This window comes from Danio aesculapii, chromosome 8, assembly GCF_903798145.1.
Source record: "Danio aesculapii chromosome 8, fDanAes4.1, whole genome shotgun sequence".
Taxonomy (NCBI): domain Eukaryota; kingdom Metazoa; phylum Chordata; class Actinopteri; order Cypriniformes; family Danionidae; genus Danio; species Danio aesculapii.
In genome coordinates, this window is record NC_079442.1 from 12,561,137 (window position 1) to 12,633,225 (window position 72,089).

General features: G+C 40.1%; 1 protein-coding gene across 1 annotated transcript; it reads right to left on the minus strand.

The window, feature by feature from the left end:
• Positions 1-24,438: 24,438 nt before the first annotated feature.
• LOC130233283 (chromaffin granule amine transporter) lies at positions 24,439-54,017 on the minus strand. The gene is given in 16 exon segments (XM_056463234.1): positions 24,439-24,832; positions 24,931-25,064; positions 25,167-25,286; positions 25,474-25,537; positions 25,618-25,669; positions 25,776-25,854; positions 29,185-29,280; positions 29,506-29,566; positions 29,647-29,690; positions 29,776-29,865; positions 29,955-30,047; positions 32,945-33,028; positions 48,409-48,467; positions 48,574-48,901; positions 49,043-49,134; positions 53,977-54,017. Coding segments are annotated over 16 exon segments (1,563 nt in total). The 3' UTR covers positions 24,439-24,706.
• Between the last annotated feature and the right edge of the window lie 18,072 nt (positions 54,018-72,089).

The following is a 72,089-nucleotide window of genomic DNA, read 5'->3' on the forward strand; positions in this document are numbered from 1 at the left end:
GGAGGCGGATAGCTTGACCAGTTCTCATATGGCGGCTCACTTGACTGCGGTGTCAGTTATAGCTAAGAACATTATATATATGACCACAATTTGATAATTAAGCCCATTTGCACTTATTATTAGTCCACTTTAATGCAAGAAGTAACCACTTTAGCTAAAAGATGAGCTAAGACTCGGATCATTTACTGACTCGGATCTTTGAATCCAGGAACAGAAAGAATCCTTTCGCCAAAAGGTTACGTGTTTAAAGCGACTTACATTGAACAACCGACTTACACAAGCATTGACTACAATTTATCAGGTTATATAAAAAACATAAACAATTTATATAACCGAATCAGCGAAGAATAAATGGAAACTTTGTGCCCGAGTCATATTAAAGACTCGTTCAAAATGCATACGCACTATTATAATTTAATCTATATATCTGCAGCATCCTCGATGTTTAAAAACTTCTAATCATGTCACAACATGTTAAAACTGATTAATTTATGTATCACGAATGGCAACAGGCTAATGTGAATGCTAGGCTACCAGCTGTACTAACCGATCGACCACTTGAATAACAACTTTCATGTAACGTGATGCAGAAACAAGAAATTGATTAAAATAATACATTTAACGCCGTAATTTAATCCCAAAAAGGGGAAAAGGACTGTTGTCCTTACTTACTTGCTTCTATAAGAATGCTCATCAGGTGAACTGTGCGTTGGAACCGAGTCTCGTTCATGACGTCATCGCCGTAAAGTTGGTGCGTGGTATTTGGACGCATCTGTTCTCAACAGACGTGAATGGGAAGGATTGACCTATCACGCAAAGTAAAAGTGTAAAGTCGTGTTATTTGTACGCAGATTGATGAGTTTTATTGAAATATTACTTATTACATTTTTTAACAAGTTAAAGATAAATAATGTTAATATGAGATTATTTTGTATTTGTTTTAATTAGGTTCGTTAAAAGAGTGATTTATTGATGTTAGCTCATTTCTACAACAGTATTTGCTATTAAAATAAAAGTATTTCATTGTAAATTTAAAATAAATCAATATAAAAGTAACTGCTCAGCACTGTATTATCCAGAATTCTTTTCATTCTTTGTGCCCAAAGCCATTTACTGTAGAAACATGTCATAATAATAATTATAGAAATCACAAAGCAGAATATTATACATTTGTCTAAAGATCACATATAAACATTTTAAATTTTTATAAATAATCATCTTAAATGAATAAAGTCAATAAAAAATAACCACTCCACACTGCTGCAGTACATTATATCCTGAATTCCCGAAATTATCTGTGCCCAAAAGTCTTTAGAAATGTGTCATATTAATAATTCTAATAATATTTATAATGCAGAAGATTAGTTTGGGGAAAAAATACTTAAAAGGGGAATTTCCTGTCAGGTTTTAATTTCTTTTATTTTTATTTTGAGCACTTGAATGCTATAAGGAGCGAATATCTCGGATAATATTAAAGTTCATTCATACTTAACTTCCTGAAATTTTGACTGGATAACTCAATATAGGATTTTGGCTTCAGTCTGGAGTTTTTATTTTATTATTGTAAAAATGCCAACTCAGAACAGTATTTTTCCTGTTTTATGAAGTGTATATTGGTTTAATTAGGACTCCTCTGCTGTAATGATACTGTAAGCGCGCTTCTGATTTTAAAGCAAAAAACTGCAATTCATTAAAATTCCGCTAGTCCTGGCTCCATAATAGAGCAAATTGCAATTGAGCCCACTGTTAGAATGGCCAACTTTACAGCAAAAAAAAGGTGTTTACAGCCTGGTACAAAGAACGATTTTGGTTCATATAGCTATTATTACCCTCCATGACAACTGTGAGGGGGGTGAATTTTTTTATAACTCATCAATTTCCTTTATATTAGGTTATATTAAGTTTGCATAATTAAGGGCGTGGCCACTTGAGTGACAGCTAGGTCTTGCTGGTCGCCGTCACTTCACCTCAGCTGAATCCGGCAGATTAGCCACTGATCTCGGCATATTCATAGTATTTTTGTGTTGTTTTATGTGGCTTTACACAGTCAGTTGCCTTTTGGACTTATTTTTTACAAGTATCAGATGATATGGGATGCTGTGTGTGTATACTTATATAACATCTCTATAAATGTATTTGTTTTATTTAAGATCATTTATCATTAATATTTTTCTTTAGACCCGTAAAGCACTCCAGAATGTGACAGATTGATTAGCTGTAGGCTCTAGAACAGTCATCTGAAGCGTTGTCATACAGTGTTATGCTGGATTTCATCAATAGTCTTGCATTTACTAACACACACTATATTTGAAGTGTTTGGAAGTAATTGGCGTTTTCCTCCTGTAGAAAAACGTCATAAGAACAATGCTTAGTGGCTCAATGTATTACTACAGTGTTTTCAAAAGTCTAAACACTTTAATGATATAGTGTACAACCAAGCACATGTGGTCAGAACACAAACGAGTTGCAGATAATAAAGTATTAAGCGTTTCTCACAAAGTAAAGTCTGTCTTAAACTGCGGTCACACTGGGCTTTTCCTCCCATAGACTTCCATTCATATGCACGCGAATGCGTCAGACCGGAAACGCAGGGTCATGCGTTAAGTTTCGCAGCTCGCTGTGGTGAAAAGTTCAAGCTTGGTGAACTCGGATCTGCGAAATCGCATCACTTGGCTGCGTGAGACCAATCGAGGATCAAAACATGACCTCTCTGGACAGAAATTTAAAATATTGAGCAATCGCTCGCTTTTTTAATGTCTAATCATCTTGTTTGATCCCGCCCCTTTTCGCAGCGCCATACGACAGAATTTCGCACACACAAACTCTGGTGTGACCGTAGCTTTAGCCAGGTCTAAGCAAAGTGCCAGCAGGTGTCTGTAGCTCCGTTCACTCTCCGCCTCTTTGCCCTTGTTTGGTATCCCGCCGTGGGTGCAATGACGCACGAACAAATGGCGATGGTTGGCCGCGCCTACTTGTAGCTTCTTTTGCGCTCTTCAGAAACCTATGGGTGACGTCACAGATACTACGTCCATATATTTTACAGTCTATGTATGCGACCTTAGAACGCATTCTAAAAAATTTGTTCTGTTCTCATTTTTCATTTCTGCATTTCTGTGTTCGATAACTTTCAGTACAAACGGAAGCAATTCACAGCTGATTATATCAGACTATCTGACATTTAATTTTCAGCGGATTATTCCGTTTTTCACCGTCGAACTATGGCTCGAAACAGTCTAGATCACGCGATGTGTTTCAGGAGCTAAAGATCAGAGTCTGTTATTTACTGCGTGCAAAGACGCAAACTCTGTTTTGAGCGAGGAGACCAAAGAAGCTCTGTTTGGTAAAGAGCTCTCAAGATGGCGACAGGCGGAACCAACTCCCCCAGTGGTGAGTATCCTATCTTTAATTATTGTTCATGTATTGTTCTTGTACCTATATTGTAACATGCGTAAAAGGAATAGTTCACCCAAAAAATGAACATTATCTCGCTATTTACTCTTCCTCGTGTGTTTTATATATTGGCTTCTTTTTTTGTCATATTTTGAAAATGATGGTTGATGGGATAACAACAAAACAGATTTTTTTTTTTTATCAACTGATGAAATAAACTTGAAATAAAACCCACTGGTGTATATTTTGTTAGGATAGGATAATATTTAGCAAGGATATGGCTATTTAAAAAAATATTGAGAAAATTGCCTAATTGTTTAATCTGTTTAGCTGAACATAGAAAATATTTTACAATTTGTTCTTGATTTTCTCATTACATTAAGCCACTTTATATTTTTAAGGCACATGTTGTTTATATTTAGTTTTAATTGAATGTGTACTGTATATTAAGCAATATCAAGCATTTTTTTCATTTACATTTACATTTAGTCATTTAGCAGACGCTTTTATCCAAAGCGACTTACAAATGAGGACAAGGAAGCAATTTACACAACTATAAGAGCAGCAGTGAACAAGCGCTATAGACAAGTTTCAGGCGTGTAAAAGTCTAAGAAGCAAAACATTAGTAGAAATTTTTTTTTTTTTTTTTTTTTTTTTTTAATAGTGAGAGAGAGAGAGAGAGAGAAAGAGGGCTCAGTTAGTGGTATAGCCAGAGAGGCAATTGCAGATTAGGAGGAAAAGTGGAGACTAAACAGTTGTGTTTTTAGTCGTTTCTTGAAGACAGCAAGTGACTCGGCTGTTCTGATGTAGTTAGGGAGTTCATTCCACCAACTGGGCAGATTGAATGTGAGAGTTCGGGAAAGTGATTTCTTCCCTCTTTGGGATGGAACAACGAGGCGACGTTCATTCACAGAACGCAAGTTTCTGGAGGGCACATATATCTGCAGAAGTGAGAGCAGATACGAAGGAGCACAGCTAGAGGTCACTTTGTAAGCAAACATCAGAGCTTTGAATTTGATGCGGGCAGCAACTGGAAGCCAGTGCAAACGGGTGAGTAGCGGAGTGACATGTGCTCTTTTGGATTCATCAAAGACCACTCGTGCTGCTGCGTTCTGAAGCAGCTGAAGAGGTTTGATAGAACTAGCTGGTAGCCCGGCTAGCAGAGAGTTGCAATAGTCCAGTTTGGAGAGGACAAGAGCTTGAACAATGAGTTGAGCTGTATGTTCAGATAGGAAGGGTCGGACCTTTCTGATGTTGTAGAGTGCGAATCTGCAAGATCGGGCAGTTCTAGAAATGTGGTCAGAGAAGTTCAGTTGGTCATCAATCGTAACTCCAAGGCTTTTTACCATTTTGGATGCAGTGATGGTTGCTCCATCCATCTGGATTGAAAAGTTATGGTGAAGGGTCGGGTTGGCAGAGACTTAAAGCATTTCCGTTTTCATGAGGTTAAGCTGGAGATGATGATCTTGCATCCAGAGTGAAATGTCTGACAGGCAGGCTGAAATGCGAGCTGGAACCGAGGGATCATCAGGGTGGAAAGAGAGGTATAGCTGGGTGTCATCAGCATAGCAGTGGTAGGAAAAACCATGTTTCTGGATGACTGTTCCTAAAGATGCCGTGTAGATAGAGAAGAGAAGTGGTCCAAGCACAGAGCCCTGAGGTACCCCAGTGTATAGATGCTGTAGGTTGGACACCTCTCCCCTCCACGACACCCTGAATGACCTGTCCGAGAGGTAGGAACTGAACCATTGAATAACAGTGCCTGTGACGCCCAGTGACTCAAGCGTAGATAGCAGGATCTGGTGGTTTACAGTGTCAAAAGCAGCTGATAAATCCAGCAAGATGAGGACAGATGATTTAGAGTCTGCTTTAGCCAGTCTGAGGTCCTCCACGACCGAGAGCAGGGCAGTCTCAGTTGAGTGGCCTTTCTTAAAGCCAGATTGCTTGTTGTCCATGAGGTTGTTTTGAGTAAGAAAGTCTAGGACTTGATTGAACACTACTTTCTCCAAAATCTTGGCCATGAATGGAAGCAGGGATACCGGTCGGTAGTTTTCAAGTAGCGTTTGATCCAGGTTGGGTTTCTTTAGCAGAGGGGTTACCCTAGCCTGCTTAAATGAAGTAGGGAATAGACCAGAGTCAAGAGATGTGTTAATTATGTGAGTCAGTGTTGGTATGACTGCAGGAGAAATGGCTTGTAGGAGATGAGAGGGAATGGGATCTAGCGGACAGGTGGTTGCATGGCTTGATAGCACGAGATTGGACACCTCAGACTCAGAGAGCTGGGAGAAAGAGGTGAGCGTGTGTGGTGTTGGTGGTGTATCTTGCGTGTTTGTTGTAGGTGCAGCAAATTGAGCACTGATTTTTGCAGTTTTGGTATAAAAGAATGTAGCAAAGTCATCAGTAGTGAGTGTGGAGGATGCGGGTGGAGGAGGAGGGTGAAGGAGGGATGAAAATGTTTTAAAAAGCAAGCGAGGATTGGTGGCACTGTTGACTTTCTGACGGAAGTATGTCTGCTTTGCAGAAGTAACCTCAGTCGAGAAAGAAGACAGAAGAGTTTGGTATGTTATGAGCTGTTCAGGATTTTTTGTTTTTCGCCAGCTTCTCTCAGCAGCCCGAAGTTTTGAGCGATGCTCACGGAGAACATCAGAGAGCCAGGGTGCAGGAGGACTGGCTCGTGTTGGTCTGGATGTCAGAGGGCATAGTCTGTCTAGACATGATGTTAGCGTGGAGCAGAGTGTATCAGTTGCACTGTTCGTATCAAGTGCAGAGAGTTTGCAAGATGGAGGAAGAGAGTTAGAAACAATGGTGGATAGTCTGTTGGGTGAGAGAGAGCGTAGGTTTCTGCGAAAGGCAACTAGAGTAGGAGTGTGTGGCGGCTCAGGAGTAATGTGGATGTTGAGAGAGAGAAGGAAATGATCCGATGTTTGTAGTGGAGTTACTAGTGTTTGGTCAGCGAGGCAATGTCGAGTGTAAATAAGGTCTAGTTGATTACCTGATTTGTGAGTAGCAGAAGTAGGTGCTCTTTTGAGGTCGAAAGATGCAAGCACAGTCTGGAAGTCAGCAGCTTGAGGTCTTTCTATGTGGATGTTGAAGTCACCTAGCACCAACAAGGGAGTGTCATAATCAGAAAAAGATGAGAGAAGAACATCCAGTTCATCCAAGAAGTGACCTAATGTACCCGGTGGGCGGTAGATGACAACCACATTTATGCGAAAGGGGTGGATAATGGTGACTGCATGGAATTCTGTTTTGATGTTATCTGTTTCATGTTAACATTGTAGAATGTCTCTTATTGTTCAAACATCATGTCATTTTTATTCTTAAACCTGTATTTATATGCCAACTATAATATTAAATAGTTTTTTTTTAAACCAACAGGAGCAAGGGATATCTGAAGTCCTCACAAAATCAAAGAAGACAACGCAAATGCAAGGTGAGCTGGTAAAACGATCTCAACTGAATTCAAAACACACTGCTTGTGTAGTTTATGTTCATTTGTAAGAACCACATTAATGTTTAAAACCATTATATGATCCTTTGCAGCAACGAGTTGGATTCCAGAACTTGGGGTGAATAAGGAAGAATGGGTCTTCGACCCCCTGTTTTATAGGTTCAATGACTACAGAGTGAGGATTGTCTCCGCCATTACCGGCAGGCCTGAGCAGCCTCTAGTTGGCAACTATGTAAGTAAATGTTGAGTGTTTAGATTTTTTTTTATTAATACAAATTTCTGTATTATGAAATATCATTGGGCTTTTACTGTTATGTTTATGACTAATATTTTTTCTTTGTACATTTTCAGGGTTATTTTCATAGGAATGTCCCTGCCGCCCTGCCAACAGAAAGAGTAAGAACTTTTATGTCATTGTTAACGTGTCTCTATTATGCGAATTAAAAGGTTCTCATTCTGGAGTTTTGGTACTATATTTATAGTAATCTGCTTTAATTCCTCAAATTTATTTAAAATCACTTTATTTTCTCTTTAAAAACATGCTTTCTGATAGCCCCGTCATCCGTAATCATCTCTGTTATTGTATTCTCTTTCAGAAAAGACAAGGCTAGAAGGACAGTCTTTGGCAGTCGAGACCCTGTACTCTCCGACCGAGAAGTCAGGTGACTCCTGTAGAATTGCCCAAACTCCAGCCAGTACCACCACCTAAAAGGCAGGATTAGAGCTCAGTGGGAGCAAGTGGTAAATTATCCAGCCAACCACAGCTCCAGCAAACGTAAGTACTTTTACAACACTACATTCATGTATGTCATATTGCACTATAGTATGTTTGAATGTTCTATTTTACTTTTATCATTGCTACTTTATTCTTTATTTATATTATTGAACAATTTTGAGGTTAAAAATTTAATAGAAATTTACATGTACAGGAAACCTGTATAACAATAATGGCTTTAGACCTTGTTAAATGTTTAAACCAAACTTTTTCAAGACAACTCATGCTTTTCTGTTTCCTAAAAGCGCAGATGCTGCTTGTCACGGTGTGATTAATAATCATCTCTTTTACTGTAATCTCTTTCAGAAAAGACAAGGCGAGTAGGACATTTCGACAGCTGAGACCCTGTTCTCTTACCCCGAGAGTTCAGGCGACTTCTGGCCAAGTGTCCAAACTCCAGCCAACACGGCAGCAGAAAACAATGGGAGCAAGTGAAGAAACATCTGCAGCCTCCTGCCTACTGCAGCTCAAGCAAATGTAAGTACCTTTACATCACTACATTCCGGTATATTGTGTGGCAATATTGTATATTTGAATGTTGTTAGGTTTATGCCTTGCTAAATGTTTAAGCAATCCGCTTCTTAAGTTATGACGTATTGAATACTGGTTCCCGGTTCAAGTCGTTACTCATTTGAATTGAGAAAATATTTGTTTATGACCACTTTTTAGTCATATCACACATTAAAATGAATTTTGTATCAGATCATGGTTTACACAACAGTCTCTGGACTTGCTGCATCACAGACACCAATATTTTAACAATATATATAATGTGTATCACTTTCTGGCCATCAGATATTAGGCATAGATGTATATATTGTGATCGTGATTTTCGTGAAGTATTTCATCACTTTGTAAACGTTTATTATTACCATTTGTTGAGTCTCCCCATACAGTTTGATACAGTGTTTGGACCTGAATGCCACTTCGCGGGTTATCACACTTAACAAGCGGATACTTTTCTGCCCATTAAATAGTCCAGTTTGATTTAATATTGCTCTGATTGCCACACACAGATTTCAATCGATGTTTTTCTGTTTCTGCACATCCCAAAAGTGAAGATGCTGCTTGTCATAGTGTGATTTAAATTAATCATGTTACTGTAATCTCTTTCAGAAAAGACGAGTATAGGACGTTTCAAAAGTTGAAGCCCTGTTCTCTCAGTCTGAGAGGTCAGATGGTTCCTGGAGAATTGTCCAAGCTCCAGCCAATACCACCAATAAAAAGGCAGGCAGAAGGCACTGTGAGTGAGGTACTGGGAGCAAGTGCAAACATCTCTACAGCCTTTGACCAACTGCTGCTTTAGCAAACATAAGTACTTTTACATCACTACATTCATGTATTACATATCTCGCTCTTGCTTTTTTAAATGTTTTATGTTTCTTATTAATTCGCATTGTATTATTTATTTATACTATATAATGGGATCGAGAGAGTTGAATGTTTCATTCTTGTATAGCTTTGGCAGATGTTGATTTAAAGATAATTTAGGACTGTCATTCATGAATATGTGCACAATTGGTCTGTTTCTGTGTCTGCACATACTAAAAGTGCAGATGCTGCTTGTCATAGTGTGATTTATAATCATCTTGGTTACTCTAATCTCTTTCAGAAAAGAAAAGGATTGGATATTTCGACAGTTGAGACCCTTGACCTTCCCTCCGAGAGGTCAGGTGACTCCTGGAGATTTGAATAAACTCCAGCCAGTACCACCACCACCTAGAAGGCAACAACAGGATTAGAAAACAATGGGAGCGAGTAAAAACAGCGCTACAGTGTCCAGCCAACCATCGCTCCAGCAAACGTAAGTACTTTTACATCACTGTACATTACATTACTACATTCCTGCAGTACATATCATACTTTTGTATAGTTGAGTGTTTAACAGTATTGACAGTGAAATCAAATGAGAACTTGAGTTGTACAGGAAATATGCATATAATAATAATGCCTTTGTACTTATGACTTTAAATGCTTAAACCACATTTTTATAGCCATTAAATAGTCCAGTTTTAATTATTATTGCTCTAATTGCCAGACACTGATTTCAATATAATGTAATACTGTCAAGCCTGTGCATAATTGCTGTTTATCTGTTTCTGTACTAAAACTGTAGATGCTGCTTCTTATAATGTGCTTTATTACCATCTTTGTTTCTGTAATATTTTTCAGAAGAATCTCTCTTAAAGAAAGAATAGAAGGCGAATCAAAGGCCCAGAGAGAGGAAAACAAGAGAAGAGCAGAGAAAATAATTGAAGACATAGAAGAAAACGACAAGGCCAACGCAGAAAAAGAATTGAAATGGAGGTCAATGATGAAGGAACATATTGAACGATATGACATCCTCGCAAACTACTTGAGCCAAGATGGAAATTTGTGAGTTTCTTGTCTGATTTCTTCTCTGTCTTCGGGAACAGAAGACACAGTAACATTGTTTGACCCTCTGTGTTTTGTCTTGTGTGTTTCTGTGTAGTGATAAGAAGATAGACCTCCTGCAAAAGATCGTGGACACCAGTTATATCTGCCTCAAAGACGAAAAGAAGAAGAATAAGGAGCTGTTGGAATTAAAATATGGCACTCCATTGAAAATCTTAGTAAGTGAAGAATGTGTCTTAAGTAAAGCTGTTAAACCCTCCCACTCATCCAAATATAATACTAGACGGTACTACTGAGCTCAAACACAACTTCTTTTCTCTCCAGAATGAACGGATGACACAGATGATCTCCGAGATCAGCAGAAGCAGGGAGGGTGCTGAAGGGATCGTCTACCATCCAGCTCTTCATTTAAAGGAGGAAGCAGTGGTGGACTCCTGTTTGGACGCCTGCGAGTTTATTAAAAGCCACAAGCTCCAAACAATAGTGAAGCAGAGCTTGCTAGATCTCCAGTTCCAGTAAGATAGAAAAATGCTTTTCTTTATGAAACTAATGATGATCAGAAGTGGTTATAACTCTCTTCAAATGTGGCTGACTGGAGGATTGAGTGGCCCTATGAAACCTTTTGACAGACAAAGACAACAGGAGACAACCATGAAGGAATGTAAGATTGACGAATGGAGAAAACATCGAGGACAGACTGGCAAATGTCTGCAAATGGCACTCGCGCCTTCTGTGATTATAGTAAGTGTCCTTATCATCAAATACTGGATCATTGATCAAAAATTTGTGACTAAGGTTTATCATGTCTTTATTGCAGACTGGAAGAAAACTTAAGCCACTCAGCCCACCACCAAGAGCTGTCAAGAAAGCGGAGCTGGCTAAACTGCCTTCTAAAGGCCTTAAGAAAAAAACATCCACAAAAAAACAACAATAAAATATCAGTGAAAACTTGCTTTTGCATCCTTTTGAGCAAGTTTATTTTTAACTGAATGTCAGACATGTTGTCTTGTATGTTGTGTTGGAAATCGCAACATCCAAATTGGAAATATCTTGAAAGACATCAGAACTCTGGAAAGAGAAAAAGCAAAAAATCTGTGATCGGGTATAAATCTAACAGCTGACATCAGTTAGACTTTGATGTGCTTTTAATGTGTTATAAGAATTTTTATGTATAAAAGATATTTAACTAATGTGATGTTAATGCTGAAAACTTAATACACAAAATCATTTAGAAATCCGTAACTCAATTATATATTTATAGTGTGTTATGCATATTTATTTTGTGTATGTGAGTGTGTGTGTATATATACACACACATATGTATGTATATATATATATATATATATATATATATATATTTATTTACAGTGAGAGTGATAACAACGTGCTGTCGAGAACGTAGGAAGAAGTGTTGATGTCTTCTAAATGTGCGATGCAATCCAAGTGTAGAAGTGCCCCAGTGATATGCCGATCATCTTTCAGCTTACTTGATTAAATTTGTCGAGAGAGAGAGAGAGAGAGAGAGAGAGAGGTTGACCCAAAAAGACATGGCAGCCTGTAGAGAAGTGAGTCTAAAGAGTTTAAATCGGTAGCAATGGAGACTGAACAACACTTCCTGCTCCACTGTGATAAATATACAGCATTACGAGACTCACTGTACAGACAAATAATGCTGTCATTATATGACAATGAAAAATTAAGAATTTAACTAGGTGAAGGACCCACTGTGTTTCTAGCAGCCCATTATATGTATTTTATATGTGGATTGTATATATTCCTTTCTATTTTAACATATATTATTGTTGTTAATTGTTATTTTTTTTCAACAGCTACTACCATTATTTAAATTGACTCCACTGAATTCCTTATAATCCTGATTTAAAAATCACACTTCAGGCACATTCAAAAGATTATCATGTACACCACATAGAACCTCGTTAATACACCAAACTTTTATAAAACCCAGTTACATTATTCTTGCTGTGAAGCAACATTTCTAACCACTGGGCCACCATACCACCCTTTCTAGAAAAGTAACAGGAGTAGGGGTGGAAGGGGGGATTCTTCAAAACAAAGATACTGAGGTAAGAAATTCTGGTTATTTATGGTGAGTTAAGAATTGACTGATTGGTGGATCGAGTATTAGCTAATGATGAACCAGCCATGTTCAATCATAAGCACACGCTCCTCCGAAATTAGTTTATAAGTAAACCACACAAAGGTCCAACACCCTGAATTCCTAAAGGAACCTAATGCCTGGTTGCCCATCTGACATGTACTTGCTTAGTTTATCTTCTGCATTTGTGTATGCCAGGCCGACTGTCAAGAATCTGTTTAGGCAGCAAAGGTTAGTTCAGGCTTCTCAAAGTACTGGGCTCATGCTTCCTACACTAGCTCCTTACTGGCTGCAATATTCATGTGCAAATCTTCCAGGTAATTGAACATCTTTGTGGTCACTGGATATCTGCTCTGGAAGATGTTTAGAAGCTGGAGGATCACCTTACATTTATAATGATGATGATGATCTGGGCAGGTAGCACGGTAACAGTGGGAAGCATAATCGCCTCACAGCAAGAAGGTTGCTGGTGCGAGCCCCGGCTGGGTCAGTTGTCATTTCTGTGTGGAGTTTGCAAGTTCTCCCCGTGTTCGCGTGGGTTTCCTTTGGATGCTCCGGTTTCCCCCACAGTTCAAAGACGTAGTATTAGTGAATTGGGTAAGCTAATTTGTCTGTAGTGTATGTGTGCGAATGAGTGTGTATGGATGTTTCCCAGTGATGGGTTGCAGCTGGAAGGGCATCCGCTGTGTAAAACATATGCTGGATAAGTTGGCGGTTCATTCCACTGTGGCGACCCCAGATTAATAAAGGGACTAAGCTGAAAAGAAAATGAATGAATGATCTGGGCATTCTGAGATTTAGCCAGATTTGTGTCTTGAAGTACCTCATGAGCTCTCTCCAATGATGGTAAGCTTCTGCCACACACTGGAAATGAAAAACACAATTAGGCTGCATTTACACTGCAGATCTTGATGGTCAATTCCGATTTTGTGACTGTATCCGATTTTTTTGATGACCAGCTTACATCATCTTTCAAAAGTATGACTCGTATCCGATTGTCTGTATTTACACAGCACACGGCAAAGGCAAAATGACCAGGAAAAAAAGAGTGGGCGCTGACTCAAACAGCGCCCTTTTCGCCGTTCCTGTATTGAATCTGTTTGCAAAAATTCTTTTTTTAATTCTTTTTGACAAGCTGTTTTACTATAGCTCATTTCTCATTTGGCCATCTTCTTTTAATCTAGGCCTTTTAAACTAGTAGGCATCTTAATGTAATGCCAATGTCGTGATTCATGCACATGATATATAATTTTATATTGGTATATATTGGTTACGTGGCGAATATTGCACTCTCTCTCTTTCTTGTTAACATGCTTAAATACTAGTGCTACATGACAATAGATAAGCTTTCTTAGTCCTCGTGTTTGAGATTTAAGGTTTGCGACTATGCTGAAGTCTTTTCTGAAATAAAAGCATCAGACTTGACGTCATTCTCTGCGGTTTTTAATGATGCAAGACTCACATTGACAGGTGAAAATACGATCTACCTGCTTACACTGCAGACACGAGGGCACGGATCCGACTCATATCGTATAAATTTCCACATATTAGCAAGGCCTGAATTTGATTTGAGTAAATCAGAATCCATGTGATTTTTTTTTTCCTGCTTACACTTAAACAGGTCTTATCCGATCTGTGCCACATGACAGAAATAAATCAGAATTGACTTGAACCATGCAGTGTAAATGTAGCCTTATGCCCAATCCCAGTTTTATTTTTGTACCTCTACCCCTTTCCCTTGGCCCTTGAAACAGAGTGTGAAGGGGAAGGGCTTCAAAATTTACCCCTAAGAAATTGGACAGCACTACAACACCTGTACACGTCATCAAATGTCATCGCAATCTCTTGATTCATATGAGAACGATTTGCCTTCAGGAAATCACTGAAGGCATATACAGTATCATGTTATTATATTAATATAACGTGTCAAAAAGATCGTAACTGTAGTGTGTATTTACCAGTGTTGGGGAGTAACTAGTTACGTCAGGGTTCTGCCACTCTGGTCTTGTAAATTCTTGTTTTGGTGGTCCGGACACTAGCTTTGTCTTGTCTTGTCCTGTAGTGCTTGGATCGAGTTTTCTTGGGTCGAGTACTTGTTTTGTCATTGTCTGGGTGCGCGTAGTCTTGGGACGCACACTCTTGTACTCGTGGTTGTGGTGTTTCGTCAGCATCGCACTGTTTCATTCTCAGCGTCTCAGTCTAGTTGGTTTCGGTTTTGGTTGGCGCTGAGATGAAACATGCGCATTGCATTTATGTGAGCGCACGGTAAAGTGTTTTCAGTTATCGTGTGCTCGTGTCTTGCCTCTGTCAAAGCACTAGGCTCTGTGTTTACATTGGTCGCGTGCTTTTGTTGTGTGCTTCAGTGTTTTGTCTTGTCATAAGAACACGCGGTTAATGAGTTCTCTCATTGGCTGTGTGTTCTTGTCCTGTTTTATGTGAGCACCTGGCTTGTGTTGTCTCTTTGTGTCAGGTGCTCTCCCGTCTAGTCCCACCCTCCTTGTTAACCCATTATTAGTTTATTAGATTCACATGTCTAACACCTGTTTTGTTCACCTGTGTGTTAATTTACTCCTGCTTATATTCTCCTCATATCTGCTGTCCTGTGCCAGTACATCGTCTATACATCCCCCGTGTTCCTGCTCTAGCCTTGTCTTGCCAGCCCAACCAAGTTTGTGTTATAGTTATGTGTTTTCCCCCTCTGGGTGGTTTTTGTTGTTGTTTAGTTTTATTTTAATTAATAAATCATCTTGTTTTTGCATTTGAGTCCTCGCTACCTTTTCCCCCTTACCGACCGTGACATTACCATTATGCCAGACACTGTAAAACGGTCATTCCCAGCCACTAGACTTTTCTGACAGGGTATTTCAGTGTCAGATGTGAAAGTATGTTGTGGGACTACTGTACAGAAGTTATTATTATAGATAGCAAAATTTAGTCTTTTTTATTTTAGCATTTTGGAAGAAAAAAAACATGACAGTAAAACAAATGAATGTATTAAATCATTTGCTTGTCTGTTGTAAAAATTCATAATTATGACAAAAAAATACTAATTTGTGCATCTCCTTACTTCCAGGTGCAGCCATGCTGCCATTGTAGATGGTGTATTCTAGGAAAGTTTCTAAAACCATGGTTTCGAGTGTGGTCCTGAGAATTTTCAGTTTCTAGCGCTATCTAGACCTTCTCCTTAGCCCTACGCCTTTAAGCTAAAGAGAATTGGTAAGGCGATGGCTTAAGTAGTAGAATTGGGATTGGGCCTTAGACAGAGCAATGACGCAAAGCAAAATATGTTGTCACTAATATTAAAACTAGATAAATGGCAGGTTAGTAATTACAAGCTTATACATACATTGTCTAAATATATATAGAGACATAGGGAGAAGAAAACCAGGCACCACTCATCACCAGGCTAATACCATACTTGCAGTAAAGCATGGTGGTAGATGTTTTTCAGCAGCAGGATCTGGAAGACTAGTCCGGATAGAGGGAAAGATGAATGCAGCAATATACAGAGACATCCTGAATGAAAACCTGCATCAGAGTGCTCTTGACCTCGGTTCATCTTCCAGCAGGACAATGACTCAAAGCACACCACCAAAATATCAACGGATCGGCTTCACATAAACTTGGTGAATTTCCTTGAGTGGCCCAGCCAGAGCACAGACCTAAATCCTATTGAACATCTCAGTAGAGATCTGAAAATGGCTGTACACCGTTGCTTAACATCCAACCTGATAGAGCTTGAGAGGTACTGCAAAGAGGAATGGGCAAAAATTCCCAAAGACAGCTTGTGGCATCAGATTCAAAAAGACTTGAGGCTGTAATTGCTGCCAAAGATGCATCAACAACGTACTAAGCAAAGGCTGTGAATACTTATGTACATGTGATTTTTCAGGTTTTTTATTTTTAAAAAATCTGCAACAATTTCAAAAAATATTTTTCCACATTGTCATTATGGGGTATTGTGTGTAGAAATTGAGGAAATAGATGAATTTAATCCACTTTGGAATAAGACATAAAAAAAATAAAAAACATGTAACATAAAATTTTTTTGAAAAAGTGAAGCGCTATGAATACTTTCCGGATGCACTGTATATATGCTAAATTTTAAAGCAGTTTAACAATTTAAATGCTACTTTTAGATATTACATCATTCAATGTGAGTACACATTACTTTACAGAGAGCTTACAACCTGCTAACAACATTTTGCCTTAAGAAAAAGTGGTGCAACTGAAGTAAGAACAAATTTAGTTACAAACTAGGTAGAAGTTACTAAGCCTCTATTGGGGACTTATAGTTGTTAAGACTATAAGTTGCACTTTTGTGTTGTCAATAAGCTCGTTTATAACCACCTGCAAGTGTAGTGGGGGTTGCGAGTCACTGGAATTGTTATTTTGGGGGTCACAAGCTTAAATGATTTGAAACTCCTGATTTCTGAAAGGATTTGTTATACTTCTGCTCCCTCTTGTGGACAACATTAGTATTATAGCCTTCATCTCTGAATCTAAATAAAATAAATGGTAGGTGTTTTAATAACTGATGTCAAAAGTTCATGAAGCTTGAAATGTTTACTAAGGGTGGCTTAGCACTGTCACCTCACAGCAAGAAGGTTGCTGGTTCGAGTCCTGCCTGGGTCAGTTGGCATTTCTGTGTGGTGTTTGCATGTTTTCCCCCGTGTTGGCGTGGGCTTCCTCCGGGTGCTCTGGTTTCCCCCGCAGTTCAAAGACATGCGCTATAGGTGAATTGGGTAAGCTAAATTGTCTGTAGTGTATTAATATGTGTGAATAAGTATGGGTGTTTCCCAATACTGGTTTGCAGCTGGAAGAGCATCTGCTGTGTAAAACATGCTGGAATATGCTGGCGACCTCTGAAGTAGAGACTAAGCCAAAGGAATGAATGAATGTTTGCTAAGGATATGTTTATAAAATACTGAGAAATTATGGACTCAAACTTAAAATTGGTCTTCCTTTAGAATTCATTTTAAATGTAGCAGTTGAAATTGAGACTTTATCAAAACTACATGTTCTTTGTTTTTATCTTTAAGTTCTGTGATACGACACACATTGAAAAGGTTCTCATTCACAGACCACCTCATTAGTGCCACCTTGCTGCATGCAGCAGCACTGAAGATGCACTAAGCAGGAGTCTGAAGGCCTATCCCAGGGATGTCTAAACTCGGTCTTGGAGGGCGTTTGTCCTGTAGAGTTTAGCTCCACCTTAATCAAACACACCTGAAGCAGCTTATCAAGCTCTTCGACATAGGTTGGTTTCAATCACGTGTGTCTGGTGATGCACGGAATTCAGATAGTTCAGTAATTCAGAACCTTTGCAATTTATACCATATTTTAAAGGAGATATAAATAGAAAATAAGTGCATATTTTGAGCATGATTCTTACATAATGGAGAGGACTGAGTTTTCTGCTGAACTAAAATATATTTGACTGTCATCGATGTGGTACATACTGTATAATTACGTTATATGAAAAATACTATAGTAAATACTTGTGTTTGGAAGCATACTTTCCTGCTAAAAAAAATCCAGCTTAAACCAGCCTTGGCTGGTTGGCTGGTTTTAGCTGGTTGACCAGCCTGGTTTTAGAGGGGTTTTGGCCATTTCCAGGCTGGTTTCCAGCCATTTCCAGCCTTGTCAGGCTGGAAAATGAGCTTGATCAGCCTGGTTTAAGCTGGACATAGTTGGTTTTGGCTGGGTTCCCAGCCTGGCTAGGCTGGTCAAGCTGGTTTTAGCTGGTCATCTCCCATCTCCTGGTCATTCCCTTGCTGTAAATGTTAGCGCTCCCGTTTTTTTTCTGCAACCTCGCTGCGCGCGCATCCTGAATGTTTACAAACATGGTAATTCATCTATAGGCTTTAGTTGTGGCCTTTATTTTTAATGTATGTGCGTGCTAATGCTATTGCTGTGATGTTAATCTAGCATAATAACCCCAGGAGTCACAATCCAACAAAAAATAAATACAAATTGAAAGGCTTATGTTTTCTTGTAACTAATAATATATTTAATATATACTTAACATTTAAAAGTTAAAAACCATTTTTATATTCTGCAGGTTATAAATAAAATATGTTAATTCTAATAGTTTAATAAAATATATGAGATTTTTGGAAATCACCAAGCGACACCACCTTCACCTCCATTCCCCCACCCCCCAGGGGGTCTGGACCCCCGCTTTGAGTACCACTGTTCTATGCTAGAATCACAATGCACCACAGTTTACACTAATGTTACAGTATTTATTATATTTTATAAGTTTACTATACTACAGTGTTCAATAGAATTCATTAACAATGAGTTGTACACATTATACACTTTACTATGTCATTCAAAAACATGTTTATTATAAATTACTATAGTTTTTCCCCATGCAGATATCGTCAACATCACAAATTAACAAAAGCGTGGACATAGTCTACATCAGGGGTTTTCAAACTTTTTTAGCCGAGGGCCCCTTTGTGTGGGGCGAATTCTTTTGGGGCCCCCCAAAAAATAAAAATGACGCAAAAAGAAAACTAACTCAAATTAACAACTTAACTGTAGTGGTTCAATGTGTTGAACCACTTCACTTATGGATTCACTTTGTGACTTAACTGATAAAAAATAATTTCCTAAATGCATTCTAGAATGGGGTATTCAAGTTCAGAGGCAATGGGGGCCACATTTAAACCACTGAAAATGCAAAGAGCCACAAGTTTTACTTTGCATAATTTTAGCAGTTTTGCTGACTTTAAAATGTTAATTACCAACGTGTTCCATTAATATAGAGTGGAGGAACTATGACGTCAATTTGTATGCAAAACCCCGGAAGCGAGTTAGCATTTTAGCAGTTCCGGTTCCCTCGTCCTAAAGTCAATGGGTTTTTGCAATGAGATTTCAGTAAAATCACTTAAATAAGGTTTGTGGCTAACACAAACTCAAGATAATTTCAGGTTTTGTTCTACGACATAAACCACATCAGTTACATCACACTCTTGATTTTTTTCAAATCCGTTATGCTTTTTTAAAAAGACTGTTGCTATCAAGTTGCTAAACTGGACTACAGGCGGTGTCAGAGACATTATACGTCATCAAGCTGAACTCGTCTGGAGCGCAGCTCGCTTGTGTTGGGCGTTTGGATTTGTCTGTTTTTTAAGTATTTTCATGAATAGTATTTTATAGTTTGTAGTGTTTTTCTAATTGGGATTTCATATTGTGTGCTGATAATGCCTTCACTTGTAAAGGCTGTCGAGATTAATTTGTTTATCATTTATTTTAATTAAACAATATTATAAAGATATTGCTTACCAGTGCAGCCTGGTAAGCAATACTGCTCTCAGTAATGCAAATGTTTCAATAAATGTGTAAAAATACCTACATATTAACTGTCATTTTAACGTGATCAAGTGATTTTTCGTCGTTTTTTTTCTTAATCTGAACACATTTAACTCCATCATAACTGCAATATTTACACTCCTCCATAAAATGTATAGCAGATGTGACTGTATGGGCTGCTTTTCGCTGTACTTCGTGACATAAAAAGAATACTGAATGTTGCTCTGTGTCCATGATGGAACTTGCAGGCATTTGATAGACTTGTCCCTCACGCCTCATTTCTGTCGTTTGTTAAGGTAAGCAGGCTGTGTGCACGCTAGCGATACACTTATTTAAATATGTCTTCTGATAATATTATGTAGGCACATTTATACATAGTTTTAAAACTTTTACAACAATCGTAAAGCAAAACACTTATTTCCCACGTAAAAACGATCCAATAGGCACGTAGGTCTATGTGTATTTACGTATTTATTTGTTTATAATATGTAGCGTGCATTATAATATAATAAACAGATTAACTCTTTGTCATGGACCATATTTCTAAAAATAAGCTAGAAAAGTTGTCTGTAGCAGGGTGGTGCTGACGTCACAGACGAGCACCCCGAGGGCAGTTTAGTCTGTTTATAGCCTAATGTTAGCTTTTCAATTCTTGGGTTTTCATTTAGGATCCAAAAGTGCTCAAAGTTGAATTTTCATGTGAGGATTATCCGGCTGAACAAAACGTGTAAGTGTAATGAACTGTGTTTGAACACAGAGCTTATTATTTGAAATCTTCGAAAAGCCTTTGTGAAAATCCTATAGGGATTTTATCGAGGGAACCAGTTTTTATGCTAGCAGCCGATTTGCCTACAAAGTGACATCATAGTTCCTCCACTCTATTAATACTAAACATTACATTTAAATTTGTTACATAAAAAAATGTGGGGAAAAGTGGATTAACATCTTTAAAAAATGCCTTTATATTCAGAGTATTAAAGTTTGAGCAGATATGTTGAGCTCCATTAAATATAGAGCACTAATAAATTTTGTATTTAATAATTCATTAACCCTATAATATAACACAAACATACGTTATAATTTTATAGGCTATAGTGATTTTACTCAGGGTGTATACAATTTAGTTTTTTTTAATCATCCAGTTATTACCTAATGTGAGTAAAAGGTCCACGGCAGAGCTCATCCAGCTGTCATTAGTTAAACTAATTTCGAGAGAATCACGTGCTTATGATTTATCACAGCCGGTCTCATATTAAGCTAATCAGTATCATCCAATCATATGCCATAAGCTACCATAAATAACCACAGTTTTCAGTCCACTTTATCTTCGTTTGGAAGAAACCCCCCTTCCTCCTCCTTCACTATAGATCGGGTGGCATGGAGGCCCAGTGGTTAGCACTGTTAGTCCCACAGCAAGAACACTGCCAGCCCTGGTCCTGCCAGGTCGGTGTTTCTGCGAGGAGTTTGTATATTCTCCCTGTGTCCGCGTGGGTTTTCCCAGGGTTCTCCAGTTTCCTCCCACCCTCCAAATATATACATCATGCATAACAATCAAGCATTTGTCTAGCCCCCTTATTTTCCCTCACATGTTCCCTTAGCTACTACAGATAGGGAGTTCTGAGATCCACCGAGCTCAGGCTCCCCTCTCGCTCTGCAAACGGGAGGAAGCCCCGGGCTCGAGGATCCCTTGAGCTCGGGGCTCTCTCCCGGGACAGCATGCCAAACAAGCTTTTGATGAATCATCAGCTTAGTGTGAACTCTTGAATTGTAACTGAGTGAAGCAGAGCCCAGCTGATCAGTCACTTAGCAGCGCAAGCCATATACAGGGAAGTGCTTTCAGCCACCATTGTTCTTATTGATCATGTATTTTAACTGAAATATAGTCTGTTAAACAGACCAGAGCATTTATTTAGTTGTTTAAGCGTGAACAAGATAAGCGTAAGTGAAAGGTAAACACCGTCAGGTGCAGCAGACGGGCGGCAAAAATCACCGGAAGCGCTTATTCAATAAAAGTCCCCATGCACAGCGGTGCAGCTCCTCTGTTCTTGCGTGCGAAAGTGTCAACTGCATTTAAATGACACAAGCATAAAGCTTAATATTTGCAGTACTTTTGAGCTTAAATTATAATAAAGAAATACATTAACCTACAGAATGACGGGGGATACAAAATTAATCCAGGTGCGCTTATTGATTTCCCCTCATCTAGAATTTCTTTACGCTGCCTTTTTTCCCGTTATTCAGTTTCTTGAACTTTGCCCTTTTCTTCTTTTTTTATGGGCAAAAACTTTTAGTTCTATAAAAGCTGTTCGGCATTTCTTATTTTGGCCAATTACAACAATTATATAAAACATAAACAATATTTTAATTCCTGCCCTCCATGTACATTTCGCGCGTCATCAATGACGTCATGTGAAAACAACCTATACTAAAAAAATTCCTGGCAGGTGTGTTGAAGCAAGTTGGAGCTAAACTCGGCAGGTGATAATTGATCAAACTTGATTAATTTTCCACAAAATAAAGAGTTGTTTTTAAAGAATTGAAATATAACTGATGCATGTCCAAAAAAATGTGTCTCACTGGAGAAATACAAAAGCAGGCATCTCATTCACAATGGATTCTCTTCTTAGCATGCAAGTACTAAAAAAGGTATGGCATCACAATGAAAACAATCAAATCAAGTTTATTTTATCCAAACCAACTGGTATGACAAGATACATGTTACACATATAAGAGTAAGACAACAGTTGACTATCACATTAACCATTTGGTTGTGAAAAGTGATCATAAGGAAAGTTGCATTATTAATCATTTCAAGAGTTTACACTTAGCTGATGATTGATAATAGGCATGTCGATCCAGGGGGAGGAGCTCAGAGATCCTCAAGCCCGGGGCTCCCTCCGGTTTCACAGGGCGAGAGGGGAGTTTGAGCTCAGGTAGGTCTCGAGAGCTCCCCTGAGTTAGTTGTTTGGGCCTATTATAGATTATTAGAAGTTGCACCGGTAAGATAGACCGCAAACTGAATGGCATGTTTGTGCGTTGGAAGCCTAGAACTAAATGCTCATACAGATATGTTTCAAAAAATTTGAATATTGACGGAAAGTCCATTTATTTCCATAGTTCCACAAGTGAAAATTGTGTGTTATGTCAGTTCACTACACACAAAGTTAAATATTTAAAGCCTTCACTTGTTTTTTTTACTTTAATGATTATGGATTAAAGATGGAAAAACCCAAATCCATTCATTCATTTTCTTTTTGGCTTAGTCCCTTTATTAATACAGGGTCGCCACAGTGGAATGAAACGCCAACTTATCCAGAATATGTTTTTATACAGCAGATGCCCTTCCAGCTGCAACCAATCACTGGAAAACACCCATACACCCTCATTCACACATATACTCTTTGGACAATTTAACTTACCCAATTCACCTATAGCACATATCTTTGGATCTTTGGAAACCGGAGCACCCAGAGAAAACTCACGCAAAAACACAGAGAACATGCAAACTCCACACAGAAATGCCAATTGACCCAGCCAAGGCTCAAACTAGCAACCTTCTTGCTGTGAGGCGATCGTGCAACCCACGGCGCCACCGTGACGCCAACTCAAATCCAGTATTTCACAAAATTTGAATATTTCATGTGACCAATAAAAAAAGGATCTTAAACACGTTGGCCTTCTGAAAAATGTGTTAATGTACTGTTTTATGTCCTCAGTATTTTATTAAGCCTCCTTTTGCACTCATTACAGCATCAAGTCAGCGTGGCATGGAGGCGATCAACCTTTGATACAGTTGAGCTGTTGTGGTAGCCGAAGTTGTTTTGATATCGGCCTTCAGCTCATCTCCACTCTGGGGTCTCATTTGTTTCAATTTGAATTAAAGATGACAAACTCAAATCCAGTATTTCACAAAATTAGAATATCATGACAGAGTTCAACATTGAAAGCTCCTTGTGTCTCAATCTAATCTGCTAAATAATGCAAAGCCTTAAAATTGTCTCAGTCTGATTTAGTAGGTTTCAGAATCATGGGGAAAGACTGCTGACTTGACGGTTATGCAGAAGGAACCTTTTTGGAACCTCATTGGAACCCTTTTTAAGGGGGGAAGTCTTAAAAGGGAATTCCAAAAGAAACTGGATGCTCACAGATAGCAATATCTAAGCATATTAATAGAGTGTTAAGAGGAAGGGAACATGTGGCTGGAAAAGGTGCACAAGTATGACATAGTGGGCTATTGTCAAGAGGAAGATGAGGGAGGAGAGGTGCCAAAATGCAGATGAGCTGAATGCCGATATCAAAGCAACTTGAGCTACCATAACACCTCAACTGTATCAAAGGCTGATCGCCTCCATGTCATGCCGCCTTGATGCTGTAATTAGTGCAAAAGGAGGCCTAATAAAATACTGAGGACATAATACAGTACATTAACACACTTTTCATGTGTGCCAACATGTGATTAAGATCTTTTTTGTATTGGTCACATGAAATATTCTAATTTTGTGAAATACTGGATTTTTTTTTTTTTCATCTTTAATTCATAATCATTAAAACTGAAACAAATGAAGGCTTGGAATATTTCCCTTTGTGTGTAGTGAACACATATAACACACAAGTTTCACTTTTTGAAACAAACTATGGAAATAAATGGACTTTCCCTCAATTTCTGGTACATACCTGTATACTTGCCAATTTGGTTTAATCAAGTCACTTATGCCACATGTCCTTGGACTGTGGGAGGAAACCGTTGAACCCCACGCGAGCATGAGGAGAACACGTAAACTCCGCACAGAAAAGCCAACTAGCTCGGCCGGGACTCGAACCAGTGATCTTGCTTGGACTCTTAGTAGTGATAATTAAACCACACTGAACTGAGCTAAACTGAACTGAACTTAAACACAACAAACTAAATACACTGTTCCAATTTACTTTGACCTTTTATGTGAAGCTGCTTTGACACAATCTACATTGTAAAAGCGCTATACAAATAAAGGTGAATTGAATCTTCTTTCTGTCAGGCAACAGTGCTAACCATTGAGCCACTGTGCCATCCTGGATTAATTTAGAAAAGAGGGCAAGGAGTAAGGGTGGATGGGGGATTTTTCAAGACAATTATAACTAAGGTAAGAAATGTGGTTATTTGGATTCATATGACTAGTAGATGCAAACAGGACCTGCCACTGTCAATCATAAGCACGTGATCCTCTTGATGTTAGTTGATAAATAAAATTCACTTAAAACCTTTGAGGGCTGTTGGGGTTTGATGATCAATAGATTCCTAATGACTATGTTCACATGACTTCTCAATGTCCTCCTCACTGTCATCATCACTCAAAGGGAAATCTCTGTACCCACTTGTATTGTAGCTCTTCATGTGCAATGGATACTCCTGATTTATAATTGCCTTGAAGAAAGAAATGTGTCAGAACATTTGCTAATATAATGATAAAAGGTAATGCTAAAATAAAGACATGCAGGGACAATCGCATATGTGAGTCTCACCATCTTCTCCTCCCAATTTGCAGGATTCTTGAGAAAGAAGCAAAGGGGAGCGTACAAGATATTGATTATGCCGATGATCACCATGAGATTTGGGAAGCCAATAGTTCTTACTAATGCCCCGCCAGTAGATGGACCTGCAACAGGAAGCAAGACTAAGTTTAATACATATGCCCATATTGCTACAAATGTATACAAGTAGTTGTGGTATTCAAGTTATGACAATAATGTGCCTTTACCAACAGCAAATCCAACACAGAGGGCCACATCAGCAATAGCATACACACTTCCATAAACAGAGACATGTCGGATATCTACTAGGTAACCCATAATAGCAAACATAGAAGTGTCCACCATTCCTACAAGGACAAATTGTTAAAAAAGTTTTATATCCACTTGACAAAAACATGCAATAGATTTATGCATTTAAAACACATGCAACAATATCTGTGTATCTTTTATCTGTGTAACACAAAAGAAGCTATTTCAGAAAGTGTTTTGTTAATATAATGACAACTATGCGGAGTAAGTCATAATAATATTCACCAACTGCAAATCCCAAACCACCATTGGGACCAATGAGGCCATAGAGGTTTTTGCCAAAAGGAACCTACAACAAATTTGCAAATTGTTATAATCAGCACCATTCTTTCTTATGCTCTAATACATGTGTGATGCATATATACTCACACAGAGTAGACTGATGCCGACTATAATCATTCCCACCATGGAACACAACCACCTAAATCAGACATGATGCAGATCTTGTGTCCTTTTTAATTTTATTTGGCTTTTTAAATTGTGTATTTTCTCAGGAATAAAACTGGAACATAAAATAAACATATTACCTTCCCATTTTATTGGCTAGTATGCCAAAAAGATTGGTTCCAATGAGGTATGAAACACTGGCTGGTAGGAAAGCCACACCTGCAATATCAGTGGCCAAAATCACATAAAAAAAAAATCAATAAAAATAAACATGAAAAATATAGGTTAGAACCATCAAGAATCTCTCAGCTTGTGTCATATAATGTAGTTGATCTCAACTAGTGGTCTTTAGTGATCCTCCAGGTATGTCATGATATTAAAAATATTTAAATGTTAACCTATAATGGTTTCGTTTTATTATTGTCTTAAATAAAATTCTTAAAGTGTGGCCTTCTTGCATTCTGTGATTGATTACTTTGGATTCTGCAAAAAGCCTCATTCTACTGTAAAATACACTCATCGGCCACTTTATTAGGTACACCTTATTAGTACCGGACCCCCACATTTTCCTTCAGTACTACCTTAATCCTTTGTGGCATAGATCCAACAAGGTACTGGAAATATTCTGCAGAGATTTTGGTCCATATTGACATGGTAGCTTCACACAGTTGCTGCAGATTTGTTGGCTGCACATCCATGATGCGAATATACATTTCTGGAGAGCACCAAATACATCCCGGGAGGTAAGTTTTTTGCACTTTCTGGAAACGTTCTTCACCGGACTCGAACCCTGTCATCGTGGTCAACTCCTCTCTACATCTCAAGTCCACCAACTTACATGGCAAGCTAACTGGGCAAACTGGTAACAGTGGGAAACCTGTCCATATGGAGGTAAGAGGTCAGCTGGTAAGCCCGAAAAAGAACAGCGTCATACCGCCATAAAGCGTTCATTTTTAAAGATGAAATGCAGCCATGCGTACTTCTGGCTAGGGCTGTGACGGTAACGGATTTTCTATTACCGCGGTGATGAAGCAAGAAATCATGCGGTATGTCGGTTAACCGTGCATATATATGTTTCCTCTAGGATTTTTTCCAGCTGTGGCGGCAGGCCTTTTTTACACAGATCTACTAACTACCTGTGGCGTTATTTCAATGACAAATGTCGTGAGCACAGTATTAGAAGTCGATATCGCGTTTATATAATAGCCTACAGCATGCGGATCTCTGCTTGCGCGCCGATTTTGCCTCCCCCTCAAATATAAGCAGCTTTAAGAGCGCGCAGATCTTCTTGTGCGCTCTCAAATAAACGCTGCTGAAGTGCGATTTAGTGCGTTTATGTAACGAGTATGTCTCCAGCCTTTATTAGATTTTCTAGGAATATTTATGAATGCCTCCAGTAATAATGCGTCCTGAAATAAAGTAAAACGGCGTCGTGTTTGCTGGCCTCAGGCATCACGCACCTGTCACAGTCAGCCCAGTCAGTCAGTCAGCACGTAAACTTAAAGGGTTAAACAAACGACGCACAGCACTACTACGGTTACAGAAAAGTTTGCGCTGTTATAACTCACCTTTTAATACACTTTGGTGCGATTATCACCCGCTATTAAAATAATAAAATGTTTTGAATAAGCAGCTGTAATGTAGCCGTGGCGGGATGAATCCTGGCGTGGCGCCCCGCCATGGAAAAATAAATGTAGCGGAAACCATATATATATATATATATATATATATATATATATATATATATATATATATATATATATATATATATATAAATAATCGCTCAACAGAAAATAAGCTTTTTTAACGCACTGCTGTAATTTCTATATCCCAATTCTTTTATCAACATTGATTATGATTATGACTGAGCCGTTAATACACGGTTCAGGCAATCAAAAAGCCAGTTTTCGCCTACATGATGTTTAATTATGGGTGGGTCGCAGGTGGATAAGTTCAATCATTGGTTATGCAGACCACTTTGCCTAAAATATCAAAAAGTTCAAACGCTTAATTAAACTAAAGCGAAACTGATCGATCAATGGATGTTTGTCATAAAGAGTGATAATCTAGGCTGCTCTTTTAATTTTGATCATACAGTTAACAAAGATTCAATATTCGAAACGGAATATTTCACGTTTATTTTATTTATATTATAATTGTATTTAACCGGTTTGTGTTTTGGCCGCGGCATATAGCGGACCCTGAGGCACATCGCTTCACCTCAAAGTTTATTAGTTATTCTTGTTTATTTTGTAAATAACTGACCGACAAAAACTAAGATACAAATTGTACAAAACAAAATTCGTTCAAAGAATATTTTTCTTCCGACGAAAATATCTGAATTGTATATTTTTGTGCGTCTCCATCCGCTACACAACTGTGTGTTTGTTTCGCTCCACGGGAAAAAAGGATTTAATTAATGCTCCACTGTAATTACTCCTACACAAACCCCTGTGATATATTAGCTACATATTTTTATAAATGTCTTTACACACAATTATTATATGCTATAGCCTATAGCCTACTTTAAATAAGTCAAAATATTTGCGATTGTTGACTCATCACCGTGGTCGCAGCATGCGCGTGTGTTTATAGCTTCTGTAATAAAATACCTACATTTAACCAGCTTTTTAGCAAAGTCTATATTAATATACTGATATTCCTGTGCCAGTTTGACACTGTAAATTAAACTGAGAAGAGTTTAACTACTTTACAACACTCCGTCACCTGAACTCAGCGCGAGGGCGAAGGAGAAAAGTGCAGCGCTGAGGTAAAAACATATTCTCAAGTCATAATCTTTAAAATAATGACTTGTATTAAAAATGTTGATAAAAGGATTGGGATATAGAAATTACAGCGGTGCGTTAAAATGCTTATTTTCTGTGGAGTGATTGATTTGAGTTAGATCTGCTTTATTAAAATAAGCTTAAAATATAAACAGCCTATGCTGGTTATTAAAAAGGATTCAGTGTTTTCGTTTTGTAATCTAAATTTGTAATTTAAGTGGAAAATACTTAGGGCAGGCCTTTTATTCCTTTTATTTAGTTTATTCTGTTTTTCTATACAATCCTGAAAGATTTACAAGCAAAAATAAATAATAAACTAAAATGGGCGGTGATGACGGTAATAGCCACATCACCGCTGTTGACATCTCATTATGGCGGTAAGGCGGTGATGCGGTTATCGTCACACCCCTACTTCTGGCTACATAATTCGCAATCTCCAGAAATATATATAGGGCTATGTTTTCTGAATGAGCATATGTTGCCTGTTTGGTGTGGTTTTGGTTGGTATTAAATACTCTGAAGTTGTAAAAATATCTGAAATAAAGAATTCAGAAGGTTTAAATATATCTGAATACCATTTGTTTCACTTAGCTCTCACTGAGAAGGTTCCTAATTACAAAATGTACTGTTTTTCTTCAATTGAACTACTGTACAATTATGTTATTATAAAGGGGAAACAAACAATATTTAAATTAAGTGACCTATAAAAGGCAGGAAATGCTGTCTCAGTCAAATTTTATTGACTTAGAAAAGAGTTTCTTACCAAGCTGCCACTTTGGTGCGCACATTGTTTGCATCATCCAGATAGGAAGAGTGGGCTCTAATATGGCAACCCCCATGTTTGCAAAGCACAGTGACCCTGTAATTATATACAGGAACCATAATCTTATTCATTCAACAAGCTTCTTGTCCTTCATTTACAAATTGTTTTTGCTGTTCACGTCAAAACATATGGTCACAATTTCATGGAGGCATACATGTAATTACAGAAACCGCTACCACCACCGTAACACCTCCATGACAATCATTTAAATGGGTTTAACTGGGGTCTGTATATGAATATGTAATTAATTTAAACACACACCTGCACTAATGAGTATGTAGGGATCTTTCAACAGGATAAATAATGGCGTTCCCTCTACGCTCTGAACAGAAAACACATAGAAAAACATTTCTCCTCTATCAAATTGAATAACTCCGGTTTTAATAAATGAACGTTACTCACCGCTGGAGATATTTTTGAGGGCTGAAGAATGCAAAGCTGAAGGGCTGGGGTTATGGGTATTGAAAACCACTTTAATAAATGTAACAAGCCAAAAGGGTCTGCTCATTATAAATCTTATTAATATCTTACCTCCATCAAACATAGCCAGGAAGGCAAGGACAAGGAATGGAGAACTCTTACTAACAAATTCATACATAATGCTGCCAAATGGTGCTCCAACTGAAACAAACACATGTTTTATTGTCAAAAGCCTCTTGCTGGCATTTTTTCATAGAAAAACAAATACTATATTAGAAACATTAACTTACTGAGCACTCCCATGGCAAGTCCTCCCAGTGCAATTCCCATGGCAATTCCTCTTTCACTGTCATCTGTGTAAACACTTGCTAACATTCCCAGACCTAGAGAGATATACATTTATTTGTTTTACATTGATGATAATAATAAGATATATTTTTGATCACTAAATTAGCATATTAGAAATACAATAATGTTAAAGTCTGTGTGAAATCAAAATGTACAATGTTTATATTGCTAGCGCACGTATAGTTTAGGTTAATATTCCATGTAAGTTTATTTCCTAAAACAAAAGTGTTTGTTTGGTAATCTTCAATCAAAGTCTGGCCATTTCTGCATTTGATGTAGCAGGCCTTCTTTGTAGAAACAATGACTACATATATACAAAGATGATTTACTGGCATTACTATGAATGGGGGAAATGCTCAGTATGGCTGGCACAGGAAGGAAGTCCCACTTTCCAGTTAAAATATCCAATCATCAGTCTTTATAACCACGGATTTCTGTAGGGGAGGGGTCTGGACAGATTAGCTTGTCTATTACGGCAAGCCCTGTCGTTTGATGAATACTGTGTGCTTGCATTGATTTAGATATTTAGGCTTTTCATCTCATATTGTGTCCTTCCAATGTCATCCTCCAGACTTTGCTCAGGTTTTGTCTCTGTCCTTAAAGGGCCATGAAACTCCTACTGTCTCAGCAGGGTGTTTCACACCTCTAGTTTGAAAAAAGTCAGGAAAGTGTGTGAGTCCAGCTTTGTTTAGGTGGGAGTGTCGAGTGGGGAAAGAGGGAAGGGTTTGCATGAAAAGGGGAGTTTCATTAAGTGAATTACAGCTGATTTTCACAGAGGCAACACAGACGCAGGAGAGATAGTGACCACGTTTACATGGACATCAGTAATCAAAATATTTGCCTTAATCTGAATAAGACAATAGTTTGCGTCACCAAACTATTGCGTCACCACGCTATTCACATTTCCTCTGGTGTTTCGTGTAATTTCGGGTGTTTCATTCTTAATTTGTCAACTTTAACTGCAGTTTGGCACTTTCACTTTCATTTAGGAACATTTCATACATGCCCCTTGGATGCGAGGAACTGCTGGAGAAGTGTAGTTTTAATGGAATTTTTGATACCGCACGCCCTATGGGAGGAACAAAAAAACCCTCCGCATTTCTTGGTAGATGCAGAGAATAGCGTCATACGGCCACGTGTGTATAGAGTATCCTGTCACAAAATGCAGCGGAAATCCTAATTGACAATAATAGTTTGATTAGATGATTACATTAGATTCAGAGAGCAGCATTTACAGCTGATATTTCAGTCAATAATATTGCAGTGATATTAACGTACTGTCAATTTTGTAACTAAATCTTTTTGGCTAAGGTATGTCTTTAAAAACTGAAACACTAAATATATAAAAACTGTGTATGTATATATATATATATATATATATATATATATATATATATATATATATATATATATATATATACAGTTGAAGTCAGCATTATTCGCCCCTTTTTAATTTTTTCCCCAATTTCAGTTTTACGGAGAGAAGAAGTTTTTTTTTTCAACATATTTCTAAATATAATTAGTTTTAATAACTCATTTGTAATAACTGATTTATTTTATCTTTGCCATGATGACAGTACATAATATTTTACTAGATAGTTTTCAAGACACTTCTAAACAGCTTAAAGTGACATTTAAATGCTTAACTAGGTTAATTAGGTTAACTAGGCAGGTTAGGGTAATTAGGCAAGTTATTGTATTACGATGGTTTGTTCTGTAGACTATCGAAAAAATATTTATATATAAAGGGGCAAATAATTTTGTCCTGAAAATGGATTTTAAAAAATTTAAAACTGCTTTTATTCTAGCCGAAATAAGACAAATAAGACTTTCTCCTGAAGAAAAAATATTATCAGACATACTGTGGAAATTTCCTTGCTCTGTTAAACATCATTTGGGAAATATTAAAAAAAAAAAAATGTAAAGGGAAGCTAATAATTCTGACTTCAACTGTACGTATACACACACACACACACACACACACACAGACACACACACACACACACACACTATATCTCTATATATTTACTATATAATACATGTTCCACGTTTTTATACATTTCCCTTTAATATAACTTACTATAGCATTTTAAATGTGCAACACTTGGTTTTCTTTCTTTATTTACTTTTTTGTTTTTGCTGTCTAGTAAAATTGGTTTCTGTTTAGAAAAGCATATTAATTGCAGTAAATAACTGAACTGAACAATTATGCCTCATATGTTTCATTGACAGTTTTATTGATCACCAAGACAGGATTGAATTGGATTTAATTGCTTCGATTTAAAAATGAAAAAATATATATCTTGGATGTAGCTAAGCTACATTTGCTATGTAGCTTTTAGCTTAGCTTGTAACATTTCTCTGGGGGTAGCTTTTAGTGTAGTTAAGCTACATTTTAAGTAGAGTAACTAATGGTTTAGCTCACTACATTTTCCATGTAGCTTGCCCAACACTAAAACTATCATTTCAAAGTTGTCCAAATGTGACTCTTTATATGCATTATACACGCAAAGCATTATGGATAATTTTGTGTTCTATGCAAAAGGTCTAAAAAGGAGAATTGTGTCATGCCGAACTCTGCATATGTGCAATACCTGAAGGAAACTGAAATTTTTATTTTATTTTTTTGAGATTTCAGGATTCCCACAGTCATTTAGATAGGACTTTGGTCTTGAACATACTTCCTGAGGGTGTTACAAATATGGCCACCAAGTGAACTGACTTTCTATGAAAGGGACTTTAATTGAAATCAGTTTGACGTCTTAACCATGTCATTCTTACCATTAGTTTGCTATGAGGGAATGACGCACAAAAACACAGCCCTTCCCCCTTCTCAATATTTCTTTTCAGTTGTAAGTACATCATGTGTACTTCGAAGTTGCATTTCATACATTAAATCAAACATGCCCGAACAACACATATATTATTATACCTGCCACAGTGGAAAAAGATGATCCAATTCCCTGCAATGAGCGGGCAAAAAACAGCAGTGTGTATGTCCCAGAGAAGGCAAACACTGTAGAGAAAGCAATCAAAATCAGAATCTCATTTTATTTAAGGTTTACACTAACCATATTCAGTTAACAAAAATAAATAAAACATCTTGGGGAGCAATAATTTCTATATTGTTTTACACAGACATCCCCTATATACTATATAACTGCAGGTTAACTATGTTTGTATATAATAACTTTAACTGTTAAAAGCTGTTAGTTACTTGTTACGTTTTTAGTAACAACTAAAGTTATGGCAGCTAATAACCTTAACTTTTCTGAATTTGATTGTAATGCAACAATGTGCACCTTGTGTAAAGGTGCTTTGAAACAATAAATTATATTTAATTTATTGTGAAATATTGTGAAATTTAATTATAAAATTAAACTTGAATTATTGCTCATTAGTTTACAATAATGTAATTAAACTTAATGTTATTACAAATGTTTAGTGATGTTTTTATTTTTTACTTATAATTTAAAATATTAAACACTTTGAGTTATCACTAGATATTTAACAAGCTCTAACACACCCATACACACACACCCATAGACTACGGCCAATTTAGCTTACCCAATTCACTTATAAAACATGTCTTTAGACTGTGAGGAAAACTAGAGCACCTGGTGGAAACCCACACCAACATGGAGAGTACATGCAAACTCAACTCTGAAATGCCAACTGGCCAGTTGGGACACAAACCAGCGACCTTCTTGCTGTAAGGTGACAGTGCAAACCACTGAGCCACCATGCCACCAATTGTATACATATATACTGTATATATTTTTGTTATTCATATATTTGCATAATAACCAAATTTTTAACAAATACAGAGTGTTAGATTTGTCCTACAATGGCACATGCCTAAGAAACAATGAAATAAAACACTTGTCAATATACTGTATGGTGTGTATGAAATGATGGCACATATGATGAAAATCATCTTTTGTAAGCTGTTTGTGTTATGAAGCGGACAGGAGACAGAGGTAAGGAAACGTTAGGGTGTTTATTAAATGACAACAAGGAGCACATGAAGGATAGCCAGGAGGATCAGGAATGATGTTGGGGTCTTTTCCTCCGTGGCTGGGTAACAGGAATACACGAGGATGGACAGCACACACCAGATACAGCTGACAGAGGATGACACAGACTTGGAAGGACTGGAAGACAGGACGATTCGGGAGGACCAGGAAGACTAGGAGGAATACAAAGAGAACAGGTAAGTAAATCGTTTGTTTTAGCTGAGGATGACTACGCTGAGTGGTCGCTCAGTTGTCCGCTTTCGTCGAGACGAGCCCGGACAATGAGCGACTGGAGTGCTGTGCTTTTATCTGGTGCTCGTGAATGTGATGCAGCTGTGTGCTCATTAGAAGTCAGGTGATGGTGATCTTCGTGAGTGGGGGTCGTGAGAGCCTGACCAATCCATGACAGTACCCCCCTCCCCAGGGCCCGCTCCTGAGGGCCGACACCTCCGACGCCGTGGTGGTCTCCCTCTGCCTCTAGGCGCTGGGAACTCAGGGTGGCTCTCATGAAACTCCACCATGAGACTAGGATCGAGAATATCAGCTCTGGGAACCCATGTCCTTTCTTCGGGGCCGTACCCTTCCCAGTCCACCAGGTACTCCAACTGGCCACCACGACGTCGGGAACGCAAGATCTCCTTCACTGCGTAGACGGCTCCTTCTTCTAGGAGCAGTGGAGGAGGGGGTTCCTCTTCGTGGTCAGGCTCTGTGGAGGGAAGAACAGGATCGTGATAGGGTTTCAGGAGTGATACGTGGAATGTAGGGTGAATACGGTAGTGAGAGGGTAATTGTAGTTTGTAGGTGACGGGGTTAACCTGTTCCACGATGGTGAAGGGACCAACAAATCGGGGACTTAACTTGCGAGAGGGCAGTCGCATGCGTATGTCCCGGGTGGATAGCCACACCTTTTGTCCGGGTGTGTATCTGGGTTCTTCAGACCTTCTCCTATCGGCGGTTACCTTGCTTCGACGGACTGCCCTCTGCAGATGTTGATGAGCCTCGTCCCAGACTCTCTCGCTCTCCCGGAACCAGTGATCCACTGCGGGGACATCAGATGGTTCGCCATCCCAGGGAAAGAGCGGTGGTTGGAAGCCCAGGACGCACTGGAATGGCGTGAGTCCGGTGGAGGGTTGCCGCAGTGAATTTTGGGCATATTCTGCCCAGCCCAAATACTGGCTCCAGGAGTTCTGGTGACCACTGCAGAAGGTCCTCAGGAACCGTCCCACCTCCTGAATCTTCCTCTCTGTCTGCCCGTTGGTTTGGGGATGATATCCAGAAGAGAGGCTGACGGCCACACCTAGGAGCTTGAAGAAGGCTTTCCATAGACGTGAGATGAACTGTGGACCTCTGTCCGACACAATATCTTCTGGAATACCAAATGACCTGAAGACTTGATTAAAGATATTGTCGGCAGTTTCAAAGGCTGTGGGAAGACCTTTCAGAGGGATTAGTTTGACAAACTTTGAGAATCTATCTACTATGACTAGAATACAGGTATTACCTTCTGACGAAGGGAGGTCAGTGATAAAGTCCACTCCTAGGTGTGACCAGGGACGGTTCGGAATCGGCAAGGGATGGAGCTTTCCAGCGGGTAGATGACGTGGGCTCTTGGATTGGGCACAGTCCTTACAGCCCTGAACATATTGCCTCACATCCCTTGCCATGTTTGGCCACCAGAATCGTTGGGATACTAGCGAGAGAGTATTGTTGATCCCTGGATGTCCAGTGCCTAGCGAGGTATGTAAGGAGTGGATCAGATCTACCCGGTGTTCAGGTGGTATGAACTGCCGATGAGGAGGGCATCCCGGCGGAGCAGGGGCTTCCGGAGTGGCAACGACTGGAGGAGCGTTCCAGGTGATCGGACAAATGGAGATGTGTTCGGGAAGAATCTTCGTTGGGAGTTCTTCATGATCGTGATGCTCGTGTAAACGAGAGAGAGCGTCTGCTCTTAGATTCTTGGGTCCTGGACGATAGGAAATGGAGAAATCAAAACGTGAGAAGAAAAGTGACCATCTGGCTTGACGTGGACATAGTCTCTTGGCCTCTTTGATGTATTGGAGGTTTTTGTGATCTGTGATCACCTGGAACGGATGTTTGGCTCCCTCCAACCAGTGACGCCACTCCTCCAAGGCTAGCTTGATTGCTAGAAGCTCCCTGTCTCCTATGCTGTAATTCTGCTCCGCCGGGCTCAACTTCCGAGAGAAATAGGCACAGGGATGCAGTCGGGGCGGTGTATCATGATGTTGAGATAATACTGCCCCGACGCCGGTGGTGGATGCGTCCACTTCCACCACGAAAGGAAGATTTGGGTCAGGATGAGTCAGGAGTGGGGCCCTTGTGAACTCCTTCTTAAGAAGGCGGAAGGCTGCGGCTGCTTCTTTGGTCCACTCCAGTCCTTTGGGTTTACCCTTGAGGAGATTAGTGAGAGGTGATGTAATCCTGCTGTAGTCCTTGATAAACCGTCTATAAAAGTTAGCAAACCCAAGAAACCTCTGGAGCTCCTTAATGGAAGTGGGTTCTGACCAGGATAGAACAGCCTCAATTTTCTTCCCATCCATACGTATACCGGTTTGGTCAATGATGTATCCCAAGAAATGAATCGACTTCTGGTGGAATGAGCATTTCTCCGCTTTGAGGTAGAGGTGATGTTCTCTCAATGTGTGTAGGACCTCCGCAACGTGTTGGCGATGTTCGGCCTCACTCCGGGAGTAAATGAGGATGTCATCTATGTACACTATTACACAGTGGTGAAGAAACTCCCGGAGGACTTCATGAATGAAGTTTTGGAATACGGAGGGGGCATTGACCAGACCGTAAGGCATGACCTCATATTCATAGTGGCCAGTAGGGGTCACGAATGCTGTCTTCCATTGGTCCCCCTCACGTATTCTTATCAGATTATACGCGCTGCGGAGGTCCAATTTAGTGAAGACTTTAGCTTCTCGGAGCTGTTCCAAAGCGGCTGGTACCAGAGGAAGGGGATATCGGTATTTTACTGTACCGTTATTTAGGACCCTGTAGTCGATGCATGGACGCAGCCCTCCGTCCTTCTTGGCCACAAAGAAGAAGCTTGAGGCGGCTGGTGATTTTGAGTGACGTATGTACCCCTGACTCAGAGCCTCCCTTATGTAATCTTCCATTGCCTGATTCTCTGGAAGCGAGAGCGGGTAGATCCTACCTCTTGGCAACTGGGCATCTGGAACTAGGTCGATCGCGCAGTCCCATGGCCGATGCGGCGGTAGCTGGGAAGCTCTCTTGGGGCAGAAGACATCTTGAAAGGAGCTGTACTCCTTAGGAATGTGGATAGACTGCTTCTCAGGAGGGCTCTCGACCGATGTTGCAAACAAAGAAATGGGGTTCCGACCTTGAAGAGGGAGATTTGGAAAACAGGCAGGTGTACATCCAGATCCCCATTTCTTTATCTCTCCTGTGCCCCAAGAGATGATGGGATCGTGCTTCACCAGCCACGGGCGCCCTAGAATGATGTCCATATTTGCACCCTCCAGAACCAGAAATTGAATCCTCTCTTGATGTAACAACCCCACTTGAAGAAGGATGTCTTCGCATTGTCGATGGATACGGGTCGAAGATCGAGTGCACTGGGTTATCGGTTGTATCTGGTATATGTGCGAGGACGCCTCAGTACGGAGGTGGAGTTGACGACAGAGGGATTGGGAGATGAAGTTCCCTGCTGACCCGGAGTCGATGAGGGCTGTGACAAGGAGAGAAATAGAGGCAGTAGTTATTTGTACGGTGGTAGTAAGTGGTTTACATTGTTCAATATTCGTACTGAATACACTCACTGAAGTCCGAATGGGACGAAGGGAACACTCCATACGGGTGTGTCCACTGACACCGCAGTATAGACACAGACCCCGGGTCAGCCTCCTCTGTCGTTCCGCTGATGTCAGTCTTCCAGACTCTATTATCATGGGTTCTGGTTCTGGAGAGGCTGTTGACTCAGGCGATTGGAGGAGTGCAGACGAGGGGGTGATGGTGTCCTGTTGATAGGAACGGAGACGATCGGAACATCGGAGAGAATGTTGGATGAATCTCTCCAGACCCATTGTATCATCTAATGTGGCCAGTTGGATTCGGAGAGTGGGTTCCAAGCCGAGCCGGTACGTGGTCAACAACGATCTCTCATTCCATCCACTTGCAGCTGCTAGAGTGCGAAACCGGAGAGCATATTCCTGTGTAGATAGAGTACCTTGCTTTAGATGATACAGCTGCTCTCCAGCGGCTACTTCCCCATCAGAACGTCCAAACACCTCTTTGAAATACTCCGTGAAGGTAGTGATGGAATTCATGACCGGCCCGGCTTGGTTCCAGATCGTCTCAGCCCATTTAAGTGCAGGTCCAGAGAGTAGAGATACGATGTAGGCGATCTTCGACTTATCTGTGGGATATAGAGAAGGTTGCATTTCGAATATGAGGGAACATTGTAACAGAAAACCATTGCACTCCCCCGCTCCGCCTGAGTAGGGCGCTGGTCGGGCCATGGGACTGGAAGGAAGGGCCGAAGAAGAAACTGTGGAGGCGGAAGTGCTCGGTGCTGGTGGTGCGTTGGAAAGTGGAGCTGGTGGCTGTAGAATCCGCTTCAACTGGTCCACCAGCTCTTGTAAGTGATCGGGGGTGCTCATGTTGTCGTCGTTATTGGTCCGGGCTTCTGTTATGAAGCGGACAGGAGACAGAGGTAAGGAAACGTTAGGGTGTTTATTAAATGACAACAAGGAGCACATGAAGGATAGCCAGGAGGATCAGGAATGATGTTGGGGTCTTTTCCTCCGTGGCTGGGTAACAGGAATACACGAGGATGGACAGCACACACCAGATACAGCTGACAGAGGATGACACAGACTTGGAAGGACTGGAAGACAGGACGATTCGGGAGGACCAGGAAGACTAGGAGGAATACAAAGAGAACAGGTACGTAAATCGTTTGTTTTAGCTGAGGATGACTACGCTGAGTGGTCGCTCAGTTGTCCGCTTTCGTCGAGACGAGCCCGGACAATGAGCGACTGGAGTGCTGTGCTTTTATCTGGTGCTCGTGAATGTGATGCAGCTGTGTGCTCATTAGAAGTCAGGTGATGGTGATCTTCGTGAGTGGGGGTCGTGAGAGCCTGACCAATCCATGACAGTTTGGAGGTATAGTGTGTCCACAGTCATATTGGGGTGATATAAATACAATCTTTAAAATACAAGTATCTTTTTTTAAATTTCCTGACATTCCAAATCCCTTCCATTTTTAGGCCCACCGCAACGTGACGTAGGAGTACGGTTTTCCCACCCACCAAATTGCTTGACATTCAAATGTGATCAAGAATGATTTTACAAGTTTACAACATTTTTAAAACAGTGCATGTTTGTAATGAATTATAGCGATTTTACTGTCTACTTTATCACCACAGCCACATGTCAGTACAGAAATAAAAAAGACACTTCATTTCCGGTAAAATGAATATCGAGGCTTGTGATTTTCATTTAAAAAACTGACGTGGTCATTAAAAATAATGTGCATATTTTCTTTTAAAATTTAAATATTTTGGATTTATTATAAAATTTTTAGAAGATTTTGCTAATAAAACCAAGAGATAAGTTTTACTTATTTTTTAAGCAAGCCCATGCAATTATTAGGCTTAATTTGAGAAACCAATTAAGCTACTAAAATTGAGGAAAGATGGCTTCAAGTTTATTTAAAGAAAATTGACAAAATTATGTGCATTTGATTGAGATGTTTGCATTTAAATCTCAACAACAGCAGTGACCAGACGACATTTTGAAGGAACAGATCTATAGCAAGCATGTTAAGAGGTAAGCATTAACAGTTTATGATTTCTATTCTCTTAAGCTCTTTCAGGAAAGACACATGCTGTTCAAGCTTGTTCAGGAGCCTAGTTTGATCAGGCAACATTTAAGCGGGGTGAACAAACAACAGGGATCTTGTTGGTTAGCCTTAGTTAGTATGTTAGCTATATAGCTATTCAATGGGGTTTATGCACAGCTAGTGTTTTTCCATTTCATAAGATTCCTTTCACAGCATTGATGTAATGTAATTAACTGTGTTTATATAATATACTGTATATAAATACTAATATTTGTTTGCTTGTTTTTTCAGATTAATGAAGAAAATGCAACACTTTTGATGCATCAGACCTCACATTAAATCAGGGACGAGATGAGAGATGTCATCCTCTGTTGCTGGTGTATTTGTATGAAAAAGAGGAAGAGCTCATCCAGGAGTGCAATGTAAGTGTCTTAAACTGTTTCAGATACTTATAGTTTTTAGAAAACTGCCTTTTATATGTTTGCATTTTTACAAAAAACAAAATATAACACAAACACTACATTGTTGAACGCACTATTCCTTGTATAAATATGGTTTGTTTTTATGAACATTTGTTTGTACACTAGTATACATTTTGAAAACTCCCTGTCCATAATTAGTCAAAATACTTGTGAACTTGTGTTATAGTGTCAGTCAGCAACGTCGAGATACAAAGAAATTGTTTATTTTCTTAATGTATTTCCTTAATGTGTTTTAGTAAACCTTAAACATTTGAAATTTACAACTGCATAATTTAATAATGATAAACAATGTTTATTTTACAGTGTGGGAATGTAGAGAATTGCTGTCTACCAGAGGGATGTCCAACCATGAGGACTTCTGCATTGTCTTGGAGGATAAGTGCGTCATGCCTAGCTTGGAAAATCTAGAATTGCTGAACTGGATTTATACAAGTATTCCTCAAATTGAAATCACCCAAAAACAAACTTATAATAAGTTTCTGACACAAATTCACTGCTACAAACTTTTGGGGAAACTTTTTTACTGTATTGACTGATTGTGTTGTTAATATTTTGAGATCCAGCTTTTATACTGGTTCTCTTTCAAGCATACGTTTCGGTGTCTCACTATGGGATACGCCCCTTCCGCGTATTCCTCAGAAGCCCAATTCCATTACGCCAGCCCCAATTGGCTGGCAGGCGTGACGTTTGCGTCTGGCTCCCCCTCCGAGTATAAGAGGGGGGACGCAACGTCATGACGACATTCAAAAACCTCTTCTCGCTTCACACCAGAAGCCTGCTCAACTCCGAGAAGCCATCAACTAGTCGCCACGCTAGTTGCTGGCTAATTATTTGGTACTGTATTATTCGACGATTTGTCGGTCATCACGCCGCTTTCGCCTAATCCTGTAATCAGCACTCCAGCTATTAAAGGATTACCGGTACCTCATGGCTGCAGCAATGCAGAGTACGCTGACTCACGAGGGAGATCCTCCGCGGCTTTGCTCGTGCGGGAACAAAATCTCATCCAAGGACACACACCAGGTCTGTTCCGCTTGTCTTGGGCTGAAACATGCTAAAATGGCAATTGAGAATCCCGGTTCCTGCGAGCACTGCACGCGGTTCACTCTTAAGAGCCTTCGTCGCAGGCTAGCACGCCAAGCTAGCTTGTCGGGCTTAGATCCCCTCATATCTGCTAGTTCAGCTCCACCTGCCACCCCTCAGGTATCCATTCCCATAGAAATGCCCACCACGGCAGCTATGTCATGGGGTGAACAGCTGGATGCATGCGCCCCTTTGCCTAATGTGCTCAGCACGGATGAGGAAGAAGAGGACGCGTTTATCATGGAGGACGATGGGCAATCGGACTTCCTTCTCTCTGAGGAGGAAGACTTCGAAGACTCCCCGTTTTTACCCCCTGCACAAGCGGCTCAACCCCTCGTTACAGCGGGATCCACGGAAGGAGCGGACGGGGCACCACCCTCGCCACTTCAAAGTGTTGATCTGCAAGACGTGTGCAAACGCGCGGCAGAGAAGCTAAACATTTCGTGGCCGACTGTTGTAGCAGAGACTGTAAAGTCTCGTTACGAGGGTAAGAGACTGCCGAGCGCTAAACGGGCGGCGAGGCAAGTACTTCCAGTATTCCCCAAACTTCTGGTGGAAGTGGCGGTTACCTGGAAGGAAAAACCGTTTACTAACAAAACGCCCGTGCAGGGAGGGTCTGCTCTCGATGTGGAAGGCATGGAAAAGCAGGGCCTTTTCCGTATGCCTCCTATGGAGCCACTCGTCGCCACACACTTACATCCTAAGCGCACGGCGACTGCAAACCCCACACTGCCATCAAAAGCGGACCGTTTCCAGTCGAGCATGACTGAACGCGCTTACAGAGCAGTCGCTCTCTCTGTTAGAGCCCTAAACGCGACCTCTTTGCTGACCGCATACCAAGCGGAGCTGCAAGACGAGGTGTCTGCCACTCCAGGCCAGGCACAGTGGGACGAGATCTGTGTTATCACAGATCTCTCTCTTCGTCTTCAGAAGTGTGCGGTCCAGGCTGCCGGCAAAGCTATGGTTACAATGGTGATTCAGGAGAGGGGACGCTGGCTTAATTTGGCTAACCTCTCTGACTCAGAAAAAGAAACCATCCTGGATGCACCGGTCGTCCCAGAGGGCATATTTGGTGCGGCTCTGGCACGGATGCAGAAGAGATGCGAGGAAAAAAAGAGGGATGATGAGGCGCTACACCTCTGCCTACCCAGATTGATGCAGACCGTGACACCTCCACCCCCTCGGCCAACCTTTGCGCAAGCTGCGGCGCGAGCACCTGCCAGCTATCGCATTCCTCGTCGGCAGAGACCGCTCATAAATTCAGCGGGTCAAAGCGGGGCTCCCGAGCAGAAACCTGCCTGGCCAAGGAAGACGTATCCGCCCACTGCAGCTCAGATGGGTCCTCCACCTCCTCAGTCCACTCAGATGGTGGTGAGGAGAAAGAAAAAGACTGTTTGAGTCCGTCTTTCAGAGGGAACGGAGCCCACAGCCCCCCCGTTCGCTGTCTCCCGACCCTCAACTGTTCAACGTTCACAAACAGAGTTTGGGCGTTCGCAAGTGTTCAGTGGGGAAATCAGACCCACGCTGGCGCAAGAGATGCAGAGCAGTGAAACGACACAGAGACGGTGCATTGATACCCACCAACTCACTTGTCGCAAGCACTTTATTTGTTCAGAATTCAATAAAGTTGTCACTGTTTCCCCCCAAGTTGTTGCAAAACACAATGCCCCAAAAAATGTTGCAAAACATATCAGAACACAGCATAACACCACCTCAAGGAGTCATCGCTCCCTTACAGGTGGTGAGACATGTAAACTCTGTCCAGACGCTAAGTCCTCGCGCATGCGCATTGCAGACCACAAGTCTGTTCGCGAACCAGTCACACGATGGCGCCAGAACACTGCACATAAACTTCTGGCGAGAATGCACGCAGTCCCGTTGGGTGTTGAGAACAATACAACACGGTTACAGACTGCAGTTTGCGATTTCCCCACCACAGTTCAGAGGGGTCATTCACTCTCATGTGCGGGGAGAATGAATCCATGTCCTTCAGGAGGAAGTTACCTCTCTGTTGGACAAAAAGGTAGTAAGAGTAGTTCCGCCCGAGGAAAGCCAAAGCGGATTTTACTCGAGATACTTCCTAGTTCCAAAAAAGGGGAATCGGGCTCTCCGCCCTATCTTGGACCTGCGCGCACTGAACAAGTACTTAAAAAAGTTCAAGTTCAGAATGCTCACTCACTCTACACTGCTGAAATTGGTGCGACCAGGCGATTGGTTTACGTCAATCGACCTGAAGGACGCATATTTTCACATAAGAATATACCCACCCCACAGGAAATTCCTGCGATTTGCATTCCTTGGCGTGGCATACGAATATCTGGTTCTCCCTTTCGGCCTGTCCCTCAGCCCGAGAGTCTTTGTGAAATGTACAGAAGCGGCCCTGACTCCGTTGAGAGAAAAGGGTATTCGTCTCGCTACATACATAGACGATTGGCTGATAACAGCTCAGTCCGAGCTCAAAGCAAGAGAACATACACTCATGCTTCTAATACATCTACAGAAACTGGGCTTGATGTTAAACACCGAGAAAAGTGTTAATTCCCAGGCAGTCGATAATATATCTGGGCCTGTCATTGGATTCAGTGACATACACAGCGCGACTTTCAGAAGAGAGAGCGCGGAGATGTACTCAATGCCTGGTCGAGTTTCAGAGGGGGAAAATTGTCTCTTTTCGCACATGCCTCAGACTGTTGGCTCTGATGGCCTCGGCTCTTATGGTAATTCCCCTGGGCAGATTGTTCATGAGAGACTTTCAGCGCTGGGTAGCCTCTTTGAGACTGGACCCGTCACTACATTCTCGGAGGAGAGTGAGAGTGACGTCAGAGGCAGTCTTGGCTTTGCGCCAATGGGTACAGCCATCCTTTCTGGTTCAGGGTGTACCGATAGGCGTTGTTCAGATAAGAAAAATTATAACGACGGACGCGTCGTTGTCCGGCTGGGGGGGCATTCACGAGGGCATGGTGGCAAATGGGAAATGGGGTCAGCATATGACCAATTTCCACATAAATTATCTGGAAATGCTAGCGGTCTTTCTAACCTTGAAGCATTTTCTTCCCTTTTTAAAAACACACCATGTTCTGGTGAGGACGGAGAACACCACTGTTGTGGCGTACATAAATCGACAAGGGGGTCTCCGATCACTCCGCTTGCACATGTTGGCACGCAAACTGATTTTGTGGAGCAATGCCAATCTTTCCTCCCTGAGAGCGACGCATATACAGGGCGTCATGAAAATCAGGGAGCGGATCTACTGTCCAGAGGAAATCCCCTTTACGGGGAATGGAAATTAAACACGGAAGTGGTCGATCAAATTTGGGGCTTGTACGGCAGAGCGACGGTGGACCTGTTCACATCTCAGGACAATGCCCAGTGCCCACTGTTTTTCTCCTTGAGAGATCAAAGCGCACCTCTGGGAATAGACGCGCTGGCGCACAAATGGCCCCGCGCTCTCCTCTATGCGTTCCCACCGATTGCGTTGATATCCCCAACCCTTTGCAGGGTGAGGGAGGAGGGACTAAAGATAATATTGATAGCTCCGAGATGGCCAGGGAAATACTGGCTGGCGGAGATCATACATATGCTACACAGGGAGCCATGGGCTCTTCCGCTCCGCAAAGACCTGCTGTCACAGGCACGAGGGGAGATTTTTCATCCTCATCCGGAGCCCCTGGCACTGTGGGCTTGGCCAGTGAGCGGTTCATACTGAATTCAACTGGCTTATCTGACAGTGTTATCAGGACAATACAAAATGCGAGAGCTGTGTCTACTAGGTCTCTTTACGAGTGTAAATGGAGAGTGTTTGCACGCTGGTGCGCAGTCAAACACGAAATCCCTTTTCAGTGTTCTGTAGCTGTTATCTTATCATTTCTGCAAGATCTGATGGATCAGGGAAAGGCTTTTTCTACCATTAAGGTATTCCTGGCTGCTATATCGGCCTGTCACATAGGTTTTGATAACAAGACTGTGGGACAGCATCCGTTAGTATGCCGCTTTATGAAGGGCGCGCGCCGCGCTTTACCAGTTTCTAAACCTATCACTCCTTCGTGGGATCTGGTATTAGTACTTGATGCTCTTTCTACATCGCCATTTGAACCACTTGACAAAGCTGATTTTAAGATATTGTCGTTTAAGACAACACTTCTGTTAGCTTTGGCCTCGGCAAAATGCGTGAGTGAGATTCACGCATTTTCTGTGCATTCAGCGTGTATGCAATTCATGTCTGGAAATGCTGGGGTAATTTTGAAACCAAACCCCGCATTTATGCCCAAAATAGTGAACTCTATTACTCCACTCGAACTAAGGGCATTCTGCCCACCACCTTTTGCTTCAGCAGAACAGCAAAAGTTAAATACGCTATGTCCAGTGCGTGCGCTACGCATTTACACGGACAGAACCAAAGGGTTCAGAGAGAGTGATCAGCTGTTTGTGTCATGGGCGAAACCACGTACGGGAAAGCCGATTACAAAACAGCGGTTGTCTCACTGGATAGTCGAGGCGATTTCCTTGGCGTATACCAGTAAAGGGGTTACCCCCCCTTCCGGTTTACGTGCTCACTCAACAAGGGGGATGTCGACTTCGTGGGCCCTTTTCAAAGGGGTAACAATGCAGGACATTTGTGATGCAGCAAGCTGGTCTTCGCAGCACACTTTTACAAGGTTCTATAAATTGGATGTTACAGCTCAAACCGTAGCGCATGCAGTTTTGAGTGTAGGATCTTGAACGTTAATTTAGCCCCTAATATTTAATTTATTGGTTGGCGGGGGACTTAAAGACAGGCTATCTGGCAATACGGGAGTTAGAATATCCCATAGTGAGACACCGAAACGTATGCTTGAAAGAGAACTTTAGGTTACTTTTGTAACCCCGGTTCTCTGATAGCATTAGGTGAGGTGTCTCACCAGATCACCCTCCTTGCTGTGCGAAGCGAGGAAGAGGTGTGTTTGTTTTGAATGTCGTCATGACGTTGCGTCCCCCCTCTTATACTCGGAGGGGGAGCCAGTCCCAGACGCAAACGTCACGCCTGCCAGCCAATTGGGGCTGGCGTAATGGAATTGGGCTTCTGAGGAATACGCGGAAGGGGCGTATCCCATAGTGAGACACCTCACTTAATGCTATCAGAGAACCGGGGTTACAAAAGTAACCTAAAGTTTTATATGTTGTTCAATTCTGTCAGGTTTTGTCTAAAATGTGACTATTCCTACAAAAGAAAGTTGACAGAACATTTTTTCCATGACATGGAGAAAAAACTTTTATTCAGAGCTTAACATTGCTGTAAATTTTAAATAGATTTGTTTAACAAAATTGTATGTACCATTTTGTTATCAGTGGAACAAGTAATAAAATGATATGTGACAAAAATGCATTGTATATGTATTTCATTATAAATGATATATTTTACATTTTATAAATGAGTAATTTACATTAATAAATTTGAGTAAAAGGTGGTTAATTTGCTTAATTTATAAAATCATATTCCACAAATAATATTAAAATCATCTTCTATCACTCAAAAAAACCTAGTCATTTTCAAATGATTCTTTCAAGTGGTTTTTGATAAATAAAATCAAGTTTTCAAACTACTTAAAATAATACGTGCAATAGTGTTACCACTATTTTTTTATGTAAATAGCACATAAGATTTTTTACAGTGTGGACGTTAAATCAGGTTTATTTTGTACATTAATATAACGGATATCACATTTGAGTGCAAAAACAGTGTAAAGTTAAACGCGTGCACTGTGTGTGTGAGTGCGTGAACTTTGTAACGACATTGCGTGTGACTCATCGAAAAGCTGGAATTAACGCCACATCAAATAATCACTGGTAAAGTTATTACTGTAGTATTACTAATAGTACAAACGTTACGTGAGATCTGCTTCCTTCATGTCTGTGACTGTGCTGTATATCTGATGCAGCTGAGGTTGAGGCACACTCAGACAGAGACATGGGAACGGTGGGCGGGGAGAAATAGCATTAAAGGCACAGGCAACAAACACAGCTACAAGATGCTCAGAGTTGAAAAATCTAATATTCTGAAAGGTTTAATAAATAATTTGATGGGTGTTTTGAGCTGAAACGTTAGACACATTCTGGAGACACAAAATAAGTTAAAGTTAAACTTTTAAATTAAAGTTTAATTTCTACTGTTTATGAAGATTTATGGAATTTAAGTATTTTAAATGCCATTTTAATTATGTAACTAGTAATTAATTACATTTTTAAAGTAAGTTATCCAACACTGGTAGGATTTGATAGCAACATGGTTATGGAACACTTTGCCCCTTGAGATTAGAATGGCTCTATCATATGTCATGTCATGTCATGTCATTTTCATCCGCTTATCTGTGGCCGGGTCGCGGGGGCAGCAGTCTTAGGAGTAAACTGCAGACATCAGTCTCCCCAGACACTTACACTAGCTCCTCAGGGGGAATCCCGAGATGTTCCCAGGCCAGCCGAGAGACATAGTCCCTCCAGCGTGTCCTGGGTCTTCCCTGAGGCCTCTTCCCGATGGGAAATACCTGGAACACCTCCCTAGGTAGGCGTCCAGGAGGCACCTGAAACAGATGCCCGAACCATCTCAGCTGACTTCTCTCGATATAGAGGAAGAGCGGCTCTACTCCGAGCTCCTCCTGGGTGAAAGCTCCTCAAATCACTCCTAAAAACGTATCTATTCAGCATGACCTTCGAATATTATTTTGATAGTCTTTTCTATTGCTTCATTTTTAAATTTATTCAGTCGTTTCTCTTGGCTTATTTGTATGCTTTTGTAATCTTTTATTTACATAGTCTTTTATTTGACTTTGCCTTATGTACAGCACTTTGTTCATTTTTGTGGCTGTTTTTAAATGTGCTTTATAAATAAATGAACTTGAACTAAGTGGAGTAGCAACTAAGAGTTTCTGGCAGCACGAATGAACCGTTCATGATCTTGGCCTAAACAACCACTGCAGTTCTTACTACTTGCATCATATACGGTAATAAAACTTACTTATTGTGGAGACAAACATAATGACGAACCCAGCAAACATTGGTATGTGATATCCAATCCTTTAAAAGAGGCAGGAGTCAGACAGTTCAGTCCTCTGTTATTATTCTATACTAACTAAAAAGTAATATATTTCGACTGATCAAAGCATGACAGTTTGTTCAGTACCTGTTAGTAAGCGGGCCCATAAACGGGTTGACCAAGAGCTGCACCAGGGCTTTGGAGGCAAACAATAGTCCAACTTTCACATTTTCCCCTTCCAAAAAATCACTGTCCTCTTTACACCCATAGTCAGCAGAACTACTATTAACTCCTGAACTTTCATTAGTGCTAGGTGCACTAGAAGAGGTTGTGAAGTTGACAGTGATGTTGTAAGGTGTGGTGTTGTTGAGAGAAAGTAGGGAAGTGTTTGCGGGCTGAGCTTCAAAGAGGGTGGTAGGTGGGGGTTCTTGTGCCTGGTGCTCTGTGGCATACAGGAAGGCTGGGATGATAGGAACTGGGAAAATAAACGTTGACATGAGAATCAGAAGAGTTTCATCATGGCATCATCAACTATACAAAGTGGTACACAACTAAATGTAGTATATATAAATTGTATTCATGTTCCAACATTTATCATTTGTGGCACTTTACTTACCAACAACTGTTAGCAGCATGTTATCTAGTAGCAGGGCCACACACACAACTGCAAGCACCAGACGAGGAGAGCCCCTGGTTTTTGTCAGCCAGTCCACGGGGTTCTGTAGTTCATTCAAAGTTTAAGTGTGCTATTAGTATACTTATTGTATCCTAAAAATTAATATACATTCAATCACCTTTAAATAATTCTCTATAATATATCTTGTATTTTTCAGAAATATTCTCAAAATTACCCTTATGTATACTTACTTTATAGTGGCAGAAATGTATATTTCGTCTATACTTGTACTTAGTCGATTGACAACTACAGTAGTCCCTCACTATAACGTGGTTCACCTTCCGTGGTCTTGCAGATTTTTTTGAGCAATTTGACATGCTTTTTTTTTCAGCGCATTCTGTTCTGCGTCCTGATTGGCTTTAGACCCTTGTCAATCAATATCCTCTGTGTCTCGTACAGTACAGAATAGCAAATTAAAAATAGCAAATCAGCTTGCCAAATTAACATAAATATTCGATCACTAGCAGTATGAGTTTCAACAAGGATGCTAAAAGGTAATTGTCCTCAGAAAGACAATCATAAAGGGGGTGACACACAGGATGCGCAGAACGGCGTCTGTCTGCGGTGCCCAGCTATTCAATTCAATTCACCTTTATTTGTATAGCACTTTTACAATGTAGATTGTGTCAAAGCAGCTTCACATAAAAGGTCATAGTAAATAGGAACAGTGTAGTTCAGTTTTTTTTAAATTCAGTTCAGTTTAGCTCATTTCAGTGTGGTTTAAAAATCACTTCTGAGAGTCCAAACACTGAAGAGCAAATCCAACCATGCGCAGCTCTACAGATCCCAAAGCATGCAAGCCAGTGGCGACAGCGGAGAGGAAAAAAAAACTTCACTATTTTGCGAAAGTGAAGAAAAAAAACCTTGAGAGAAATCAGACTCAGTTGGGCATGACCATTTTAATTTCTCCGCTTGCCAAACGTCTTGTGCAGAGCTGCATTCTCAGTGGCGGAGGGTGGAAGCTAGCCTCAGCGAAGACTCGTCTGTCCCTGGAGCGTCACAGGAATCAGTCTCATCTTCTCCACTCCTCCATGACCACCATAGTAGCTGCTCAGGATATGGCCTGGTCAAGGATATGGAAACCTTGGGATCATCTCGTTGTTGGTCTTGGATCGAATCAGTGACTCTGCATAGTCTGAGGGCCTCGGGAAGAGTATCCCCAGGTGAAAATGGAGAATAAAGAGAATAATTAGCGTAGCTGCTGTTCATAGTGTATATAAACAAGATGCAGAACCTGTGTGGAAACGCGCTAAGTGATGCACTGAGTGTATGCTTTACTAAACAGATAGGTCTTTAATCTAGTTTTGAATTGGGAGAGTGTGTCTGAGCCTCGGACGTTATCAGGAAGGCTATTCCAGCGTTTAGGAGCTATAAATGAGAAGACTCGACCTCCTTTACTCGATTTAGCTATTCTAGGTACTACCAGAAGCCCTGAGTTTTGAGATCTTAAAGATCGAGTTGGATTGTAGCGAGACAGAAGGTTGGTTAGATAAACAGGAGCTAGATTATTTAAAGCTTTGTAGGTAAGAAGCAATATTTTAAATTCAATACGAAACTTAACAGGCAACCAGTATAAGGAGGATAAAATTGGGGTGATGTAAGCAAATTTTCTAGACCTGGTAAGAACTCTGGCAGCTGCATTTTGTACTAATTGAAGTTTGTTAATATAGGATGCTGGGCAGCCAGCAAAGAGTGCATTACAGTAGTCCAGCCTAGAAGTCATAAAAGCATGGACTAGCTTTTCTGCATCTGAGATGGATAGCATACTTCGTAACTTAGTAATATTTCTAAGATGAAAGAAAGACTACGTACATTGTTCATATTTCCAGAGCGCCATCTTGCATTTTAAATAACATGCAAATGTGCACGTCCATGTTTACTTCAAACTGTCATGTGCGCGGTGCATCTGCTGTATGCCCCCCTAAGGATGTAGTCTGCTTTCGCTTTGTGGATCAGTGACTGAAGGAAAAAGAACATTACGCAGGACACAAATATTATCCACAATAAATCTAAAAGGCTTAATGAATCTTTTGCTGACAGCGATGAATTTTTGCGCCTGACAACAGCTTTTGATCTTTGGTTTAATTCTGAAATACTGGACTTAAAAGTATTCTGATTATACCTGACTTGTACATTTGTTCTCTTTTTTGGGGAGCCTATAAAATACTTTTTCCACAAACAATTTTGCATAGTCTTATGATTCACATTTACAATGTAACAATTCAGCTTCATGGTCAAAATAGGAGTAAATAAAACATGCAGGGATATGAACCTAATCTCATTTGGTAGTGTGTATTTACCTAATTTCTTTAGGGCCCATGCTACAGTATGCTTTTTCAAATATTCAACCCAGACTCGTTTTGAAAATGTATCGCTCTATACATTTTTGGAAAGCACCAAATACGTCACAGGAGGAATTTTTTATGAATCCACCAGAGTCCACTGTGTACACTTTTTAAGATCTTAAAATTATCTCGTGAGTGCCATTTGTGCCTACTGTTCTTGCGTAAATCCACTGACTGAATGACTGACTGACCCACCGTCCTACTTCCCTAAACCCAACTAGTAGTGTTTTCAAAAGCTCAGATTGACCTGCCCACTCAATTCCCTAAACCCAACTGACAGTTTTAAAAAGCAATGCAGAAAAAGAAAAGCCCTCTCCTGAATTTTACCACGATTTACCACATTTATTTTATTTTCTGGTTTCTGTTTTACCTGCTTTCTGGAACCATTCTCTGCCGGGCTCGATCCCCGTCATCATGGTCAACTCCTCTCTGCTCCTGAAGTCCACCGACATACATGGTGAGCTAACTGGACAAACTGGTAACAGCGGGAAAGCCGTCCATATGGAGGTAAGTGGTCAGCTAGTAAGTGCGAAAAGAAACGGCATTATACCGCCCCGTAAAGTTAGTTTTAAAGACGAAACGCAGCCATACGTACTTCTGGCTACATAATTCGAGATCTCCAAAATTGTATATAGGGATACGTTTTCAGAATGAGGCTATGTTGCAAATACTACCTTCCATTAAGTTGTTAATGTAGACGTTGATGCCTTTTTAAGAAAAGCTACAATTCAGTAACAGATCTATGTAGAACCATAATATATCTGCATAAGGCTAGTTTATTCTCCACATTAGCTGCCTCCAAAAAAATATCTACTCCGACCGCCGAACACTGTAGCTAGTTATCGTCAACATCTTGTCACCAAAAGCTGCTAAATGAATCTTCTACTTGCATCCTATTTGCACTTTGTTGTTAAAAGAGATTAATTGAAACTTCACTCACATACTGTATATTTGAAGCGCTTCCATACATACATGCATACATAAAGTAGACATGTGTTATGTTTATTACTAAGTGCAATGAAACAAATGCATGTGAAAAGCTTTCACAAAAATGTATGATTAGGCCTGTGTGATTTACTGAAGGAGACATTCATGCACACATTGTCAGTAAAGTCGGCTCTAGTAAACTTCAGCACATGCATTCAGATGGAACCATTTTTACTACAGAGTTGTAGCCACTGTTGCGCAATAACGCGTTACTAGTAATGCGTTGCTGTAACGGCATTACTTTTGACAGTAACTAATATTATAACGCTTTACTTTTTAAATATAATAACTCTGTTCTCTACTTTCACCTAGGGATACTCATTCCAAGGTCCCTAGAGACTATGCAGCGCCATTGGTGTGATCCAAGACCTGTGAAGAGATAACCCCAAGGTATTTATAATCCTGGACCAAGCCGTATCCCAAGCTGAAGTGAAGGCATGGAGTGTATGAGACTCAAGGTTTTTTTTCCCTTCACTTTATCAATTGCTGAAGTTTTTTTTCCTCGCCATGGTCACCACTGGCTTGCTTGGATCGGGAGTTGTGGGTCTGCACTTTGGTGGATTTTGCTCTACAGTGTTCTAACTTTCAGCAGTGAAATTTACACCACACTGAACTGAACTAAACTGAACTTCAACTCTGAAATCTTGAGTTTACTAGAACTGTTAAGAATATTTCTCAGAATATTTTAAGACCTCATCGCCACTTCAAGTTCTAATCAGTATCAAACCTTTAACTTAATAAACAGTTGTTAATAAACAGTTGTTATTAAACCGCGGTAGTTAAATAAATCAATGGAGCACAACCATGCCTCAGAACTCATAAGCTGGGAAGAAACAATGCTTGAAAGAATAAAATTAAGCAAAGGCAAGATTTATTACAATCTATGTTAATTAACAAAGTGCAACAATCATCTCTTCTCAACTTGGTGAATAATATAAATGTAGATCAAAATTCATGACATGTGCCTCAGTTCACTTGCTTTGCATTCCATCAACTTTTCAGTTTGCTCCAGATCACTAAGTTTTTCTTTGTGTCTTCTCCTCAAGGTGTTGGATTTGGTGATCAGTTGAGAAATTACTGATGTAGATTTTCTCTCTGCCTGCTCAGATAGCTGATCTGCATCTTTTTGCAGAGTGTCACATACCTCTCTTGGGACTTCTCTGTTCTTTTTCAGCTCTTCTAGCTCATTTTCAGCAGCCTTTCTCTTGAGGCTTTGTGCAGAACACTCTTTCTTCCGTTCTTGTTCCAGGTGAATCATGTACTTTGATCTTGCAGAGGCTACAGAAGCCAGGAGCTCCTTGGTTAGCGGTACATTTAAAATGCCCCCACAGACACTGACCTTGTTGCAAATCAACCTCAGAGCCTTCATCGACTCTTCGACCTGCTTGTTGAGTGAGAATCCTCTCTCTACTGTGGCCTGTCCATGGGAGAGGAGTAGAAGGCTCTGACAGAACTTTTACAACTCAGGGTAAGACTTGCTGAGTGCAAGAACACATCAATCTGCTGCTGCAGTGGCTGAAAGAGGAAACGCTCATCTCTAGCCTCAACAGTGAGAAAGCTCTCAAACTGTTGGACGATCACATCACCTGCAATGAGGGAATTAAATAAGTAATTACTAATGTGTTAAATTCCATGGTGCACTAATGTTACAGGACACACAGTGACCTATTGCCTTCTACTCTCTTTATTATAATATATTTTTCCTAACCAGCTGAGACACCTTCTAGCAACTGACTATCCTGCAGGAATTTCTGGACTATAGTTTTCATATTTGTGAGGCACCACTCTGGATCCTTGTGCATGTTTGTGGGGTCCAAGCATGCAATGACCCTGACCACTGGAAACTTTAATGAACTTTTCTCCTGAAGCTTCTTAACCATGGTAACCAGGCCCTGCCTAGACTCTCTCCTGAAGATGAGCACAGAAAGCTCCCCCTACCCTGCCTCCTGGCTCAGTCTGAAGTGTAATACAACAGAAATGTAAACATATAATTAAAATGAAATAGAAAGCAAGAATTATACTTTAGCTAAGCTTATCTCCATCTCATTGAACTTGATAAATAATTCATTATTCATAATACATTAAAAAAATCAGTACTCAGAACTCATAATAGGGACCCAGTTCGCCTCCTAAGCCACATTGACTTTGGTCAGCTGTAACGGAGTGATGTCCTGCAGGAGCTCCCTCTTCATAAACCATCTAAGTAGACTCTTATGAGGATACAGCCAGCAATTTGTGGCATGACTATTAATACAGATTCAACATATTAAGTTGAATTAGGCTTTATTGTAAGCATTTACCTTTAACAGCTCACTCAGATCTTTGGCCAAGAAGTGCAAAACTAGCTCAGCAGTCTGATATTTGGTCAGGAAGGGGTTGAACGTCCTGGCTATCGCCAGGTAGAACTGGAGTTTGGCAATGATAAGGGAATCCGCTTGTGCTGCTTCAATGGTGTCATAAGAAGCAGTGCCGGGATTTGGGAGCTTCTTTTGCTTGACAGCACCCACATACTGCAAAATCCATTCAAATTGTTTTCATAGTTGGTGAAGGATAGCATTTTTTATTGTTAGATTTCGCTAAAGATTTACTAATAAATGCAGACATAAAGGGTTTCTTCTTTTAAAGGGTTAACTGTGATAATGTGTGTACAAGAAAGAGGAAACCAACATCCTGCTACTGGCAGGGTGGAGGCCTGCTGCTCATAATAGATACCAGAAAGAGGAACATCTGGTTGCTGAATGGTCAAACTGTCAAGACGACACCATATAAGTCAATAGGGTTGGGATTAGATAGTGTGCGAAAGACAGTATAAAAGCATGAAGGAGAGCCCAATAAGGCGGGGGCTGAACTGATATTACACCTCTCCTGTGCAAAACTTGTATTCTCTAACTTCTTGCATTCAAAATAAAACTTCTTAATTTTCAACTCAGATCTCCGTCAATTTTTGAACATGCAATGGACCATTTGAGTCCTACATTGGCAACTTAAAGCACTTTATATGTTTTTTTAGAGGGGAGAACATACAGTGCTCAGCATAATTGAGTACACCCCATTTTGAAAATGAATATTTTGATCCTATTCTCAGTGAATATAGGCAATGTATTTTGGTGCATTTAAACAAAACTGTTTATTAAACAGATATATTTATTAAAGTAATATTTTAGTCACCAAACATATTTAGAAATTGAAAAATAATACAATTAAAGTCAAGCAAAGTATTGCCAAAAAAAAAAAGTTACAACCTACAACATTTAATTAACTAAATTTAGATTTTTTTTTTTTTTGCTTCTCTTGATTTTTCCTCTTTTTAAATTTGTATTTAATATTTTTCAATAATATATACATTTGTGTGTACTAGTTTTTGGACCATTACCATAAGTTATTTTGTTAGATTAGCTCCAGATTTGGCTTCAGTACTGACTAATCTAATGTATATGCACAAATATAATATTGTATAGCTTCCTATTAAAAATATGAATTTAAAAGATAGATTTGTGAGGGGTGTACCTATATATGCAGAGCACTATATATATTTTCTACATAATTCTATTAAATGTGTATACAGAAATATAGTATATTATAAGAAATGTAGCACCATCAAAAACCGACAAGTAAGTGAATAGTAAAACACAATACTTTTATAATCATTGGCCAAACTTGAACCGCCCTTTCTGCTACAGGGAGATTTTCAACCCATCTGTTGCCACAAAATGGCAGTGGAAAGCAGGTGGACCCAGTCAAGGCAGTGAAGCCCTCCCTTCTAGCAGGAACATTGTGGAAAAGAAAATGGAGTGCCCGAAGGAGCTTGTCCAGTTGCCAGATGTTAAAGCCTGCCTTCACTGCATTGTGGACAGTGTGAAGCCCACAGCTTCCGACCTTTACCAAATGAGATCCATACAGCTCTTCATGCTCCTTCCAATAATATCCAGCTGCAGGCCCGCAGAACCACACACGTTTCATGCATACACAATCCAGCACACACGATCTAGGCAAACCATATATGGTTACGATGGGATGTTAATGTTATTAACGTATTCACGGACATCGCTATCAATATCAATATATTATTAATATATTGTTAATAAATATTGTACACAATAAACAATAGTGTTTACTATTTCATGAATATTGCGATCGAGATGGGCGAATAGGGAGCCTTGTTTTCGATGGCCATTCAATATAATAGACTGAACAGTTTTCATTATCTGATGACCTGAATCAGTCAATATTATCTGACAGAGTCAATATAGCAGATACTCGATTGATGACCTTGCTAAATGATCTAAATTGGACAGGTTTTATTTATATAATGGATTCATTTATAATGGAGGAAATAATAGCAAGTTAATATAGAAAATAATAGGCTATCTTTATACGCAATAAAAATCTTTTTACATGTAATAAATGTATAACACTATATTAATATTTTACTCAAGCGTTTTAATAGAATTATTAGTAAGTAATATGTTGTTTTTAATCCATAAAGTACTGGTAATTTGTTGTATTCATAGTTGCAACCAATTTAGCAATACAAACATTCATTCATTCATTTTCTTTTCGGCTTAGTGCCTTTATTAATCTGGGGTCGCCACAGCAGAATGAACCGCCAACTTATCCAGCATATGTTTTACGCAGCGGATGCCCTTCCAGCCGCAACCCATCACTGGGAAACCCGTACACACACTCATTCCCACAAATACATACACTATGGACAATTTAGCCTACCCAATTCACCTGTACCGCATGTCTTTGGACTGTGGGGGGAAACCGGAGCACACGGAGGAAACACACGCAAATGCAGGGAGAACATGCAAACTCCACACAGAAATGCCAACTGACCTAGCTGAGGCTCGAACCACGACCTTCTTGCTGTGAGGCGACAGTATAATCTACACACAGATTATATATACCAACACTTGCTACAGTTTAGTAAAAGATAGTAGTTTATAACCAGATAATGAGTCAAGATAATCAGCTTATAACTATATTATATATTGTTTAAATGATTAACCAGTAATTAATTTTAATGTGACACATTATTGTTTATTTTTTATATTTTACAACAAAAACGATTTTAACCAATTATGATAATATTAAGATACTGAATTAGTTTATTACTTAATCCGTCAATTAGATTTTCTGTTGTGTTTTCTTTGTGTACGTGGACACGTGAATAAAGTCATAAGTGTTTAACCAATTAATTGTATTTACATAATTTAAGTCAGAGATGTTAAAATGATTGTTACGACATAATAATGATATATGATTAAAATGGGAAACCATATTTTTGAAATTCAATAGGTGGCGATAATGCTCCTAAGGAGTTAATTAGTTCCCATATATGGTTTGCCTAGATCGTGTGTGCCTGAAACGTGTGTGGTTCTGCGGGTCTGCAGCTGGATACATCTCGCTCCTTCTGGAGAAGATCTCCCAACTTCAAGTTAACATTAGGGCCATCCATACTGATGGAGACAAGCTGCCTCATATTCAGTTTGGCAACACACTCCTGCGATTGGCAATATACCTTAAATATGGATTCTTGAAATACACAGGTAATCACATCAAAATGTATTTATATAGCACTTCACATACATATTGCAGCACAAAATGCTTTACATTATTATGTTATGTAAATAATGATTATATGACAGAATTTCAGATTTAGTCTGAAACAAGTGCTGGCTAAGGAACACACACACATAATGAAATTCAAGAAAATTAGAAGATACACTTACTTTGATGTGATGCAAAAGGTCTTGGGATGTTCCATGTCCCAGCAATTGAGACCCCAGATACCTGGATTGGACACATTCACTATACCAAAAACGAACATGAGCTGCTTCTTCTTTGTTGACTGATTCAGAGACTCGTCAAACAATAGCACAAACGAGCCAGCTTTGTTGATGGTGCGGCTTAAAGTAGGGTTCTAGCCCAACTCTCATCATGTAACCAGTTTTGTCCTTGCCACAGGTGAACGGCTTAGCTATGTCTGAATCTGGAAACATTGACTTGAAAATATCTGAAATGCCTTCGTTCGAGTTCAGTGAGTGGTGATTCACTGCAGTGTAAAGGGCCCAGATAACCTTCGCGCACATTGTTGATGTGCCGCCCATAACCACCCTGATGTCGATAGACGGCGGGGCAGAGGTTGCTGCCATAGCCATTTTGACAAGTTCAGCTGTCGTGTTGGATAGTGGTGTGGCTGGTGGTGCATAATAATTGCCGATGGACAGCTGCAGCTGTTCTCTCTGGCCAACAGCAACCTTGTGGCTAGCACCCTGCATGTAGGACTTTACAGCATTTATGCCCATCGATCATATACAATTTTTTTTTTTTACAATATTTACAGTAAGCCTCGCGGTTGTTTTCAGCGACAGGCTTCAGCCACTGTTTAAACTCGTGTTTCTCCAACCAGGAGTACGCAAACTTACATTTTCCCTATTTGCTGTCTGTTTCTCTCTATGGTTTCGCAACATGTGTAGAGCGTCACATCACCTTCCTGCATTTGTCGCAAATTACGTGACATCACCTGGATGGAGGAGCATGGCCAGACACGCCCCGGCCCGAACCAATCGCGTGGATCGAGCACGCCGTTGTTAATATTAGGAGGAAATTAAATATATTTTCATATTAATATATATATAATTTTTTGGAGTCAAACACTTTGGACAATGCTTGAACCAAATTTAAGACCTCGTAAAAACACGATAAAGACTTTTTAATACTTTTTAAGGACCTTAATTTTCTTATAATTGATTTATACTTTTTAAGACCCCGCGGACACCCTGTACATTGTGAAAAACGCTACATAAATAAACATGAATTGAATTGTTATCGTTACAATAGGATGCATTTGTCCATTACTTGGTAAATTAATTAATTTTGGCTGCACTCTAGCCTACATCTTCCTGTTTACAGCGGCGACGCACTGTGTGGATTGGTGGATGCCAACCAACCACCGTAAAAAACATGCATTGTGTATGAGGCGCCAGACTGGACAAAAGTCAAGATCAAGACTGTGCGAGGTACACCAAGTGTGTGACTATTGACAAGTGAGAGACTAGTAACGTTACTTTTATTGATTACTATTACGAATACTACTATGTTTGTTGTTTCAAATAAAAAAGCACGCATTGGTTATCTGTATAATAAAATTGATTAGTTTAGTTGACACAGTGACACATTTCTGTTATATTTCAAAACAGGGGTGTGCACAGGGGGGTGGCCCGGTGGCTAGAGCCACTGCCCCTCTGCCCTCATTGGCTGAGGTGCCCCTCTCAGCAGGCCCTCGCTGTGGACGCATAGTCTACATTATTATTATTATTTTTCTAAAAAAAGTGCTCCACAATAATAACCATCTAGTTTTGTCGCAAGGGTTGTCAATTTTTTTGTATTCTGTGGATGAACTTATCATCAACAAACATTCACAGCTGCTGCGCATCTCAATGTTAACTTGCGGTTGTTAATTCTACCAAAATGCCAGTAAAGACTTGGATTATTGCAAAACAAGACAGAGATTTTATTGCAGCGATTACATGGCAGGGTACGTTATTTATATTCTCCTGGATTTATTGAAGTGTAGTTGTGTTAGCATCTGACTTTTTCTATAACACAATAACATATACACTAGGCCTGTATATAATCTTTGTTGGTGCTGTCAAACAAATTTTTGCGTTCAAAAAAGATTGTACACATGGATGTATTGAATAAATGTTGATTACATGCCATCTTTTCTTCCATTTTTCAGCCAGTTTCTTCAATTTTCTCCCCATTATGAGCGAAAACTTTTGGAAGTCTATAAAAGCTGTTCGACATTTCTTATTTTGGCTGATTTAAACAATTATAACGACATAAAACAGAAACATTTGATGTTCTGATAAGGATTCCTATGTAGAAGAATCACTTCCTGTCCTCCATCTAAATTTTGCACGTCATCAGTGTCGTCATGTCAATACAATTAATGCATTATTCACATTGGATTAGTGATAAAAACAACTGCAAAAAAATTCACCTTTGTAAGCTTCTGATTACATTTCACATAGGTTGTCCAATCACCTCTAAGTATGTAAATCATTTACTGACATCACGTTTTCTTATGTGTCTGTGTGTGTTGAGTTTCTAAGAGTTCAGCATGGCAAGTGAATGAGATAAGCTACAAATAGAATCACCGCCGACTTAATTTAAGTCTGTGGTGTGGCAACGTTTTGGATTGTAAATTGGATTGTTTTGGATTGTAAATACTCTACAGCAGCGATGGTAACAAATGTGGACAAAACAGTCACTGTGTGCAAACTTTGCATGGTACAAATTGCGTTATGCTCACGGCAATACATCTAATATGATGAGTCTGGAGACTGGAAAATGGAAAGCTCTGTCTTAGAAACCTGCCCCCTCTTTGAAAGCCACACAAGTAGCCAACTGACTGATGCACTGATGAGTGCATTGATAGACTTTGATTTAGAGAGAGGGAACACCACCATTCCAGTCACCATAGATAATGCACAGAACATAGTAAATGCCATAAAAGAAGCAGCTGGACTAGAGCCATAAATAGGATGTTTTGCCCACACTCTTACCCTTGCACCCAAGAAAACAATAGCACTTTAACAGATTAACTGTCTGTTGTGTAAGGTCAGACGAGTTTAGCGTATTTTCCATAAAATTTCCATTAAAAAAACTGCTGCCCATGCTCTGAAAGTCAAGCAGGAAATGCTAAATCTACCTGTTCACAAGCTAATACATGACTCCCCGACTACATGGAATACCATTTATGACATAATGGAGGGATATCTGGAGCAGCAGCCTGCCATCTACTCTGCCATGATGGAAAAAAATGTAAAGAAATTCAAGAGTTTGCACTTAGCTGATGATTGATTATGAAGCTTGTTTGGCATGCTGTGCCAGGAGAGAGCCCTGAGCTCATAAGATCCTTGAGCCCGGGTGCTCCCTCCCGTTTGCAAGGTGTGAGCTCAGGTATATCTCAAGAACTCCCCTACTTTAGTAGCTAATGGACAGATAGTGATTGCTCTTAAGAGACTTCTTACTAGGTGCATGTCTATGGTGCCGATTTGGATTAGTCAGTTAACTCTAGTTGCATGTTATTGGACGGTGGAAGGAAACCGGGGGAAACCCACGTGAGCACGAGGAGAACGTGTTTACTCCGCACAGAAACGTGGCTTGGTAAGGACTAGAACCATTGACGGTCTTGCTGTGAGGCAACATTGCTAAACACAGTCCTAAACACACACCCATCTAGGGAAGGAGGAGGAGGAATAGGGTTGGAAGGGGGGATTCTTTTAAAACAAAGATGGCTGTTATATGGAACTTAGGGTATTTATAGTGGCTTAGGAATCGTCTGATTGGTGAGTCATAAATTGAATAATGCGGGACCGGCTGCAAGCAATCATAAGCACGTGATTCTCTCGAAATTATAAATAAATTTCACAATGTGAAGCACATTGCTGTGTTGTTGAACAGTGAACTTAAATTGGCAGAGGAAATTATTAATCTCCTAAAACTCTCAAGACAATCACCACCCTTATGAGCACTAAAGCAAGTCTCTCGCTTTTAATGATCCTTCCATGGTTAAATTCCATGCATCCTTTAGAACAGTGATCAGGAACCTATGGCTCGCGAGCCACAAGTGGCTCTTTGACCAAAATACGTGGCTCACTGTACTCAAATGGCCTCCACAGTCACCAGGTCTCAATCCAATAGAGCACCTTTGGGATGTGGTGGAACAGGAGATTTGCATCATGGATATGCAGCCGACAAATCTGCAACAACTGCGTTATGCTATCACGTCAATATGGACCAAACTGGAATATTTCCAGTACCTTGTCGATTCTATGCCAAGACTAAGGCAGGTCTAAAGACAAAAGGGGGTCCAAACCCGGTGTACCTAATAAAGTGGCTGGTGAGTGTATACACACACACAGTTGATCAAAGGAGTCTTTTAAAATTGTCCTAAAACAACTTGATGAAAGTTGAGGATCCATTTAAAATTATGACTACTATATATATATACATGCACATCATAACATCTATCGATCAAGGCATGTATGAAAGTAGTAAATGAATCACTGCCTATACACACATATATATATACATATATATACATATTAGTGCTATCAATCGATTTAAAAAAATGTACTAATTAATCACATTTTTTTTCTTCAAATTAATCGCGATTAATCACATTTAAAAGACTGAAACTTGTAATTTTGGCTATTCAAATGTAAAATTAATGTAAACGCAAGACAAAAACTATTTAAATTCAAAATATATTGTTTATTAGAATTTTTGTTTAACTTGTAACATAGATTCCTTCATGTAAACAACATACCCACAATAAACCATCAAGATCCTGGCTTGACAGCCATATTTATTACAGAAATAAATACAGGCATGTAGTCCCATTTGAATTTCAAAACAATCAATGCCAATAAAGAAAAAAAAAAGGATTTCCACGTTGGATTCTAAGTGAACTGCAAAAAAATGCAAAAGTGGAAATTGGAAAATTATAATAACAACAAGGAATTGAATACAAAAAATTTGACTTATTGTAAAGGTGTATTGCTGTGAGTTGAGAACATTAATTATAAAGTAGAAACAACTTTGCTTAGTCCTCCTTTACATTCAGCCAGTTGCTAAAACAGTCCAGTCTGTTGACATTATCGGAGGACAATGTGGACCTTTCCTTTTGAATGATGTGAGCTGAGAGTGCAACGCAATCGCACGGCAATTCGTAACTTTTTGATTTAGTGGCTACGGACAACAACGTTTAGGCAGGCTTATGCAGTTTTGTTGCTAAGAAACGCACACACACACACACACAACGCGCACAGGACAAGGCAACTGGAGGGACTCAAACCAAAACTGGCCTTCAAAAAATGCTTCCTTGGTCTTATCCATATTTCTTTGCATGTTTAACACACGTCGGCCACAACAGGGAAAAAAAAAAACTGCAACTGCGTTAATTTTTTTAATGCGTTAATATTCAAATTAATCGCATACGTTAACGCACTAATATATATATATATATATATATATATATATATATATATATATATATATATATATATATATATATATATATATATATATACACACACACACACACGTGTCTTACCTTTAGATGCATTTTCTTCAGTGAATGTGCATCAATCCAGGTCAGGTATGGGTGATCCTGGAGCTACTTGTTGAATTGTGTTTTGTTGGAAGGGAGGTCTCTGTGTCCACTGCTGCCAGACTGTGATATATTGATGGGTTTTAGATCAAATAAATGCATGCATACACTAACACTACATCATAGTAAAAGCAATTAAGGGCATCTGCTGCTCTGTATTGGGTAGGTGAGTGGCCTGAAGGTTTCATGACAGTGAAAAAAATTTGATCTTCCATCCACAGCCTCTGTTATTCATCAGCCTGAGGGTTTAAATGGTGGGTGAACTTACATCAGTAAGTTCTGTTTAAGAGAGGCCAAAATAAGAGGCAGAAGAAACAGGTTCATCAGCAAATAAATAACCAGCCAAATAAGTAGATAAATCAATTAAAAAGTCACAAATGAATCCTCCTCCTACTTAATTGCTGTTATATTGTTTTTATATTTTATTATAACTGTTTTTCTGTGGTTATTCTTTTATTACAATTTCCCCATTCCTTATTGTTATAATCTTATGACTGTTTGGATTCAAGGGAACCTTGAGTTTCAGGAGTAAGAGATAAGAGAATGTCTCCATTTTAAGGTCTGTAACATAACAGGACAATGTAGTGAAGTAGTAAATTTCCATTTGCTGTAGCTTGTGGTATATCAACACTTGTTTGATTTGCCCTGTTCAGATGAAGTCTGAGCAGAGAAACATACAGAACTAAGATTATTCAATAAACTCTGCTCTTATTAAAAAGAAACTGTTAATCCAGTTCTGTACTGGTTAACGGGCTTGGGTACTGGGTGGCTCTGCTGACTTGCTGTCTGTATACCCAGAGAAACAGATATTTTCTAATAGGATCTGGCTTCAGGGGCTAGATCTTATTTAAAGGGGTGGTCTAGAGTGTATTTTTAAGGCTTGGTTGTGTTTATAAGCTGCAAAGCAATGTGTGCTCATGCTTTATTTGTAAGAAAATCACGTTATTTTTTCATATATCTTACTTAATCATAAACGGCTACTCAGCTAACATGAAAACGGCAATCATACTTTTTAGTTCCTCTGAAAGCCTTTCCTTTTTTGAGGAGTTTTTAGCCGAATCCAGCACTGAACTGGGAGAGATTCTGGAAGCTGTCCTTTGTCAAATGCCAGCTATATTTTTTTTTACAATTCTCTTGAACATAATTAAAAGTAAATTGTAAGCACTTCTCTCTTTGTGTTTTGTCCCTTGGAAGCCTAAATACAGAAACAGAAGAAGCTCTGTGGGAATGTGCCAAATTTGCATTGAACTTATTCAAGTTTGTTCACAGAGCTACATTACACATGAACTAAAGTTTCAAGACTAAAGTTTCACTTTAAGAGTTCACACTTAGCTGGTGATAGATTATAAAGCACGTTTGGCATGCTGTTCTGGGAGAGAGCCCTTAGCTTATGAGATTCTCGAGCCCAGAGCTCCCTCCCGTTGCAGGGCGAAAGAGGAGTTTGAGCTCGGGTAGATCTCGAAAATCCCCAAAATGCCTTTATTAGCTCGGGACAGCAGCCATATTGAAGAAGAAAAAAAAATGCAGATAGAACAATACTATATCACTATATAGACTCACATACAAATGAGTCCAAATCAAAATTCACCAGGCTTTAGTACCAAATCATGTTTATGTGACATTTCTATATAAATGGTGTGAAAATAACTGTTCTATTCCAGCTAATTGTCAGGTCCTGTGTTCCGTGTGTTTGTTTTCGTCATGTGACCATTCCCGTGCTCCCTAAAGCTGGAGTCACACCAGAGTTTGTGTGTGCCTAATTCTGTCGTGCGGCGGTGCGAAAAGGGGCAGGATTAAACAAGATGATTAGCCATTTAAAAAAAGCAAGCGATTGGTCCATGTTTTAAATTGCTGTCCAGAGAGGTCATATTTTGATCCTTGATTGGTCTCACGCAGTCAAGTGATGCGATTTCGCAGGTCAGAGTTCACCAAGCTTGAACTTTGCACCGCAGCAAACTGCGAAACTTAACGCATGACCCTGCGTTTCCAGTCTGACGCGTTCGCGTGCGCATGAATGGAAGTCTATGGGAGGAAAAGCCCAGTGTGACCGCAGCTTTAATCTAGTTACCGCCATTAGATAATGTTCATCTGTTTTTTAATGTTCATCTGTGTTTATTCCTTGTGTTCCATCAGTGTCATTATGTTTCTATGTATATATACTCCTTCATTTGGTTCATTCATTGTCAGGTATTCTCTCTGTTGATGTCTGGTTTCACCCCATGTCCTTCCTGTGTTCATCCATGTAAGTGTTATCAATAAATCTACGTGCTTTGATAATCCTGCTATCCTCTGCCTTCCTGTAGTGAACCCAGGCGTTACATAATAACGGACCAAAACTGAAAAAGTTTGCGGCGTGTTTTACCCTGTCTTTTTGCCACCAGTGTTTTATTTTCCTCCCTCTCGTGTTTTTCTCCATAGATACCATCTACAATCCTGAATTCCTCATCCTCATGATGAAGCAGGGGAAAAGCAGCCTCAAGGACCATACGGACCGATTTATGTTCCTAGCAGAACGATCCAGCTGGCCGGACGACGTCCGAAGATAGTCCTCGGGGCAATCTCCCCACCTATGTGGAGTGCACACTGGCGAGGAACCGATCACCGTTCGACGTAAGTGCCACTCCAGACCGAGCGAGACTCCCGCCCACCAACCCACAGCAGAGGGTGAGCTGTCCCTGGATCCTGAACCGCTGCTCATCGACTTCTGGAGCAAAGTCATATCCCTTCCGCTGTTCCCAGACAGCAAATGTTTGATTCCGAGTTCCAAGGAGCTGTTCCCAGACAGCATTTCTGCCTTGTTGATTCCCGAAGACGGTAGCTCCAGAGTCATGAGCAGCATCCCACCTAACCCACCCTCTTCACCTCCGATGACATAATCACCCACAACCACTCTGCCGTCTCCAGTGTGGCTACAGTCAGCCAGCCCCTCAGCTCACCCTCCAGCTCCTGCTTCAGAGGTCTCACTGAGGGTCTGCTTATCTGTTTCACTGGCCAGAGGTTGTCGCCTGACGTCATCTCCTCCGCCCTCTGAGCTACAGACTCCGTCTCGGCCCTCCGACCCAACGGCTCCACGTTGGCTCTCTCCTCCTTGGATGGTCAGCCCACCAGCTCCACCAGGCTCCCTTGTTCCAGCGGCTCTGCCTTGGTCAGTCGTCGCCCTGCCTCCGCTCCTCCCGCTGCGCCTTGTCCTTCCATTTGGCCAGCTTCGTTAAGCTCCTCCTTCCCTCCAGCTATGCCTCGCTCCTCTGTCGCTCTGGCTCCACTGCGGGCATTCGGACCAGTGTCGTCACTTTGGTCGGGTGAGCCGTCAGCTCTACCTCGGCTCTCCAGGACCTCGGCGTCATCTTTGCCCTACATCTCTTTGCCCTCCGTATCCTCCTTGGACTCCAGCTGCAGAGTCTCCCTCGGTCGGCTCCATGGAGTCGGCAACCACTCCTCCTCAATGGTTCCTTCCTCCGTCGACTCCACCCTGGGCTGTCCTCCTGGCTGTGTCCTGGGTCCTTCATTTCCCTTCCTGCCTCCCTACTGTGACTCCTCCCTGGCCTCCAATTCATCTCCTGGTTCCCCCCCTCACAGACTCTCCCCTGACCATCTCCTCTCACCCTTCATTTTCTTTAGACGAGAGGATGTGCCATTTTAAAGAGGCCGTACTGTAAGGTCCTGTGTTCCGTGTGTGTTTATTTTCATCATGTGATCATCTGTAAAGAGGGTGCTGAGGCTTTGTTAGAATCCAAATGCGGAAGTTTATTAAAAGGGAGAGACAAAGACATCAACGTATAAACAGGCAAATAGTTGGTAACAGGAAAGCAGTCCAATCCAAGCGACAAGCAAAGGGGCAAATCCAGAAGACGTAGTAAATATGCAGGCAGAAGTTCAGTAACACAACAATCAGTCCAAAACAGATCAAAAGGGCAAAGACAGAGAACGTACGTGATCAAGGCAGGCAGGGTCATACACAGGATAGCAGTCATGAAAGTCACTAAGGAACAACGCTTGGTAAGGCAGGATAAACTGGCAATACTTCGCAAGGAAGCATGGCCTGAGCACTCATTGATATACTGCACAAACAGGAAGTATCCGCAGAGGGAGCGGAGCTGAGTCAGTAGTCGGGCGAGGGCTCCCTCTGCTGGCGTGGCGTTACACCATCCCCATGTGCTACTTTGTTCTAGTTCCTGCCATTAGTTAATGTTCATCTGTTCCACCTGTGTTTATTCCCTGTGTTCTATCAGTGTCATTATGTTCCTATGTGTATATATACTCCTTCATTTGGTTAATTCTCTTATTCTCTCTGATGTCTGTTTTCACCCCATGTCCTTTCTTTGATCATCTATGTAAGTGTTATCAATAAATCTACGTGTTTCGATAATCCTGCGATGCTATGCCTTCCTGAAGTGAACCCAGGCGTTACACTAATAGTGTTCCAAAGAAAAAACTAGATGACAAGCTCCTGAAAATGGATGTAAAAAACATGCAGTCTTACAACATCGTAAATGATGAAGGCTTCAAAGCATTTGTTCATGCGTTGGATCTGAGATTCCAGCTGCCATCAAGGTCAACATTAATTATGAATCTCCAAGAAAAGTATGAAACAAACAACCAAAGCATCTCTAAAATTCAGAGGGAGGTATGTATTGTATACATTTGTTGTAATATATTTTCTCTCGTAAATGTTAAGCATAAATAGTTCACTCATATTATTTCATAATTTACACACCTTCAGGCCCACTTAGATATATGTAAGTGGGTTTTAAGCTAAAGAATTGGAGTTTTATTAACAGGATTGCATATGTTGATTTTAATATGGGGGTAGATGGAGTGCTAGGGAGAGCTTTCACAACAGCTATACATCAATAAAAATGTTATATCCTCCATTTACTGTCATGTAGTTTTACAGTCTTATAAGGGTTTTATTTGAACTTTAAACCCACAGAAGTTAGTTTAAATTAAAGCTATTAGCCATCGTATTATTTACATTTTAGCATATCTTCATGCAGTAGTGAACACCATTTTAACCATTTTTTATTAATGTTAACATAGAGCTGATTACAAATCTGTCACCACAGACATGTGTACATCTATAAACACTTAAGTATATTTAGCAGTCATCTGTTTTTTAGATGCTGTGCCAAGTTAAAAGAACTTCAGATTTCACTCACAGCACAGCTCATTACTGTCAATTCCAAAGCAGTGGACCAATCAGAAGAACTCAGTGGCTGGGCAGGTGTTACCAGTTTCTGTTTAGAGGCTGTGTCCGGATACCCTCATGCTTTATACTGTTTTTTTTTTTTTTTTTTCAAACCATTTTCATGTTTTAAGAAGCAAAGATGCATCCGGAGTGAATGAGCCCTATGTCTGTCTGTCTTCTGTAGAACTGGATATTTTGAAGAATGACAGTAGCCAGACAAAGTTGATGGCAACCATAGAGTTATGTAGTCAGAAAAAAAAATACTATATAAGGTCAATGGCTATTGTCAACATTCTTCAATTATCTTTTGTGTTCAACTAAAGAAACTCATACAGGTTTGAATAACTTATAAGTGTGAGTAAATTATCACCATATTTGTTTTTTGGGTGAACTTAATCTTTTAATTTGGGGTTTTATTGTAATTAAAATTACTATAATTATTTTTATAATTTTTTTCCTCTTACTCCTTTTTGTGAAGGTTCTTCATCCATTATTTCTGGTAACGGAGGAGATCTCTGCAGAACACAATGTAATCACATCCAAATGTGTTCCTCAGTTTCGCAACCTTCAAAAAGTTGCCACATGTATGATGCAGCAGCAAGAGAGAGATATTGGATGTTGTCTTGCAGACTCTGAACAGTACCCTTTAGAGTAGATACAGTACCTATGAGACAGACACAGCTTGTTTCTTACTGCTATGCATACAAAATTTTTACTATGGTCATAAATACTGTCCTTTTGGTGGGTGTGGTGTATGACAGAAAGTTTCAGTCGAAATCATTCTCGCTCGAAGAAATGTCTACAGTAAAGCTGTACAGGTCGCTCACATATATGAGAAGCACTTCTCACAAAACAGATGCTTTATACACATAAATACTTGTGTAGAATTGTTTATTACTAACTTTTCTATGTACATGAGTTGATTATAACTGCAGATCAATGACAGTGTGAAATAGCCTACTGTAACGTCTGTAATTATATTAAATAAATAAATAAATGCAACATATATAAACACATACAGACCCTTACAGTCTCTGATATGTTACCAACTACAGAAGAACTTTACACAGATATTTCGTCCTTATTTAGGTTAAAAAACAACACAAAATATAGCCCACAGTCAGTGAAAACCTCTTATCTGTGTCTGTAATCTTCAGCAGCATACGAAGCCTCTGTTAGACAGTAATTCCATCATTCCCAGTTCATATTAGTTCAAAAGGTGAAGATAATAGTTATACATGGCATTTTGTTCATGTTTGCTGCAAAATAATGTGCTCCTTTTTTTCCCGGCTTCTCCTTTGCTTTTTCGTGCTTCACTCTCGCGTTTGTCAGTGTCTGACAGGATCGGGTTTCAAAAGCACGTCAATAATTACTCGCACGTTATTATCATCAGCTCAAGAAGTTTGTTATTTCAGATACAGACTTGCAGCGAACACAAGGAAGAAATCGAAACCGCTCGCACTTCAGACTGCCTGGCAAAACTTCGAGGCACAGGGTAGATTCTGCTCTACTGCTCTACTCCGCTTTGTGGCTGTTCATCAAGAGGACGACAAGGTTTGTTTGAGCCCGAATCAACCATGGCTCGTTATTATATGTATATATAATTCCGCTGGAATCTCTCGGCTGTGTGTGTATTTTAAACATGGTAGGTTTTTTGTTTTCATTCTGGCTTGTTTGCGTAAGCGAATGACGTTTCTCTGTAAACCAATAGTGTTTGGTACTCTTTCGAAAGGGTGCCGAAAAAAGTGGTACGATACGGTTCCGTATGCCTTTTGACAGTGGAAACAGCCATAAAAGCGTACCAGACCGAACCATACCATACCACTCAGTGGAAACGAGCCATAAATGACACAAGCAGAACAGCAGTGACACAAATAACCATGTCTACACAGGCCGGTATTTCAAAAAAGCAGGTTATGTAACATATTTTTAAGAGTTTAAGAGTAAGTGGATAACCTCAGCTTTCGGTTACAAAAACAGGTAAATTTTAGTGTATGTAAGAATTTATAGCAACTTACTCTCTGAAGATAATCTACTCCGGAAAAGGTTATGTTCCAGAGTTAGGGGCCGATCACACCGAATGCACTTTTAAGTTCTCCCACTTAAAAAGATGAGGCCTGTAGTTTTCATCATGTGCGCCTCAACCATGAGAGACAAGATGAAACAAAAAAAAAAAAAACAGAAAACACATTGTAGGATTTTAATGAATTAATTGATAAATTCCTTGGTAAAATTAGTTTTTGGTCATCCACGAACAACAAGATTTCTGGCTCTCACAGACCTGTAACTTCGTCTTTGAGAGGCTCCTCTGTCCTCCACTCATTAGCTGTATTAATGGTATCTGTTTGAAATTGTCACTATAAAAGACACCTGTACACAACTTCAAACAGTCACACTCCAAACTCCAACACGGCCAAGACCAAAGAGCTGTTAAAGAATACCAAAAACAAAATTGTAGACCTGGACCTTGCAGGGATGACTAAATCTGCAATAGGTAAGCAGCTTGGTGTGAAGAAATCAACTGCGAGAGCAATTACAGTTTTACTTTGTTGTTTACACACAATTACTTGTTCTTCAGACACAATGACTAAAACATGTAACTGATGCACCAAACCGCTAAACCAATTCTGCTAAACTACAAGCACAATTCCTTCTTTACACTCAAATTGCAGGTTACAACACACTTTTTTTTCAAAACACTACACACAATTCTCTGCATTTGGCACAATTTTCATGCAGAAAATTTCTTGTTTTCACAAGGAACACACTGTTATTCAAAATTGTAAAGTCAGTTGCCCTACTTTGCAAACTAACTCATCACATAGGTAAACACCTGTCACGCATAAGTGAAGTTTTCTAACTAATTTCGAGAGGAGCACGTGATATGATTGACCGCAGCTGGCCACTCATTTACATTCACTAGTTAGCCAATCAGATTAACCCCAACTCACTATAAGTAGCCTAGCTAGAACTACTCTCTTATCTTCGTTTTCCGAAGAAACTAACGACAAGTCCGCTCCAGCTCTTCCGAAAGCTACTCACGGACAAAACAACCTCCTATTTTCAATCATCATCTTCATCATCATCATCATCATCATCATCATCATCATCATCATAATCATATCGTCGTCAACTACAACGAAAACAACAACGGAGGCGGCGGAGATCACAACAGCGCAGCAACGGGCAAGAAAGAAAGCTCCGCGCTCCCTGAAACATCAGCCCCATCTCAACAACAGCCAGCTCAGCCTGGAAGTCTGCCCGAGACCGAGGCTCCAGTAA